Source organism: Barbatula barbatula (genome assembly GCF_947034865.1).
Source record: "Barbatula barbatula genome assembly, chromosome: 23".
In the NCBI taxonomy this organism is placed as follows: domain Eukaryota; kingdom Metazoa; phylum Chordata; class Actinopteri; order Cypriniformes; family Nemacheilidae; genus Barbatula; species Barbatula barbatula.
Window position 1 is genome coordinate 15,442,982 of NC_136786.1, and position 72,089 is coordinate 15,515,070.

The window sequence follows — 72,089 nt, forward strand, 5'->3', positions numbered from 1 at the left end:
TAATAAATTGTATCTGGTCTCTGGCTGTGACACTGCTGTATTTAATGCTATTGTACATTTTAGTCTCTAGTTGGCATACAAAAAGAGCTGGAAGGATATAAAAGTGTATGGTTCTTGAAAGCAGCCATGGCCTTTATTCTGTTTTCTCCTTCTGACATTTAGCAGCTCGGTGCGAGAGAAGCTAGTAGATCAGGTGCCTCAACATGCATGTTTGACCTAGAGAGATGTAAGACAGGAGAGGCCCAACACAGGCGTGAGCTCTCTTGACCCAGAGGACAGTTGGGACAACAACACAGAGGTTCAGATCACAACCCTGACAATAGCTAATGCATATGAATAGCAAATGTTTACATACAATTACCAAATCCTACAGTGCTAACAAAGCTATTTTTAGTTACTGTATTACAAGACCACAGATTCAGCCATAATCTTTCTGTTGAGTGCGAGCAAGTATAAAATACTTGAGGGGCAAAAAGCAAAATGGATCTTAAAATGACTGGTGTGGAAAAAAATGACAGCGGCCTGTGTAGCACAAACCATCAGGTACGCTGTGACTACGCTGATGGTCCCTGTTGACCTGACTGAGAATGGACCTAGAACCTGGAAATACTCATCAGGAGAGGCCGAGTTTTAACAGCTTATTAACAATTAAATTAGGTCACAGTGGGAGATGGGGAAAATCTTACATCGTTTCACATGGAGGAGGAGATCATCCTTTATAGAGTCAAATGTGAAAGGATGAGGACCCCCATCCACCTCCCCCACTCCAGCTGAGAGCAGAGAGGCATAAAACAAAAGGTAACAAGAATGACTTGATTGCTCAGCAGATGTGGATGACAAAAGGCATGGCCTAAAAAAATAGAACTCATGGACATTAGCAGATTTTAATGGGTTTGATGCACATTGGGAATATGTTTGCGTACAACAATGATCATACACAAAAATGTTGTTGCTTGCAATTGCATACAATACCACAAAAAAACATCTAAAATACCTTTAATAATAAAACTCGCAATACATGCTCTTTTAATCTACAGCACACATTTAGATTGACATCATGCAGAGATTTGAATGGGAGTATTATAGTTATTGTTATTTGAAATCGCAGACTGCAGTTCTGAGAAAAGGTCAGTGCTCTTCAAAAGCATACATTTAAATGCCCATATAACCAAGCTTACAAAATCAATTACCTGTGAGTTTATCTGGGTAACATTTAAAGATAATATCCAGTGTCAACATTCAGTTGAGGTTATTTAAAACAGAAAAAACGCTTCGAAGATATTGCGTTTTATTTTTTTATAATAGCACAAAAGTCTGGCGATAGCTCGGTCGACAGCAGAAATGTTGCACTGCTTAAGGATTCGTCTCACACGTAAGCATAAAGATAAGATGAGATGTGATCGGAGACTGTACAGAAGCAACAGTATTTTCACTCTAGCTGAGCCATGCTCGTCATCCTCATCTAACCACAATGCATTTAATTTGTGACGGAACATCAAGAGTTTGAATTCGCAGGCATAAAAACGGATTCTTGGACAATTTATTACGTGTAAATGCAATGCATGTTAAATTTGTACACATACAACTATTTAATTATTTGCAGAATTGTTGCACTCAAAAACTGAAAATAAAACCAGACGTCAAGCACAATGTGTTTTATAAATTCAAATTACAACATTCAATAGATGCAATAGTCACATAGATCGAGATCTTAAATTGAACAAAATCTAACAACCTCATTTGCAACATAAACAAATATGTATATTTCATTTTTGTTCGTTACAGTACCACATTTAAATAAATGCCTTACTTCATAATTTAATAAACGGAAAACATTTAATTTAGTATTTCGTTCAGCAATTTCGTGAATATTTAGAAATAAATGTAGCTGAATTTAAAGTGGCAAGGATGCTAAAAATGCAACCTTTCCGAAATTAAAAACAAACAAAAATAAATAAAATGTCATTACCGGTGCAACAGAATTGTCAATGCATTAGATTGGTCGATATATCTACAACAAAACAAACCGGTGGACTGAAAGAACAACATCATCTGACAACGAAAGATTTTAGGCCCGTGAGCCATGTAAACACTGACGAAGAAGAACCTGAAATATCCTCAAAATATCAACTTTGAAACTTGTAGTCTAATCTTTTACTAACAAATGTAATCAACTTGCATATTCAAAGCAGTCTGCACGTATACAGTAACGTCTAAAATCCTTACTTGACAGCGCATAGTTGAGGTCCATGTATCCTTAAAAAGACAGTCATTCGTTCCGTTGATATATAACCCTTATTCATACACAACTTCACTCCTCCTAGCCACTACTAGATACAACCTTACCCCCACTTTTCTCGAGAAAAAGTGCCCTCTGGCCAGTCCTGAAAAATAAATGTTTATCTGTTTTGAAGTGCAGAACAATAGGTGATGCCCTATGACCCCGCGGACCCTCAACCTCACGTAAGGGTCATTGTGGCGTGCGGGGAAAGGGGCTTTGGGGCCTTAGACCCAATGCACTGACCCGGAGCTTCGCCATTCATACAGCCTCACTGCGGTTGCCTGCAGCTTCTATTGTTTCAATGTGAACAATGGCGTTTTCCCAGGGAAAATATGCGCTTTAAAATTCCTTTTAAAGTCGTAGCCTGACATCAGCACGATCTCAGTCGATGGTTGGTGGAGCACGTTGCATTAAGAGAAATAATATTTTTTTGGCCTTGCATTATTTGCTCTATCTGATCATTTGAATACATCGCACATTTCAGCGCCTTCCTTGCATATACCAAACATACCACGATCACAAAACAATAGGATACGAATTAATAAAGAAACAGTAAGCTCTTCCTAGACACAAAATTTGTCCTAGATTAACATTTCACAACTGTACAATATTACATCGTTTTTAAACGTTTTATATTTCTATGTGTTTTTTACCACTAGAAAACAATACGACCACTAACATGAAGACATGAATTAGGCTATTAAATGCAACATCGAGTCATACCTCATTGCCTTTTTTCAAATGTGTCATATGCATCGAACGCTCAACGCGTTTCTGAAAATTACGAACATTGAACCAAAATTTGACAAGCTAAACCGAAATTATCAAATCTGAATGACACCCATAAACGAAATTATACATTTATTTTTTGGTCGTATAATAGATTTTTCATATAATTTTTCTTCTGAGACTCAAGGTCCCCATAAGGTCCGTTTTGTTGACAATAGTCTTGTTTACAACAACAGCACGTGCTGCAAATGTATGAATATCATCTGAGGATATAGGTTACTGCAGGCTATATGCTAGGAGTACCTACTGCGCATAGGTGTCCTGTCTGGCTGAATTTATTAATGGCTACATTAATAAAAAACAAATGAACAAAGGAGTCTGTTACACCCAGTTAACAGACTCTTCATATCATAACTGAAAAAATGTAATTTATCTTTTCAAATCATTCCTGGGAAGGAAGAAAATGTTATCTGCTCCAACCAATACAGTAAAACGCAGCAATGATTATTCGATATAACGTGGACCACTGTGGCGGAGTAATGGACCTCTCAGGACAAACGTATTAAACGTTACAAATTACGTCCCAAATACTAAAGCAACGATTCAACACTGTACAGTTATCGAGCACCCGTGATTCATAACAAGATTATCGCACAGGCATCAAAACTGAAGGAGCTTTATTTACAGCACTGATAAATGTAAAAATGTATGTTAGACATCATGGGTTGGGGTGCTTAACAGTACAAAAGCTTGAGGTTTTTGTTGAGGGCTCTATTGCGATTTAAAATTTGCAACTGTGTGTGTGTGCGACGGGGGAAGAGTAGGAGAGAGAGAGAAAGAGAGAGACTTACCTCATTATAATGCATAGAACGACCTGCCCTCTTTTGAAAAAAAGAGAAAAACGCAGCCATGCTTTGCAGGGGCTCCAGCCCCTGACTCACTGCAAGACAGAGCAAGTCGCTTAGCGGAGGCATTCAACTACACAGCGAGAAAACGAGGAATACAAATATAAGATGTTTAAATCACGAAACGCGCTTTAATACGAAGACAGACTTAAGAAAAAAAATCAATGGATATGATATCAGGGGAAACCAACGACCTTCGGCTGGGCATGTGGAACAAGCGCGTAAGTGTGGAATAGCTTGCATATTTGGGATTGCTCACACATAACACAAAAAATAAAAATGACTAATATGGAAAGAAGTGTGCGTCAGATATCAGTACCTGTGTATTTGTTTAAGCTTGCTTGCGATCGGCATCATCAGAACGTAACGAAGCAGCTTTTCCCACGTTGCACTTGCTATTGTTTTCCAGAGGACGTTTCTGCATGAAAAACGAACGCGATACATCATACAACACGAACCGCTTACGCAACGGTTATCGCAGTCGCATTTTGCGTTTTTACGCAAAACGGTTCAGAGCTCGTTGCGTGTTGGTTTCGCTTTGTTTATGATCGCTTGGTTCGCGGAGACAATAGATTAATGGACGCCGGGTCAACTGGGTCATATTTTATAGCTCCTAATGACAGTACGAAAACTAATACATAAGAAGCGTGTCGGTTAAAGTCCTTGAAAAACATCACGGTGTCAATTGTAATGCACGGCAGATAGATTTGTTTTCCATAAAAAAATGCGATTCCCTTTGTTTCTCGAATCCATTCATACGGCCTTTGCGTGCAAACTGGTTTAAAACCGCAAACAGGAAAGTGAAAGAACAACTGCATGTCATCCAGTCTTTAAACACGAAATAGGTTAGCACGTAGTACAGCTTGTCCCATGGAGATGTCACAGACTTAATGTGTTAGAGGGATGGAGTGGTCTCTCAGTAATGGCATGGCGATGGTGTGAGCAGTGATTGCAGTTCGACTGTTCTGGTGTTTCGCTAATTCTTAATTTCAATTTTAGAATTCTGCGCTTTTGTTATTTGTAGCGGCGTGTCCACAGAAAGGAACAGTATATGCAATATGTCTTCGTAATGACGCGACAATAGAATTCACTACCTAATAATCTGTATCTATCATATTCTCTTTACAAACAAGCTCATCAATGCATAAACTCGCGTTATTTGGTACGTGGAGGTATTATTTATCGAACAAAGCTTAATATCGTAACAGTTTTGATTGGATGGAAGAGTAAAAACTAGCTTTGACGTGGTGCAGTGAACTATACTTTTCATGTCTGGGTGAGACTAGCCTGCCTATACTGCATTGGCAGCAGTTTGTATTCCAAGCATAACTACGATCCTTCTAAAACTAATATAATGAAAATGTATTTGCACAAAGACAACATTCAAGCAACTGTGCATATTGCACAGGAAATGCTGATGATGGCACACTTTATTTCAACAGCTGATTGTTTTTCCTCTGGCTGTAGGACTTCATTTTGTAGGCCTATTACGCTGATCGATTGACAGCGATGGCGTGCGTTTTGTAAGCAGATGAAGGCTACTATAAGCACGAATGAGTAATTATTAAAGGGAAACAACACGATTATGTCAAAGCAAGTGTGCGCTCATTTACTCTCAAGGACATAAGGAAACGGTCAGGACGATGGTCGCAAACATCTGTTTGCCTAGTGACGTCACCACCCCGTGCAATCCTCTTGTGCTTAAAGCAGATAGGCTACCTTATTTGTTTGGCTGGAGAGCCATTAATCCTAAAGTCAGTCAGCGTGGGGAAAGACTGGACAGAGAGAGTACCGTTTAACAACCCGGACATTGGGAATATACAGTCCATCTTCAGCCCCAGAAGATGCTGTGGGAAGTACGTTGTCTTTGTTGGCTCTGTTCCTTACGAATGGAATACAGTTATGCGTCGTCGACTTTGCTGCAATTCCTCAGCGCATTTACATTTGGATGGGGCTTCTCTCGAACATGTATATTTGCATTAGCGAAACGCAACGTTTGCTGGGATTTCCTTTTTACCCTTTTTGACGGTATTTCGAAACAATTCAACAGGAAAATTATTGCTTTTTTATTGCTAACAATGCGTTTTTGTGCTTTTTCCTTTTAGGTGTTTGAGAGGACATAACGGTCCATGCCCATGACGCTTTTTGACAGAGCAGAGCTCCCTTCAAGTGGATCAAATGGTGAACCCCCTCGCTCCTCTTTGTCTCAGACTGTCATTTTGAAATCAGCGTCAAGTAATTTAATGCAGACGAAGGCCTTTTCCCTCCGCTGTCGACATTTCATGGCTCATCTCACGGTGGTTAAACCATAAATTTGCATTTATAGCAAATTTGTATTTAAAGTATGTGTAAAATTGTCATTCAATAACACAGAACACGAAAAAGCCGGATTTCTGAAAATTACTCATATCACAGGAATACAACACAGTTGCCTTCTTCAAGCAAGCTATTCCTACCGCAATGGGACACCAAACAGCAGACGCTGGATGAAAGAAGATTTTAAAGGATTTTGTGAAAATACGGCGGTTAGGCGAAGGTTTCAATGATTTAAGGAGCATGCTTTGTATTTTAGACAGAAAATGTGTGATTTGAGACTCTGGCTCTCCGTGTTCACAGCGGACCTTGATTTAATATCTTACAATTAAGGCACGCGGTGAATGCCAAGAGCGGAGCCTTCCACCTCCGGAGGCCTATGAATACGGCAGGATTAAAACAAATCTACATGCGTTTCACATTTAGGTTTTCCAATAAAACGTAAATCATGACATGGCTTTAAGTTTGTGTTTGCGTTTTTTGTGTGTGTGACGTTAGCCCACTAAAAATGAACAACAATACAATGCTGCACAAGTCTTCAAGTGGAGGCGCTGTCCACCGCATGTGGTGCTGAATTTATTTTGCAGATATGTGTACGCATTCGTTGGAACGCAGGGTAAATTACGTTTTCACACCTAAATTCATGATAAATAAAGAAGAATTTCATATATGTATCTTTCTGGAAAGATGACATTTCATTTGTAATCATTTTTAATTTGCCCCAACTATACATCGCTGTTTTAAATCTTACAGACTTTGCACATCTAGCTTAATGTCAATCAAGCACCCACTCATCCACTTGTCAAGCGGGTTACATTCTCACATTGCACAAATAATCTATATTTTCAAGACATCACCTGGAAATCATTACACTGTCCCATATGGAACAAGTTATACGGCTGTTTCTGCTCGGTTAAAAACAATATACAGATATGTTCTGCCTAAGAGTCCATTTTCACGTTGTACACAACAAAAAGATCGGAAAGGAAATGTCGACCCCTAATGGCTACAACCGTAGTGTGTGAATCAATGACACTCAAGACTATAGAGCTTGACGTTGATTAATCACGAAAGGTTGGAATTTAGCGAACAAAAAGGTATTTAACTATATATAATCGACTTGTTCGAGCAGTCACAGCCAAGCTAATCGTCTGTCAAAATGGTTTATGAAAGAGGACAACGAAACGAGACGAAGTATATCATGCCCGGAGTTCAAGAAATACATAAATAAATCAGGCCGAGACGACACCAGAAATACTGCATGCATCACTACGCAAGTATGGCACTATTGTTTCGTACCGCACAGCTGAATTATTCCAACGTGTTCGCAGAATGGTGTTTATGCATCTACCACATCAAATCATCACAAAGAGCGCGCCTACGTAATAAAAGGCAACTTTCCAAAGAACGCGCATCTTTCTTGACTCATCTATCTCATCTTACGACGCAATACATGAACTAAATCAGTTTAGTCTCTCTATGCCCTAGAGTCATGCATCACATGAAGGCTCTCATCATTATTCTAATCACACACCAGCCTTGACAGATTAGCACACGCGGGCACGGTTGCACGGGGTGAGCTGCTCTCGTATCAGAAGTATGCAGTAATTGGTATGAAGTGACCACTTTGAAATGATAAAATTGCTACTCACTAAAAAACAACATGCCTCGCTTCGATTGCGTTGCTATGCAACCAGTGATCGTTTTAAGCACAAGAACAGAATATTTACATGTGCACAGTCACACTATATAGTTCAACTACGCCATCTAAAGGAGCAGTAAAATATAATCGCTCATTTAAACCATTACTGCCCGGTTTCACCGACAAGGCTCAAGACTAGTCCCAGACTAAAATGTATGTTTGAGCTGAAAATAAATTGCCCTGTCATATCTTCAGAATCAGTAATGCTTTTATCCAAGGCGTTTTATTAAAATCTACTAGTCCTGGTTTAAGATCACATGTCTGTGAAACGGCGCCTAAATGTTGTATTTTATGTTAGGACGGAATAAATCACGAATGACGTTGCTATATAAGTAACACGTTTAGAAAAATGGTACAGATCTCATTTTTATTGTTTTATTTTCATTATAGTAAAAGTGTACAGTACAGGTTTTATTTTGGCAGACAGCCATTTCAATTAACAAATCACGGTTTAACCATAGCCATTGTTAGTATTGTTAGACCATGGTACATTTGTGGTATGTTATACTACTAATAAAACCCCAAAAACATGGTAATATGTTCAAACTATTGTTCATTTTAGAAATAAAGGGTGATATTTTAGCACCAATAGTTTCATCAAATTGACTAGGTGGCGTCACGTCCTGCCGCCTGTATACGAACTCACAGGGGATTGGTTCCAAACAAAGTGTTATCCTGGTCAAGTTACCCCCTGCATTCTGCCTGTAAGAAACATCTTTCTTCATTCACAACCTTTAAAGGTGTCAGTATAGTCTGATCGGCAAACGGATAATTAAGTGTCTGTATATTAGACTGATAATGTATGTTCACCAAACAGTGCTCATTTTGTTATCCTCATACAGGATTATTAAAAATCCTCCCAAAATATATTAAATAATCCAAAAAACGTTCTGATGCAAACATTCTGTGCAAGTGCAAGTAATCTATTTTGTATGTCAAGAGAAATAACTTTTATTGCTTGAATGAGAAATTTAATGTATACATTTATTTGTCAGCTGGAAAATTCACAGAATGCTATTATCATGTTGTTGTGAATCCAATACCAGTCATCTATGAGAAATACTGGTAAAATTGTCTTTTAAAATTTTTGTGTATTGTATGTTTCTTTTGTAATGGACATTGAGTCTGGAAATAAAAGTTGAATGAATGAATCAATTTATTGACATTCAGTCATAACATATCCTTGTGTTCACCCTATATTTAAAACACATGTGCAGTCTGACACCAAGTGGACAAAACGGCCATTGCAAAACATGTTGTTAACTCTCTGGGATGCTTCGGTCATTTTTGACCGAAAAATTTACATTTTGAAATATTAAAAATTGTAGCTCCATCGGAAGCTCAAAAATTGATGAAAATGATGGGATTTATATATATATATATATATATATATATATATATATATATATATATAGAGGGAGAGGGATATATATATATATGTGTGTGTGTGTGTGTGTGTGTGTGTGTGTATATATATATACAGATAATTTGTTGGTGGTAATCAGCCACTGTGCATCAATAAAGTGCCCAGCACTTGTGACAAAAATATCAAGAGTGTAAAAAATCACTTTTCCTGAAAAAAAACATTTCAGGCTTCGGTCACTTTTGACCGGGAAGGTTAAATGCAATGTAAAAATGCACTCAAGAAGAGATCTTCATTTCAATTCAGTTATGAAAAAGTATTTTATAACCTCAGTAGCATAGTCCTGTGTCAAACTGAGAAATTGATTAGGTGACACTTTGGCTGTAAGCTGTCTGAAGGAAATACTGTACAGTAAAAGAGAGAGAGAGAGAGAGAGAGAGAGAGAGAGAGGGAGAGGGAGAGGGAGAGGGAGAGGGAGAGGGAGAGGGAGAGGGAGAGGGAGAGGGAGAGGGAGAGGGAGAGGGAGAGGGAGAGGGAGAGGGAGAGGGAGAGGGAGAGGGAGAGGGAGAGGGAGAGGGAGAGGGAGAGGGAGAGGGAGAGGGAGAGGGAGAGGGAGAGGGAGAGGGAGAGGGAGAGGGAGAGGGAGAGGGAGAGGGAGAGGGAGAGGGAGAGGGAGAGGGAGATGGAGATGGAGATGGAGATGGAGATGGAGATGGAGATGGAGATGGAGATGGAGATGGAGATGGAGATGGAGATGGAGATGGAGATGGAGATGGAGAGGGAGAGGGAGAGGGAGAGGGAGAGGGAGAGGGAGATGGAGATGGAGATGGAGATGGAGAGGGAGAGGGAGAGGGAGAGGAGAGGGAGAGGGAGAGGGAGAGGGAGAGGGAGAGGGAGAGGGAGAGGGAGAGGGAGAGGGAGAGGGAGAGGGAGATGGAGATGGAGATGGAGATGGAGATGGAGATGGAGATGGAGATGGAGATGGAGATGGAGATGGAGATGGAGATGGAGAGGGAGAGGGAGAGGGAGAGGGAGAGGGAGAGGGAGAGGGAGAGAGAGAGAGAGAGAGAGAGAGAGAGAGAGAGAGAGAGAGAGAGAGAGAGAAAGAAAGCGAGAAAGAAAGCGAGAAAGCGAGAGCGAGACTGCATGCAGTTTAACTGTCCAGACTCATCTTGTCTCATTAGCTTGGTTTGATTGGCCATGAAGGTGTTCTTTCCTGTAAGAGCATACCTCAGGTTCTCTGTTGCCAATTACTGCCAGGGTTACAAGCTTCATAGCTCAGAATAAAAAATTGTATTTCTTCAAACATATGGGAAACATGATTTTCTCCATTTTCTATAACTCGTTTATTAGAATATGAATCGATATGAATTTAAAATTGAAACATGCATCAGTGGTTTTGTGTCCACACAGTGGAAGTCAGGGCCAATATTGGTTGGTTCCGTGAGAGCAAGCAAATTATTAATTGATTTTTATTGTTGGGCGAACGTTGCATTTCTTTATCCCAAAATACAAATCTAGGGTTCATTGCTAAGATATTAAAAACAAGTTATGACTTTAGATGATTTTAAATTCATAAAAATAAAGTAACAAAAGACAGGACTTCACATTGTCATCATTTCAAACCAATACAGCTTGTCTAGTGCCATTATGACCACGTGGAGGCGACACGCGCTCATAAAAACAATTGGTCTTTTTTGACTACACCGTTCATTGTCGGACACTGATGCAATATAAATACTGAAGAAAAACTAAACACACAAATGCACGACGTTCACGCACATGTGTGAGCAAAGCAGGTAAACAAACATTTAGACCTCCCTCCTGGTGAATAAGTTATCTTAACTAGGCAACAAATAAAGATGTGATTCCATAAATGCATTGTTTAATCGGATTCGTGGCTACTCTGCTGAACAGTAAGCATGGCATAGCCTACAATAAATTAGGGCAACATGACAACAGTAAAACAAAATTCAGATCGTTAAAGTTGTCTGTTATCTGTGGTCCAAATCTAATGACACACGTTGTTGAGTACAGATGTCCATTTAGAACAATAAGAGACTATCGTTAAATCGCGATCACAGATGGAGAGAGAAATAAAAAAAGAGACGGAATCCTTTTATAAAGCCTGATCCGAGTGGAGTGTTTACAGGCGGGATTGTTTGTTACCGTTTTAATCCCATTAATTAAAACGTTAACCTGATTGGGTAGCGAGCGCGCAGTCCCGATAGGCGAATCTTCTTCATATTAATAGCCCGACTTGAGATAATGATGTAAAAGACTCCCCCTTCTGTTGCTGATGCTGATCGCCGCCGTGATCTACAAAGTGTGTCTCAACATGATAAACGCAGTGTAGAGCACTTTAGGAGGAGCTACTGTCTCTACACCTCACTTGACAAGTGTAGCAGTCATCAACATCAACTCCAATTCATAGAGTAGAAACTTAAAACCGCAACCGAGGAGAGTGGCTGAGTAAAGTCTCATCAAATCTGACTTTTTGGAGACTATGGACAGGAGAATGAACTTGGGTGGAGACATTTTTCACAAAACTCTTAGCGCAGTCTCTAGCACAAAGATGGACTCATTTCGGCCGACGCCGGGTATCGATCTTGGTTCCAGGGACAGCCAGTCGCCAGTCAGCTGTTTTGAACAGCCAGACCTCGTTCAACCCGGAGGATTGACGGGAGGGAGAGCGGGGACGCTGGGTCTGCCGACCGGATCTTTGTGTGTGAAATACGGTGAGAGCGCAAACAGGGCTTCCGCTGCGGAGAGTAGCGGAGGAGAACAGAGCCCGGACGATGATAGTGACGACCGGTGCGACATGATGCTAATGACGGACGGGAGAATGTCGGTGTCCGGGGGAAAGTCTGAAGGAGGTAAGAAAAACAAAGAGCAGAAAACTCTGAGACTAAACATCAACGCCCGGGAGAGGAGGAGAATGCACGATCTGAACGATGCGCTTGATGAACTGCGGGGGGTCATACCTTACGCGCACAGCCCTTCGGTACGGAAACTCTCCAAAATTGCCACCTTGCTGTTAGCCAAAAATTACATCCTCATGCAGGCACAGGCGCTGGAAGAGATGAGGAGGCTTGTTGCGTATCTAAACCAAGGCCAGGCAATCTCTGCTGCCTCGTTGCCCGCGACCACAGCTCTCACGCCGGGTTTAAGCGCATACGAACAGCCGGCTGGTTACCCGTTCCCCCCAGGAGTTGCAGCATCCTCCTGTCCAGACAAATGTGCCCTTTTCAACAATGTCACCTCCAGCCTCTGTAAGCAATGCACTGACAAGCCTTAAACTCTGCAGCGACTTTCGTAGAAGCACATGCGAAACTTTTGACTTAATTCAGCGAAACTGTTGACTGTTGAAGAGAGACTGACTGTTTTAAAATGAGCTCAATATAAAAAGAATGCTAAAAACTTTTCTTACACTTGCAAACAATTTCATTCAAAGAAACACATTTGTTCAAAACTGATTGTGTATATACGGTATAGCCTATACTTTACGTATGTTAAGAGTGAGATAAACCAAACAAAGTCTATGTCATAGGTGGGGGCATAACGAACAGTTTCATTATCAACATTAACGTGGACCCTTCAGAATGACGTGTACTACTGACCTGACAACATGCAACCATGTTTTACCTTGTTTATGACGCCAAAATATGTAAGGTTTTACTCGAATTTGCTCTTCGTATTCTTGCTGCTTTGAATGGATTTCATGTACATGTTTGACATCTGTGTTTTAAAAGCCGCATCCTGTTGTGAGGAGCAGAATATTGGATTTATCACACAGACTTTATTCGGAAGAAGCATACATGATATTACGAAATCTTAGTTGAGATTGTTGTTATTTAAAATTGTATATAATATATTGTTAGTTTGGTGGAACCATAAAAGTTTTGGTTTTTAATTTCTCTAAATAGATGATATCAAGTGGGTCTGCATGCTTGGTCTGGTTATGCATTGACATATTTGCTGTAAATCTAGCAGATTTTGGTTTATTGCAACTACTATTAATATTATTATTTTATTTTACAAACACACACAGTTTGGCTAGGCACGTGACGGTTTCAGCTTGTTGTCAGGTCAAAGCTAGAAGCATTGTAGATATATAAATTTCACTTGTGACCGGAGAGGGCCATTTGTATGTGTTAATGTATTGGAGAGCTTTATTAAAATATTTTGATCCAACGTATTGTCGCCTGGTTGTATGTTGTTAAGCCTCTAGTAGTACTGATTCTTGTTACTTCGATAGAGATCATGTAAGATCAATACATCGCAAAAAAATATTTTGTGGATGACGAAAAGACAATTTGTCAAATGTTTTTGGCATCATGCAACAATCTTTTTTATTACGTTTGGGAACGAAGCAAAACATTTAGCAGTGCTCTCTTTAAATTAGCAAATTATTGTGTAACAGCAATGTTTTTATTTTAAGTTCGTTTACATGGAATAGCTTTGGGAAAAAAGGCCAGGCGCGGGCAAAAGTGAACGTCTCTCAGTATCGAAGGAAGACCCGATTAGTCTCATCATGATAACTTAAAAAATCCGTAACGGTGTCTAATAATGTTAATGTGAAAACAACAGTGTATCAAAACTGTCTACTGTAATACCTATATTCCTTTTAATTAAACACGTCGTTAAGGCAATTAAAGCTACTGGAAGTGATTAAGGAACATAATTACGACACTGTTCACTGCAGTAATTGGGTGTCTTTAATCACAGGAAACAGTCATCAACATCAGTGTCATTAGTTTGCATTGTTCTAGCTCGGATGCCGATCACAATGAGAACGAATTAGATATGGACAGGAAGATGGCCCCAGACACGATGGTGAAGTGCAACACCAACTGTGTTTCGACTTAAAAACGTAACTTTCGAAGGCGACATGTTTTAATATCATTTCTTTTTTCGACACTCGAAGATACATTTTTAGACGAAATTTCCCGAAAAGAAATTATGCATTAAATGATTGTCAATTGTTTTTTTTAACATTTGCTATCCATACAATTATTAAAAGGTAAACAAAATAAACACACAGTAAATGTTACGAATCAATAGTAGTAATGACGGGCTTATAGTAATAATACGAATTAAAACACGAATGCAATTAACTTCAGCACAGCAGAAAGTGAATACAACAATTTGCTTTAACAAGCAACGTCTTGAGGTCAAACAAATCGATCTAAAATCTGAGTACATTAGATAAATGTTACTTTCAACAAAGCGTTAATCCGTACAAAATCCACCAGCAAGTTTTAATTTCCAATCAGTTACAACAATCTAATCTTTTACAAGTCATTGTGGCAAAAATGTTTCTACCGAACATTAAAAACAATGAAAACGTTTTCACGCGCTGCATGTTCAGCACCAGGGACAGCACCAACCTCTCAGTTACTGCGTGTCATCGCAATCTTTTCTAGTAAAACTACGTCACCGGAAATACCTTTTTAGTGCAATGAAAAATGAGATCTTAAACTGTAGTCGAATACGAGTGGTTTGCCAGGGGCACATTCGTGTATTTCACCAGATATTCTTTCAGTTTTTAATTGACGACATGACAACCCCACTCAACCACCGTTTAATAAGACAAAATCTTACATAATTAAAGCCAGAACCCTTTTAATTTTACACATTAACCAATTACAGTAATCGTATCCTTTCTACAAATAAAACAAATAGTGCATCACAAAACATCGAAAACCTTTATTGTCGATGAGCCCATCTGGTGTGTCAATAAGGCAGGACAGTATTGTTGGACTATGTGTGTGCACATGAGCAAACTCCATGGCATGGGTGTTTTTAATGTTTAAGGTAGAGAACACTAATATCAGCAATGCGAAGCTGGTGAATGAAATAAACAATGGAGGACTGATATAACTCTTCATCACAACACCATAGCATGACAGGAAGGGATTTTGAAACAACTTCACTCTTTTCAATATTTCAACTCTGTATAGTCATTTGAAAAACATTCGTATTCTGGTAGGACTCTGTCCTCTCTAATTCGAAGCACAGCACAGATGTGGAGACACATGCAGGAGGCATTAATCAGGGGCAGCAGTAATCAGCCATCACAAAAGCTTGCTTGGATAAATACTGTGAGTAATTACTGTGTGGAGTCAACTACTTTCATGACCCTATTTACATGATTTCCATCATTCTATGTTCAATTTCCCATTGCAACTTTTATTCACCAAATAGTACTGCCTTCCACATGCTTTAACAGACAGAATCGGTGTGAGTCAATAACAAGTCAATGCAAGTGCATTAATTATATAATGCGCAAGGATGCATTATTAAACACAGCGATTAGCTCATGACAAATGGCCTACTACCGAGAATTAGGACAGGAGTCTTTAAGAGCAATTTGAACTAGATGTGAAAGCAGTGCCATCAAAGAGATCTTTGATTTTAATGTGTCAGGTTAAATCTGAATCAGTTTCATTCATTTAATTTTAAAAACGACTCACCAGGAGTTTAACCCCGCGAAAACCAATGGGACAACTCACAGATAACCATCCTAACAGTGACCCAAAATCAACAGCAGTGTTCACAAACCTAATAAAGCTTAATCTGTCTATTATTCACGACCTCTGAAGCTACAATGCAGATGGGAAAAATTGAAAGATAAAAAGGCGCCTTTTCATAAGCCATAAAATATCCAATTTACCATATCAAGAGCCACCAGGGCATCTATTTGTAATATAGATGTGATGAATGCAGGGTCGTGATAAACAAGGATATTCAAAGTATACGTTATAGTATTCATATCAGCAGCAGACTCAAAGCTAAGAAATTGAATCATCCTGCTTCTCCGTTCTTATACCTACAAAGATATATGCTGTACATGTACACACAACGCTACCCAAATGTCATGCACTGTAATTCACACTTGGCCGTGCACGCTGTTCAGAAAAGCTCAGGAAATAAAATGACCAGTGTAAAGTTTTAAGTATTTATTGCTGAAAATGGTTTTGTCAATGTTTAGATGCACAGGCATAAATTCTGAGTTGAAAAAGACTGAATGATGAAGACTCAGACGATGCATACTCACCAAATGGCAACACAGATTTTGTGTAACTTTCAAACAAATTTTAAATCTATTTAAAAAATTTAACTGTGGGAAACAATGTTACAGAAATGTTACAATCTATAAATTTTGATCCACACTCCTAGAATAAATAATTTATTACAAATTATTTAAATTCTGGATATAATTGGGGTTTAAAGATTAATGTTATTCAGGTCGATTTGGTTTGATTGACATCTAATTATACCAGATTTACAGCCATAAAAATACAGGAAATCTTTTAAGAGTTTGGCTCTAGTTCCGTCATTGCTGATTATGATCGATTCCTTGTACTCAGTATTTATTCGATTTTTTTATGCATTTTTATAATCTGGATATATGAGGTTAAAAAGGCATCTTAATCCCTTTGGCCTTTTCTTTAATAATCTGATGTATTTGCACATTTTCTCAGATTACACGTTATAATGCGCAACGCTGCTGGTGAAAAATTACTATTGCACAGGAGGTCAAAAGTGACACAACACCTGCACTTTTTTTATTTTGCACAAATCAAGAGAGCCGCCTTTTGTGTATTTGAGGGAAAAGTTTCAATTGTTAGAATGTCTGAAGTGTATGTTCAACCCAATTAAAGCCAATTTGGGGGTTATGACACAGAAAATGTGTAATTTGGACTTGATACAAGTGCAGGCGCAAGCAACCATGTGTCTGAAAAAGTAAAAAAAGAAAGTACAGCAGCATGAGTTTCATTAAAACGAAACTGTTGTCACATAATCACCATATGTGTTCTGTACATACAAAAGTGTGATCACAGTCTGATTCGTGCCATGCCAAATGACTCATGATTCATTTTTACCACTGTAAAACGGAACGTGGATATTAATGTTCCTATTGAAGACTGATACAGTATAGCCAGGTACAATACTTTTAGGTGTTTGCGAGCAAAAGAGCGCAGCACCTGTTCTAGACATACCGGAGGGCCGTGGTTTGCGGTCACTGACCTTCAGAAACTACGTTACGATGTGAAATTTATTTCCAGCTTTTGATATTCATTAATTGTGGCTGTGGGGGAAGTTTTAAAGTGTCAGCAGGACAACACCATTACTTGGGGAGTCAGTCAGAGCATGAAACATCTACAGCGCTCTTCTCTCGCTCCATGATACAGGTCAGACGTACAGGATCAGCTATGAGACACAAAGTGCACGCAAGGAGTTTAAGCAAACCTCCCGTTGATTGTTGCTTAATGGAGGATTAATGGAAAAATCATGTCTTTTATTGTTTCCCTATGGTTATAGCCCACTTTTTTATTAGACCAATTCTGGACCAGTGTTTACATCTTGCAAAGCTGTCTATATTTCAATAAATAAGTGAATAATCTCATTTAAAAATAAACTACTTTAATTCAAATAAATGATCAGAAAAAACTTATTGTGTGTTTATCGCATTTAATCACATTTCAAATCAAAGTTGGGATCTTTAACACCACAAACAAAAGTTCCACAATTTTTTATGGAGGTTAAAATATTTTAGCTTTGGGTGTCAGACTTGGAATTAAATTTCTGAAAATAAAAACAACATTCATTGTACTGTGGGGAAACACATGACTGAATGAATGCTATAAATAACAGAGGCAAACAGGCAGGGAACCTGCAGGTGGGAGGGGGATGCAGGACAAAACGAATGAGCTAGCTGATGAACAGCTGGGGTTGTTTAAGTGTAACACCCATGGACATTACGCTTCTTCTCATACCACTGCCCTATTATGAAACATGTGACTTAAAATCTCATCAGTGTGTTAGCAAAATAAATTCCTTAATGAACACTACAGAGTTGACTAACGCCATAAAGATATAAAACACCAGGTGACCACGCACACGACATCTACACTATACACACGGACGTAACCGCAAGCCCCGTGTCCTTGGCTTCCTGGTGGCCTTCACCTTGCATTTCCGACACAGTGAATTTTATGGCTAATTTCCGGCAATTTCTCCGGGCAGTTCAGTGGAGATTCCTGCAGGAATAATGTGCATAATTTGCATGAATCATTCTGATAGAATGCATATCAGCATGTAGACCCCTGTCTGGCAGCACGGCACTTAGTTGGTAATCAAAGCTGACTTCTCTACCAGCCGCCACCACAAAACCACACAAAGCCTTCACCTCATCTGCTTAATAATCTGTAGTGTTCACAAAAAATACAAAAATAAGGAGACACGGTGAAGCATGCAGCACTCGAGTTTATCCAAATGTTTTTATGCTTACTGGTTCATTTACTGTTTGTAGAGGAGTTTATCATTTAATTATTTTTCTATATATTGTATTAATACTCAGTGGTGAATAAACCTTTTTACTGTAATCAGCACAGATCAGAATTGCATTATGGCTGAACATTCACTGACTTGTACTTTGAGAAATTTGAGTTGACTTAAAAACATGAATTTATTTTTTCAGTAATGAAACATTGACTACGACATCTATTTAACGTTGAACAAGTGTTGGTTTGGTGGAACCAAACACAATAAACCATCACCCGCTCTGTAGCAACACACACGTGCACTTCCAGATCCACTGCAGTATTAAAGGTGACAATTGGACAGTCGTCTGCTAGGTGGATCTTAATCATAATAATCTAGGCCAAGGATCACGGACCTCTATAACAAAGCTCTAAATGACATGTCCGATTCATCCTCCACAAAGCGACTACTCTCCACGGGGAGAGCTGCTTCCTTATTTAAAGGTGCGGTGTATCATTTTTTGGAGGATCTACTGACAGAAATGCAATACAATATACGTAACTACATCTTCAGAAGTCTATAAAGACCTTACATAATCAAGCGTTACGTATTTATTACATTAGAATGAGCTATATCTATCTACTAACTCTGTACTCCGGGGGTCCCCTTGCATGGAATTCGCCATGTTGTTTCTACAGTAGCCCTAAACGGACAAACTGCTCGACAGAGCATAAATACCTTATGTCCTTCGACAAAGAAGTAACAACGTGATGACATCTTAGCCCTGGGTCAGCCGCCGTAGTGCTTTGGAAGGGTGGAGTGAGGTGTTGGTTGCAGTTTGCAATCTCCCCGCCAGATTTCATACACTGGACCTTTAACACATCAGGCTTGAAGAAAGCCAGACAGTAATGAGTAAATAATGGAAGTCACTGGATTTATTCATTATTCACAATTTTTCTAAAACATCTGAATTTTCATTCTGTAAACTTCTATAGTGATATGTATTTTACATTCTATAGTAATCTGAATTGAAAAACCACAATTATTTTATAAAACGTCCCCGTTAACCAAGTAAACACACATACAGTACGTGTGTGTGTGTGTGTGTGTGTGTGTGTCTGTCAACGAGAATAATTTACATGACTGTATTTGTGTGTGAGAGAAGAAGGGTAACCAGGGAGGTCTTCCACCAAGCACCAGGAGATGAAGTGAATGACCCGGTGCAGTGAAGCAGCATCTGTTTCTGTGCATGTGCTGAGCAAACAAGGCAATTTAGGGCATGTCAAGGGATCAGCCCATAAACATAGCCCCTCCCTCCGAGCGCACGCTTCAAGCACCGTAAAACCAGACGCTCTGATCTCATGGAGGTGTGACTATTAAATCATACAACAATCATACAACTGCATAAACATGGATTGAAAACTACAATTGCAACATGAATACACAGTTGCTCTTCTGGGAATAAAATGATGGAATACGAGTTGTACTGGAGCTGCCTGATTCACAGCATGTTTGTGATAAACTGATTTTGTCCTATATGAGCATTTAGTATTATGGAGTACCTTCAGTGGTTTTAGTTGTGGCCTTTCTGTGAGGAACTTTCACAGAAGAGGAAGAGTGAGAGCGTTTCATCATGAGATCGTCTGTCTGTTTGAAAAGCATCATGCTGTCCATATCTTCGCCGCTCTTCCATAGAAGAAGGAAAAATTGCTTTATAAATGTTTGTTCTGTTAAACACAAAAGAAGATATTTTGAAGAATGTATAAAAAGCAAACAGTTCTGGGGCACTTTTGACTAGCATTGTCATTTTTCCTACTATGGCGGTCAAAAGCCGAGAACTGTATGGTTAAAAAAGCATTCTTCCAAATATCTTTCTCTGTGTTCGGAGCAAGGACATTATTACAGATTTGGATTAACTCGAGGGTTGGATTTTCATTTTTGGGTGAACTGGCCCTTTAAGAACAAGAATAAAGATGTAATTGAATACCTAGAAATGATCGTGATATGAACATTTTCGGCTAATACTATAACATTAACGTTTTTCCAGTCCAGCTGGCAAAATAATGGATTTATCTTTGTCGTTTTGGCTATTGCGTCACAATGTTTATAAAAGATAGATCTTTGCGTACAACGCAACTGCTCACAAGCCCACAACGGCAGAGCAAACTACTTGTGCCGTAATGAGACCGAGAGCCTGGCCCAGCAACCTAACCTTAACATACAGCCTAACTGACACCCTATCAGAAGAGACGTCAGTCCCTGTTATGTATGGCACAGCGTGTCATAGACTACAGCCTGATCTTTACTGTAGTTTGCATCACGCTGGGAATCTATGTCCAAAGGGCTTATACATTTTATAAACAGGTCATTTACAAAATACAAAGTATACATACAATTTAGTACACAGTTACAACATGTACATCTGCTGGCATGCAAGCAATTGAGGCATTTTGAGTTTTTGCCTTAAGGGCTCAGCTAACATCACAGTTTTTCAAGCAGCAGAACGTGATGTAACCATGAAAAACAAACAAAAAAAGTTTAATCAAGGCATTTCTATTGGGCTTCTTTAATCTTCACATTCAAGAACATAGTTAAACTACAGCTGTTAATTTCTTCTGGTTCATTTCACAGACTGATGGGTCAGGACAAGTGCATTGCATTATGGGATGTACAGTACAGAGCCCACTGAAATTTGGCAAGACTAATGGTCCTCTGGGTGTTTTTCTAGATAAAACCATTTGCATAATATGCAATACATCAGAAATATATCAGAATATTTTGAATATTTCCATAAAGGGATATTCTGTTTTATCACCCTCACATCATTTGAAAACTGAATATGACACTTTCTTCTGTGGAATACAAAATATATTTTGAGAAATGTCTCAGTGGTTGTGTGTCCATACAATAGAAGTCAAAGAGGGGCAATTCTCTTAAGTTTTTTTTATATCTATTTTTAGATTAGATTCAACTTTATTGTCATTACACATATACAAGTATAGTGTAACGAAATGTAGTAAATTGTGTATTGTGTTCTAGAGAGGAATAAAAGTCATGAGATTAAGTAAATGATGAAAATTTCTATTTCGGGGCAAACTACACCTTTAAGGAGCTGCCTTTAAGGAGGACTTATTGAAAATCTAGCCTAGTGTCACCTTTCCCCTTCTGTCCATTTTACACACAAAAAATGAACACCTGCTATTAGACGGATTAAATGTGAGGTGTAGTTAATTAAAAAATATAAGGCTGTCAATCCATCCAAGGATCAGTCAGCGCTAATGAGGACCAATCGTTTTGCGTGTTGTAATTTGCAGCTTAATGAGGTTGATTTCAATGTAAAGTTTGGCAGAGTGGGGGCTGTGACAAAGGAGGGCAGTTACCGCAGAAATCTTTTACATTGTGCCGATTAATAGTCATGTTTTACAACCTCAGCTAAAAATTGGACCAACCACGAAATCGGGAAAAATTCAATTAAGGCTTTTTTGCACAATAAAAACATTTTATTATTAATCAATTAGCAGGAACAGTTATTGGTTCAAGGTCACCCACCCTTGTCCCGTCTTACGAGTGGTCTGCTGCCGAGCAGCCCGAGCTGTATATTTTAACGGATGAGCTCCACGTCTCCTCGGCTCACGTTTATCACTGAAACGGTTTAGCTCACTGCTGGATCAGCCGGCTGCGGTTTGCTCCGAGGCATAGCGCTATGAATCAAGTCTTATCTGAGCACTTTAGCTTGTCAATAGAGTGACATGGGGATTTTGTGTAGAGGACTTTTTGTGTGATTGAAGCGCAACAAGGTCTGAGATTCAGACATCGAAGCATGGAGATCCTATTTTATACTGAGTTTAAAAGCTGTAGAATCATATACTGTGTGTGCATGTACTTATACAGCGATTCTCAAATTCTATTTTATCTTCTTAAGTGGCACCATAATGTAGAAACAATGATTCTTACACTGTCAAATAACACGTTTACAAATTCCTCTACTATGACATCACAATACAAAAGAGACATGTCTAACATGTACAGCAAAATGAAAAGTGTCAGAATTTATTCACAGGGTGATAATTATTAGCAAATTAGTCCTCCTGTCAGATACACCTCATTCATTTACACTGAGTGTTTATCATTATAATTAAGACATAATTTATCATCAGTAATGAGACAGATTAAAAATAAAGCATGTTGAATGCTCGACATGAGTGCACGCTAATGCTGTCTTCAAATGATCATTCAGCAACCTATTATCTGAATATTCCAATCGGAGTCGCATACTGTATCTCAATCACGCGTTCACATACACTGACCTAAAACAGTTCGGCTATTTAGTCATTGTAATCGGAAATGATTAAAGTAAATAAAATATGACAATTAATTGAAAACCTAATGACTATGGCTGATGTCATGCATATTTAAGAATAGATATTAAACAACTCTGAGAAGACATATTCACATAAGAGCATCTTAATACAAGACATTACATCTCGGCACTACTTTTATCAAAATGAATTGTCAACATAGCAAATAATGCTTGATAATTACAGCAGGTAATGCCGTAGTTTTTGTTGCATTTCTACTGTCATTATATAAGAAAACAAAAGTACCTGTTATCGTCATGTATAGTGACAAAATGTATACATACATACATACATAGATATTTAAACCACCTGAAGTTGCAACACTTAAATGGTCAACCGTACTAAAAAAGTACTGCAACATTTCCAAACTGATTCTAAAACCGAAGTATTGACAAAATGGTTCTTGTCAAACAACAGCAGTGACAAAAATACTGTATGCCACTAGCAAAATATCTATAACAACCAAGCAAAACAGAACAATAACTTAAGTATTTGATCATTGTTGGGAGGTCGGGTGATAAATAGATAGTGTCAGGACCTCTGTGAGCACATTCAATAAATTTGCATTTTCTCCCTGATCTTAACCTGCAGAGAACCTGCCCGCGCTGGCATATTTCACCAGGGCCTGTCATCCACCCTCACGCCCCTTTCAAATTCTCAAGAACTTAATTCCATCGCTCCACGGTCGAGCTGTCAAAATTGCATACAGTAGCTAGACAATTTGGACACATTCCCAGGTTATCTATTGTTACCAACATACAACCTCGCTGTACGAACTTCACTTAGACTTTCAACATAAAAGGAGCGTTTATGTAACGTAGAGCTTGTTAAGGAGATTTCTGGCTCTACCGACAAGTGATGTGCACCAGTAGTGTGTGGGGTTGACGGATGGGCGAGGACGACAGGGCAGCACCACCACACAAAACCAATTAGAGAACTATTTTCCTAGACAGGTCAGGGTTTTGCATCTTGCTGGACGGGCTCTAGCTTTAATGTCTTTATTAAGCTGACATACATGTCCCCTGCACTGTCTTAGAATGACAATCACTGCTAGATCGTAGAGGTTTCAGCAATCAGGAGAATCGCTCACCCTCGTCGAGAAACCCGTGCCATCCGAATGCATTTTCCAAGTGAACTGGTTTGAAAAGGGGTAGTTGGGAGATAAAGACAGTGGGAGATGACAGGGCATTTGTCAAACAGTCAGTGAGGAGAAAATACTTTTTGGGCTCTGGGGGTGTGTCGTCTTAACAGGAATAGGCCCAAGTGTGCTATTTAGATTTTAAAAGCCTTTGTGTAGATCACAAGTGTGTTAAGTGAATAATAACAGTTTGAGTCAAATAAAGATCCCCAAAGCATACAAACAAAACTGGTACCAAGTCCCTTTAAAACACTTGCATCCCAACCTTTTCACTTCGGAGGCCCAAACATCCATAACAATATTTGAAGGCCTCTCCAACTAAAAATTTCTGCCCAACAAAACAGTCTTGTCATAACTAGAAACATGTCCATTTTGTATATATATCAATTCTGAGACACACACAGCTTGGGGCTTCACACTATGCAAATAAACATGACTTAAAGTTAACACTTACCAAGAGAGGGGCTTTAAATTTCAATGCTGCTCTTGATATCGATCCTGTGCACGTAGTACTCCAGTTGGTTGACTGAATAAAAATTCTCATTTATAAAGAGAACGAAGCCTTGAAGTCATTACATATTAACTTGGGTTTATCTACAGTTGCTTTCGATTGTTATGTTTTTCATGGCAGTTTAGTTTCCTAAAATATACCGTGATACAAACTTCGATAAGTCATCTTTGTAGGTTTTACACACAGTCATCGTATTCCATCAACAAAAAAGCACAGGTGGGTGTAATCAGAGTTCAGAGATCTATCAACTAGTGATAAGAGACAAGAAACCTTCAAAATAAAAGACCTACAGCAGTGTTGGGTAAGTTACTACTAGTTACTAATTACATGTTCAATGTGGTAATTGGATTACTGTACAAAGTACTCTCTTCAAAAAGTATTGAATTACTTATTACTTTCTATATCCTACTTCAACCTTGATAAATTGGGATTAGAAGTGATTCAAGGATAGACATTTTAATTCATTCAAATACATGTTATAAAACTACATTAAGTATTCTTATTAATAGTCAGCTTTATTTATATAACGCTTTTGACAATTTTCATTGTTACAAAGCACCTGCACAAGAATAAATTGACTATAAGCTAAACATATAAGGTTATGAAAGTCAAAACACAGGTCAAATATCTGACAGACTATAATTTCCTATAGGCAGTGTTAATTAAATAAAACTATAAAATTCTTTAGTTTTATTAACGGATCAAAGTATTACAAATGTGAGAAGGCTACATTAAAGCATATGTTTTATCGTAAAACTTGGAATTTTGATGTCATTTCCACTATATTACAGAGTATTAAGCTCAATTAAATCAGAAGTAACTGTAATTAAATTACAGAAAAAATAAGAATAATCCTTTACTTTGCTTTTTAGGAGAAAAGTAATTAAATGAAAGTAACGAATTTATTAGGAACTAGTTACACCCGGCACTGAGCTACAGAAATTAAAAATAAAAACATAGTTAGAATGACACATGAATCAAACTCGCTTAGAAAGTTTTTCTTACTTTTATCAGAATTTTGAACTACTTGAGTGTTTTTATATTTGTTTTTACTTCCTTTTACTACATTATAATGCATCACACGTTTTACTCCACTAAATGTGATAGATGCATGTCGATGTTGTATCTACATTAAAGAATCTATTAACTAATTGCTTTTACTCAATTAATTTTACTTAAATAAATTATTCAAAACATTCATTTATCAAATGTGGTGGAGGAAAAAGTATGATAGGGTGTCCTTTATAATGTAGTAAAACACTCTGATAAAGAACATCATTTATATTTGAAAATATATTAAAAGAGTAAAAATACTCTAATAGTACTTTACACCTCTGATTTTTACCTTGTAGGATATGTGCTGTTAAAGTGCAACAGTTTATTAGCATGAGCCAAGTACATAAGATAAAAAATAGCCTCCTTAACCTCAAAAGTATCCATGTGCAGTTAAAATGTCCTGTGACAGCAGAGGTTGAAGACACATTTAAGATGTGCACGAATAAAAGAATAAAAATCAAAGCACAAACCACACGTGACATGGTCAAAATTGTGCGACTCAGACGGCTGGAGGAAAACAGGACGACTGAGACAGTAAAGAGTGCAGCAGATTTAAGGGCTATTAAATGAAATAAGCTGCGGGCAGACGAAACTGAAACAAATCCAGGCAAACAGGCAGCTCTGTTCTCCCAGCTGTGAAGGTGACTGGAGGAGCCGTCTGCAGAACAAACCGTCTCGATTAATCACATGATATTTACAGGCTCAGACATAATCACAGATCAGAGGATCACAAGTCTATATCTCACGCTGCCAAGGAATTTACACACCGCTGTTCACCCTTATGAACCCTTACAACACACACATCTTGTACAACTCGTAGACTTCCATTATGTTCATGTCAGGCTAATGTTTTTATTCCGAAACCAAACCTTTACACAAAACTGTTTACGTGATCTGATTTTAAATCAAAATGTTTAAATGTGTTTAGCTGTTTGATTTATTTAATTTCTGTAAATTCTGAACATTAGAAACTCTTAATCTTAACACTTAAAGGAACAGTGCGCCCAAATATGATAATTCTGCTTTAATGTACTCACCTATACATTTCTTTGTTCTGTTGAACACCAAAAAAATATATTTTGAAGAATTTAGGAAAGCAAACAGTTCTGAGGCACAGTCATTTTTGGTAGTCAACGGTGGCCAAGGACTGTTTGGTTACAAACATTCTTCTAAATATCTTCCTCTGTGTTCATCGGAACAAAGACATTTATACAGATGACTCGAGGGTGAGTAAATACTTAGAATATTCAGAATCCAGAATTTGCGTTTTTGGGTGAGCTGTCCCTTTAAGAATTAATCTTAAAACTGTATTTCAATTCAAGATAATTTTGTACAGAATTGTTTTATTCACCAGTTGTTTTATCCTAAGTAACTTACGGTGCATTGAAGAAATATATTTAATTCCTCCATGCTATGCATTCTTCAAGAATCAAACCCATGACTGTGCCGTTGTCATCTGAATTACATGAACACTCCAACACGCGCTTCATGTAAGACCATAACCCTGTCTGTTGAATCGGTGTTGACTCTTTTCCATAACAGATTCTGAGCAGAAGAGGTGTGTGACATTAAATGTGGCGACCCGCCACTAGATCCAAACAGTCACACTGCTGTCCTTCGTCTGCTTCTGGAAAATGTCACTCCCCAGGGGTCTGTCCGCATACAAACACAACTTAGACTCTTTTCCCACACACTACCGACACGTAACACGCCAAAACATAGACAGGCTTAGCCATACACACGGACATTCAGAGGTTTACAAATGCAAATAGATGGAAATATCATATTTCTTCTCATTTCCATCCCAAATTTGACATTTCACTGTCTAACTAAATGTCACGCGTTTTGAAAACACTTGACGATTCGAAATTAAAATCACAGCTCTGGAGGCTTTCACCCGTTTCAGAAAAAGACCATTTAGAGGAGATGATCACTTTGGCCCTCCATGATTTTGATCCTGACGATGGAGATGCTTTGGCAAATTGTTAGTCTATTAGCTGTGAACATTCTTGTCATTTACTCTGTGTGCGAGATACTTCCACACAGTGACGAGTCCCATTATAGGCAAAGAGGCAGAGTAATTTATGTGTCATCTCTCTTTAGCTGGAGCTCACTGATGATTGCGGAGACTCTAGCCATCCCACTAAAATTTAATCACATTTGCTTTTGTCAGTGGCACCCTGCCACTCGCTGCCAAAAAGGCACAACGCCATTGTTTTCGTCTGTAAGTTTCCTTCTTTGCAAAGCAAATGTGATTTCTGGGAGTGTGTCGATTCTTACATCACCCATCTGGCCCTGACCCTGACTTTGTTGATGCTGCTTTATTGAGATGGAGGCACAGACGAGTCGTCTTGTTGGCAAAACGCCACAGACTTTGAATGTGGGTGCTACATGACTAAATAGAAGCATGCAAGATCCCTGATGAAAAAGTAACTTTGAAGTAATAGTTCACCTTCAAAATGAAAATTCTGTCATAATTGACTCACCTGGTTGTCATTTTAAACCTTCGTGATTTTCTTTCTTCTGCAAAACACAGAAAAATGAAAAATATATTTTGAAAAATGCTGGTAACCAAAGAAATTGTAAGAAGAAAGAAAGTCATACCGGTTTGAAATGACAAGAATGACAGAATTTTCATTTTGGAGGTGTACTATTCCTTTAAGACAAGAACCAGTAAAAGTCAATCACTGTATGAAACGAAATGAAAGGAGTGTAAAGACTTAATTTCCATGTCTTGAGTTTAAATCAATCAAAAATGAAAATTCCATCAACATTAACTCACCCTTTTGTCATTTCTTTTAAGAGATCTCTTTGTATTCTGCGTAAAAAAGAAGCTTGTACAGGTTTAAAATGACTAGAGGGTAAGTAAATGATGACAGGATTTTCATTTTTTGGTTAACTATCTCTTTAAGATTAGTTTTGTTTTGATTATCTATTTTTTAATTACTATCTACAGGAAAAGCTTCGGAATGTATAAGACATAATTTATGTCAACATTTTAATTTAATTTAATTAAATTCTATTTTCCTAAATGTAATAATAAATATAATTTAATCACCTGGCGGTTCTACAATAAAACATTCACAGCTCTCAAAACGTGGCTCTGCTCTGCAAACATGCCACAACACAGAAATATGATTGGTTAACAAATCACTTCCTGGTAAAACCATGTTCTGAGGAGATTCTGTCAAGTTCTTTGGCTTTTTACAAATTTCATCTCTGTGCCCAAAGTAAATGCTTAAACCCTTTGACATAACAGGGGCTGTCCAGGGATCCCTGTCATTTGAATAATGAATGTGCAATATGTTGAGAACAGCTGTCTGCTTGAAATAAAGTGTTCAAGAATGATACATCCAGAGATATAACTACAGTTATTTCGTATAATCCAAACATTTATGTTCACAGAGATTTGCTTAAACATACAAGACACTACAATTAATCTGTGCCGCGGTTGAGATGGAAAACATTGTAGAACTACAATAATCCTTGCGACCTGTTTTTATGCCTTAAGGCTTCATATTTAATTCAGGGCCTGTGTGTTTCTTTATGATTCCAACATCTGCTTGATCCCTGAGCCAGCGCTTTCTGTCACTCAACCTGTGTTCAATAATTTCTGCCATGACCCTTCTGGGGCTGCGACGCGACAAACGGAAACTTTGTTTTTGTCATGTGACCTGTTTTTATTTAGGGATATGAAAGAGAATGAATATACAAATAAAAAGAGATTTGAAAATAGTATCTCTGATCTCTCTGGTATGTTGTATATCTGATCGGTTTACATATTTTAATGAGTGAGCTAACAGCTTAGCAAATATTGAATTTGTGCTGGGCTAGTTGTTGTAATTTGTCCATTTTAAAATTGTTCATTTTTCAATAATTTCTCAGGTTTTTATTTTGAAAAATCATTATTAAAAAATGATTTCCTTACTGTACAGCCAATAATTGACTACAAAGGAGTTGGTGAATATTTTACTATTATTATTGCCTCGGAAAAAAATGTATTCAATACACCTTTACAAAAAACATTGAATTAAACATTTGTTTTTTTTATTAAACCTTATTATTTTAATGATGTGGTTTTGTTAAAGCAATAAGGCACCTGATGCTGTGAAATAAATATCCTGTCAGATGTGGTTTCAGGTAACAATGCCCTTCAGCCATGATTATATTCGCAAAATAGCACAACCCCTCAACTTTTTTCCTTAAACAAACACCATAAAAACAGCCTGTACTAAAAATACATTTAAAAATAAGTCAAACTAATCCGGAGGTATTCGTGAGTCAAAGATTTGTTGATGGCGTGGAGGTTACCGAATCCGTTCTTGGCCACAGTCAGAGGGGGTATCGGTCCAGTGTCTATAAACAGATGCTGCCCAGTGACAGCCCTTAAAGGACGAGGTAGAGGGGCCAGATGTTGGGCTGACCCCAGGACCACGGGACCCGCTGACAGTCCAATGATGTGCATAAGACTTGGCAGCCGGCAGTCATCCAGTGGCACCCAAAGCAGAAGGTGGAGAAATTTCACGTTTCTCTTCCTCTTTCCCCTTCAAACATGGCAACAGCACAACTGCTGGTCAGTGGCACTGACGGTTGTCAAAGATGTGGAATTCGGCACAAAACCCTGCCAGAATTCATCATGTCAAAACGGAGTTAGCCGAATGAACAAGAACTCTGGGCTCTGCCACTTTCCATTGTGCTCAAATCAAACAGCTGTTTCTTGAGCGATTGCAGATGCAAAATAATGATAATAATAAGGGCTCTTGCAGTTCACTCCATGGAGCAACAAAGCTAGGACTGTGACCTTACGCAGGAAGTGAACACGCTGATCAAGTTAAAGTTTATATCCGAATAGCTCTAGGGGTTAAATAACAATTCTAGAGATGGGTATTTCATTTCAAACTTAAAGAAAAAAAGTTTTTTCATCATTATTTTACTGTTTTAACTTACTTTCTTCTGCAGGACACAAAATAAGATATTTTGAATAATGTTGGAACAATGGCGGTGCCCATTCACTTCTATTGTATGGACACAAAACCAATGTAAGTCAATGGGTATCGCCGTGGTTCGGTTACCAGCATTTTTCAGATTACCTTCTTTTGTGGTCTGCAGAAGAAAGTCATACAGGTTTGAAATGACAACTATTTCTTTTTTCGAATTAAAACTGCAACAGTAAATTTTAATTCTACACACTCTAAATCTAAAACATCAGTATAAAAACTATGTTTTTATCAATTTTAACATATGTATATATGTTGGTATTGTATGGATTTGTATCAGATGCTTGAAAAACTAGAAATAACACATTTGTATCATCTTGTTTAAATTATTTTATTCAAGACCTTAAAGATTATCATAATTATTTCCTTATATAAAATAAAAGATGACAGTTTGTTGCCAGTAAAATTATAAAAAAATCTTGTGTTTTGAGAAAAAGTACAAATACAGTATATAAGAAAAGAACAATACATATATCTGCAGAACAAACTGTCTCCATAAATAAGCCTTCTTAAAAATATCAAGAGACAAGAACGATTAGATCAGTGAGATGTTTCTCCTCTAGTACACGCTCATACACGTCTTCTCCTATCGCTTCATCTCATTATGTGTTCCAAATCAGCATTTGTCCCCTTTTTAATTTGGCATGTAAAATCTTTGGCATTTTGACTGTGTGCATCTTGGCTCTTAGCACTCCAGTCAAAACTGTCTTTGTGAGGGAACTGAAGCCTGTGGCGGTTTCCGTGGTGATGGATGAAAGTGGAGACATGTGTGCACGCATGTGTGTGTGTGTTTACAGAAAGGTTGGCCTGGATTGGTGCGTGGTGACAAGATTCCCTCTCTAGCTGTGAAGTGCGGCGTGGGCTCAGATCTGCATGCTGGACCGGCAGCAATAGCAATAGCAGAAGCAGCAGCCCTGCAGGTCATATAAAGAACATCATACATTCTCCACCTCACTGAAACCAGCTTGCAAATCTAGCTCACATGCCTCAAAGATTAATCAAACCTTTTATATCAGCTTTTCCATAAACAGATTTTTCATCGATACTTTAAATTGCTTTTCACAAAGCATAAAGGAAAAGTTTATCCAAAAATTCTGTCATAATTTAGTCACCATCTTGACATTTTAAACCTGTACGTATGACTTTCTTTCTTCTGCAGAATACAAAAGAAGATCTTTTGAAGAATGTCGGTAAACGTCTCTTTTTGTGTTTTGCAGAAGATAGTCATACAGGTTTAAAATGTCAATAGGGTGAGTAAAGTTTAGTTTAGTTTTGTGGTTTTTGAGTCAACTTTCCCTTTAACTGTATTGTATGAAATGCAGGAGCTTTGTAATATTCTTTGGTTTATGAAGCATTTCGTGATGACTTCTGCAGGTTAATTTTCTCGTAATATGTACTACGGTAAAAAAGAAAGGTGTTATGAATCACAGAGGAGAACCAGGCAAGTAGCAGGGATGAAGGGGTTAACAAGACTTTAATAATCAATAACAAAACAAACACCCACAATTGGGACAAAAACTAAATAAACTAGAATACAAAACTGAAAACAAACACTTCCCACATGGGGGGCAAAAACAAACTACTAACTTAACACAGAGACGACCAAGACCAAGACCAAGACCAAGACCAAGACCAAGACCAAGACCAAGACCAAGACCAAGACCAAGACCAAGACCAAGACCAAGACCAAGACCAAGACCAAGACCAAGACCAAGACCAAGACCAAGACCAAGACCAAGACCAAGACCAAGACCAAGACCAAGACCAAGACCAAGACCAAGACCAAGGGAACTAGGCACTCTAACATTCAAGGAAGGTAACATGCACAGGCAATGTAACACGTAACGAAGGAGCACAGGACAATGAACACGAGGATGTTTTAAAGGGAGACAGACAGAGGATAATTAACAAGGGTCAGGTGCGGGTACTGAAACACTCAGGGAAGGTTAACGAGGAAACGAGATGGTGAGAACAAAGACACGGACCAGAGAGAGAGCAAGAAAGCCGATCGAGCCAACATCTCTCTCTCACATAAAACATAAGACTTTGTCATGAATCTGCCTCAAGACCAAGAATAGACATGACATGAAGGCAGATTCATGACAAAAGGACACATGCTATATATTTAATAGCGACCAGGGGACAAATCATGGATTCAATAAAATAACATTTTTGTTTAGTTTTATTAAACCAAAGTCCTGCTTTTATCAACATATAATAATACATTTAATCCCAACTAATCCTAAAATATATTAAATTGCCTTTTTTGGATTTACAGTATTTTTACTCTACTTTAAACCTTTACTGTATGTGTATGTAAATTGCAATTCTAAAGCTTTAAATAATGTTCACTCTGTGAATCCACGCATTGAACAATAAAGCAAAAAATGTGAAGCATGAATTTTTAGATCTGTTCACACATGGCGGCACTTCACCTAAAGAAATATTATAAGTTGGGTCGCGCCGAGGCTGATGTCCAGCACTTGTCATAACCTGTGAGTGTCAAGAGTGTCACAGGGAATAACGAAATGACAGCTCACGACGTCTGCAAACACGAAGCCCCGGGAAAGAATCACACAACTGATAGAAAGATTCAAGCTCCAAAAGTGTATCAAAGTGACTCCTGTCAGCCTCACATCACAGAGAAGAAAAATAACTGTTCATTTCTTCAGTCGAATCTGTCCATAAAAACCCTCCGCCTCCAAATATCAGTAAATATTATGTCTGATAGGATGCAACACGGAATGCTCTATGGAATATGATAACAGTATCACACCTCGGACTACCAGTACATCACTTTATTATGAAGATTACTAGTCTGAGTCACATGACCTTATATGCAATCATTAATAAGATGAACGATTCACATGTCGGCACCCAAGAGGAAACCCGCTCCATGTAAAATAAAGACGGTCTTTAATAGGATATGATACGCAGATTATTGCCAAAGTACTACTTTTTATTTAAAAATATATTTTTTAAACCAACCCAATAAAATACAACACCCATTCTAAATCTGCAACCTAAAAACTCCCCCCCCCCCTTCAAAGACTAAATAGAAATGATAATAAAGTGAACTGTAATAGAGCACTAATATTCTAACACAGCATAAACAACACCAGACAGTATCCACAGGGCACACCAAACCACCTCAACCGTCTGAATGGGTATGCAAACGTATTTCTCCACTACATCAGACATCTTCAGGCTTCACATAGCAAAAATCCACAGCTTTAGGCAAAGTGGGGCTCAGGCAACACAAATATGTTTTATCCTAAGGACATAACATATTCTGCACTTTAGGCTAAATGTAATTTTAGTGTTAAGGGGACTAACAAAGGCATTCATGCATTAGTATTGGCCCTTAAGATAAGATCGGGCTCTTTGGCTCCTGTCAGCTGAACTTATCATGTATGCCAGGGCAGTCTTATAAAGGAAAACTATAGTTGCGGTTTTATTCTGCGCCTCTAAAACACAAACCTGTTTCTTGTCATATTTTTTAAATGCTTTGAATGACATAAGGGTGAAAATGCTGACAAAATTTTAGACAAACTCTTACAGTTTAGCCCACACCTTCATCCTTCATAGTAAATAACCACGGAAAAAAATAAGAGATTCAATTTATTTACTATTTATATGTATGTTTTTAAATTACATTTTCTTTTATTCTGTAAACTATTAACAATTTTTCTCCCAAATTTCAAATAAAAGTATGGTTCTATTTGCATTTTTCTTTGTTTTTATTGGAAACGATATATTCCTAATAAACATTTGAGAAGATTTTAATTACAAAAGTACATTGTGTGCATGTACTTAAAATGTCTTTGTATATGGTATGTTCCTCTTTATTTCCTTTAATGAAAACATTCACTCCTGCTGGCAAGTTTGTGCAAAACCTGATGATCCATGTTAGCCCAGCATGACTTGAGAATGTTCCAAAGAGCCTCTTGTGTGCATCAATGAAAGGGGGAAAATCTGACCTTTTGTACAAAAGAGTTAATATGGTCACAGATTGGCTTATTTGATCAATAACATAAAGAGAAAAAATGTACATTTAATTTATCATTTACTCACCTTTATGTCATTTCAAAAGACTTGCTTTCTTCAGCAGAACACAAAAGAAGATATTTTGACGAATGCTGGTACCCAGACAACATCAGCCTCCACTGACTTCCATTGTATGGACATAAAACCACTGAGACAGAGACATTTTTCAAAATATCTTCTTCGGTGTTGCACAGAAGAAAGGAAAGGAGTGGAATTTTCACACAAGCTCACTCATGAAGGAGTCCCTTTCATATTTTTCTATGGCTTGTAGAACATCCATGAAGAAATCTTGAAACAGCGATTAATAAAGCGACATCTCTCTCAAGAGAGATGAAGACTCTGCCTTTATAAGGACACCGTCGTCCCGCCACTTAAAGCGCTCCCATGCAAAGTTCAACAACTGTGAAAGAACTATTAAAGAGGACGCACAAAGCAATGACCTTGACAGACAAGTGCTCTTCATTTTGGCAATAAACAGCAGTGGGGCTGATAAGTGTTCATTGGCGCAGAGAGTAATTACCTTTCTGTCAGCATGGCTGTGCCTTGTGTAGTATAAATGGAACATACATAATATACAGCAATAATACCACGCGTGCCCAACCAAATGTATTATCATTATTCTTGGGCCGAGGGCTTTTCCCCTGCTCCTTCTGCCCACTGTCTCTGAGTAAATGCGTTTTAGCTGTAATAATTTCCTTCTAATCTCTCTTCCATATTATAATTTTCATAGCCAGAACAGTAGTGGAGAATCAATGCTTTTCTATCAATGGCTTAACAGAACGCAGGAACGTCACCCGGATGCGGTACTTCTAGCTCTCATATCGCCCACCGTTAATTTACACTGAGATGAGAATAAGATGTAAATTCAGGGGTGATTGACTGTATAACCGCAATGTCATGAAGAAAACTGCTGATAGCATGTGAACCAGAAGCCATTTAAAACAAGCTTATTGGGGATGGTGGCTATTTTGCATTCTCATTATAAGCATGTCGCTACGTTAAAATAAATGCCAAGGAGCAAACTGTAATCATAAAAACACATGCTTCTTATTTACAATCATTGCTGTAGTCACCAGTGGTTGAGCTGGATTACTTACGCAGTTAAAATGTTGAAGAACGGAAATGCTACAGTAAAAACCTGTCAATTTACCACATCTGGTAAAATCCAACACAATCTTTGTAACGGTTTTACAAGGTGGCTAATTCGTATGAACTCGTTTGATTTAGCTTGTTATTTGCATTAATGATATTAGGTTTAGGGGTGGGGTTAGGGGAGGGGCCTTAACATTTATTTTTTAAATAATCAACGTTTTTGTACGATTCACATTTTACAAATGCACAAGAAATAGCCACATTGTAAAATCGTAACAAATTCCTGTGACGTCAGATTGTAAAAATCTAAACATAGGACAGATTTGAACAATTTTGTGAAATATTATAGGCTGTTATAGGCTGAGAAATAATGTTCATGTTTTTGTTACTCGGCCAATGTTCTTGGGTCTATGGTGGACGCACAGCATTATTTGCTTTACAGATGTTTACAGTTAACACAACAGGAAAGACATTCACGGAAACAAGTACTATTCATTACCATATAAAGAAAATACGAAAAATATAAACTCTTTGATATGGGTAAAAATACATGTTTATCTTGAATATAAAAAGTTCATCTATTTCCTCAAAGGCAAAACATGATTTCAATGCATGCAGGAAACAGATTGTTTTTCAGATACATTACTTCGGAACTGTATTATACAGTATATAGTCACCATATGCCATCCTGAAATTTCTAGTAAACCTTAAATTTAACGAAATTTACAGGAGGGCCTACATAGTTATATTGTATTCGGGTTGGACTTATACAAAGCAACGAGTTGAAGATTTATATCAGCATCAGATGACCATCAAACTATACTTTCTGACAGAATGTGTCATTCAGTGGCGTACTCTTTCAAAGTTTGGCATCACAGGTTTTGAGGATGAATGGTCATGTCACGATGGTCACTGGCAGAACTGCCCTGCAGCACATTCAAGACATCACCGGTCCTGTGATATAAAGACAATGTGCAGAGGAAGTGATCTTACATCTACAGGACGTTTCCAGTGATGCAACCTGTCTCAGGTGTTTTGCCGACACAGATGCCCAGAGGCAGTGAAACCTCACCAGTGCTTTGTCAATCTGAATGGCTTGTTTGCTTTCTGCTATACAAAAACCTGTATTGACAACAATGATTTAATCAAATTAAAAAACAACCTTTGCCATTATTATAAAACAGTATATGCTAACTACAGTTTCCAAGTGTAATTTGTTTTCCTATTAGATGACAGTGATAATAACTAAAATCACTTAATAACTAAAAATAACAATAAGAAATATCCACACACAGCCCCATCTTGAGCTGCTATTATATTTTTGAAGGATGTTATTATCTGATGAGATAAGACCTGGGTCATTCATGTATCCCCACACAGCAGGAAGTAAAGGATGCCCTTTTAGCACCAAGATAACAATCTCACCCCTGGAGGTCAGATGAAGCATGGCAGGTCTACACAGACTGACATCCTGGGCCTTGTTTTATCTACTGTAAGAGGACATTTATCCACTGAACTGTGCTTGTCTCTTATGTTTATAGTAAAAACATTATGCATTCCACATCCATGAAAACATGCTGTTCTTACATCTGGACAGAATACATAATACACCAACTCATTGTGTTTGTATTTTTCTCCATTATTACGATGAAACAATTTACGTGCACGGGACACGGACTGAATGTACATATTGACTTCTTTTACTACAAAAATTAGGGAGAAATTGAACAAAATGTTAATTTAAATCTTCATTTTTAAAATAGCATCTGTGTTATTGTGTAAATAAACTCACATGCCAGTATGACAAACTGGCATCAATATGGCGTCACGCTTGAAGTTGGCTGTCTATTTCAAACTTCACGAGGAAAAAAAGAAAGTATATGCACTAAAGCTTAAGTAAGCATCTGAATGGTTTGGAATTGTCCATTGGTAAGTCAATTTTCCAAATAAATAACAAACAATTTTATTATTGACAAAAATATGTGCTAACAATAAACTAAAGCTACAAATCTGCTTAAATTTAGTCAAGAGACACATTTGATATTAAAAGGACATCTTTTTGTCAGCACATTAGCATCATGCTTATTTCATCACGTTAGCTGTCAAGATAAGAGAACTTCAATCCATGATACATCTGAGGACAAATGTCACTGAAGGCAAAATATAAAAGCTATGGTTTTTGAGGCTTAGCTTGTAATGATGCTAAAGAAGTGGACGTGGGCTGAAGAGGTTGAAAAACATCAGCCTGTCAACAAATTGACTTGGAAAGGAATAAAGCTCTGTACATTGGATCACATTGAAGTAGGTAAGAGAAGGAAATCAAACCTCATTTATTCTAAACTACACGTGGCCACAGCACTATTCTTTTTCAGAGTTTTGTCATTTGCCAAGATTGGTGTATAAATTTGCCAAAAATTGTGGATTTCTTGGCGTGATGTTGCCAAAGCAGAATCCAGTCTTGGAAATGGACCATTTATGAATCCTGGAACACAATAGACAATAAAAGACAATCCAAAAAGGTAAACTATGATTAAATAATAAAATAGATTATGTCTGAGTGTTCTTCAACCGGCTAATGGCATTACTTGTTATTGCAGAACAACCTTTTTGTACAGAACATCACAGTGTGAATGGCACCAATCCACATCACATTATAAAAAGGAATGTCTTCACGAACTGTTTAAACATTATCTCCAAACACACAACATGTCTGTGAATGTTGACCCTCACTTGCCAACGCAGAAAGAGATGGCAGAAAATTCGTATTATCTTGCCAAGCAAAAACTTGCAAATGAAGATTCGGGTAATTGTGAGATCTGACTCTTAGCTTTATGATTTTGAAGGGTGGACTCACAGAATATAATTCTCCACAGGTGCTGGCATAGAGTGGTGAGTGGGCGTGGCTTTATAATTGAAGTGGGCGGGGTAGAGCAGTGTGGTTTCTGCGTGGGGGATGTGGCGAATGACATGGGTTGATGGGCTTGTGTCGATTAGAGGTCACAGAGGTTGGGACAAGGGGCTGGGAGGTACAGAGGCTTGGCGTGGGGGTTGTGAGGAACTGCGCAGGGAGGGGCGGGTGCAGTAGTGGACTCCAGCTGATATCCACTCAGCCTTTTCTTGCCCTTTGTTGTGCGCCCTCCTCACCTCTAGAGCTGTCAGTGAGTTGTCAGAACCAATCAGAGAGTCTAATGGTATTTGCCAGACACGTACACGTTTGGACAGGATGACATCAAATTTCTGGTGCTACGCGTCAAGCACCATATGAAAACAGATGTCCTCATTACCGGGTCCCAACTGCTTTAAAAGTAGCATGCTCATATTAGTAAACAACAAATCACATTGCATGACACAAGGGTTTGTAGCATTAAGGAAAGTATTATGCTGTGTTGTACTGACTAAAAATGAACAATAAAGTGATATTTCAAATCTGTGTGACTGACTTTCTTCTGCAGACCCACGGTCTATTGTACAGACACAAAACCAAACTTAATGGGTACCGCTGTGTTCAGTTACCAGGTTTCTCCAAAACATATCTCCTTTTGTGTTCTGAAGAAAGAAAGTCATACAGGTTTGAAATGACAAAAGGGTGAGTATATGATGACATCATGTTTTTCTATCACTTTAACTAACCCTCATGTTGTTTCAAGTTAGATTTTGAAACAAATAGAGCACTGACAGCCTCAGTCACTATTGACATTAATTTCTCAATCATTCAATTTTTTCTCCTCATGTCCGACAAACAAAAGTTATTGACATGTTATTTTTTGAGGCCATTAATATCTTTAGGGTGCACCGTACCTTTAAATATCAGAATCGCATACTTTAAATGAATAAATCGTATTGGCAAAATAATGTCGTTTTTAAAGAAATGGTTGGGTCAAATGAATCAAAAAAGTCCATATTTGACCCAACCAGTTAAAACAATAGCATTGGTCAGAATAGATCAATCTAGAGTGATTTTTTAGATTATAAAAATAAATGTAATGTACAGTTTACCTGCTTCATTCAAACAAAAATTTATTATAGAGACTATACAGTGTTTGCAATTTTGTTGTAACAATCTGATGCACGGGAAACCTCCGCGCTCCCACATGCCAAAAGTAACTTTTATCGAATAGGACAGAATGCTGCTCGTCTGACTGACTTAATCTGTTTGATTGAGCAATGAGACGCCTTCGGCTTCACAAGTCCTTCAAAGGTGGTAGATTTTTTTCTGGTGTGAAAAAAGCTCTTTCCCTGTGTTGCACGCACTGCCTTATAAGCATTATTTATTGGCTTTAAACATCTTTATTCATTGGCAACTTCCCAAGCCTTTTCACTTCACCTATCAGCAACAAAGGCTTCAAGCTTGGACAATCTGTCAAGGGTCAGTCTCATTGATTACGGGACAACACAGGGCGACCGATGAAGCTTCAAAATCCTCAACGGTCAAACTTGGAGAAAAGGGGCTGAGAGAATTCCCCAAGCAGTACTCTGCCGCCCGCATCTCAATAGAAGGCCACATTATCGAGCTATACATTCATTTGTCCATGCCTCATGAGCTCATTATAAGTATCTAACTCCCATCTCCTCCCACTGGCTTTCACTGGGGGACGTGACAAAACAAAGGCTTTGCAAGGATCATTGTGCTTGATCTGAATTTTATTTAGCTCTCCATATGTTTCTCTAGCCTCAAAATAAAGTCAAAACCCTAAACCCGGGTTTCCACAGCTCACTAACCGTTAAAAAGAGCGCACTCAATAACCACACAGGCTATTGTGCAGTTTTAAAGTTCCAGACAAAGCAGCAAGTCCCCAAAGAGTGACTCGCAGTCTATTGTGGATCTGAATTACAATGAATGTGAGCTAACTTCTCACAATAACAGACAGTTTTATCATCAAGCAAGCACCTGTTTCTAAAACCACTATCTGCATTTTGTCTTTATAAGACCTCAGTGGCAGACGTTTCATCTTCATCGTCTATGTAATGCACGCTATATAAGTAAACACGTGGCCGTTTGTCTGGCAGACAGGAGGACAGAATTAGCTCTAACAAGGTCTCTGGTGCTTTGACTTTCACTTCCGAGTGCAACGGGAGCGTTGAAGCTCCAGATCTGCCCTCAGTGACAATTTGCCCACATCACAAAGCCGTCATGTGTAATCAGGTCTGACTCGTGACACGCTGCTCAGAGGGAGAGAATCTCATAGCATTGGTGCTGCGTGCCTCCAGCCCCTGAGGCTAAAGAAAACCGCCACGCTCTGACCGCTGTGTGAAAGCGCACAACTGTTTCCTGCTAAAACCTTCCTCTACCAGCAGCCGCCATGCACAATTATGTAGGCCAATGTAAACAGGCTCGCAACCTAATGAGGTTTTATGATCAGATTTTTTTAATTTTATGTGTTCATGCAGCTCGACTGGCAGAGCACTGTAGTATTGGCAAGTCGTGGGTTTGATTGACCCTGTATAAGAAAACCCAGCTAGTCATTCTAGACATTGTTTTCTACATAAATATTGCTCAAATTGAGGGGGGCTTGGGGCATCCGGGGTCCCCCATAAGGCATTAGGACCCCTATAAAGGAGTATTTTTACTTCTGCGTCAGAGCTATGGCGTAGGCAACGGGCCGGCTTTCGTTTATACTTGTGTGCTGTTGTCTGCGTCAACAGGCAATGGCCACTAGGCATCAGAGTCCACAGGCGTGTTGCTTGTGAAAGTAAGACAAGAGCCGAAGAAGCAGTTCGTTGTGCACGCTGTTTGAGAAGCATTCAGCGGTTATAGATGCAAGTAAACAGTCAGTTTTGTAGAGTTATTAAATACAGAAAAACACTTAATTTATTAGATAATTCATTTGGAAATGCGTATGAGTTACCCAAGTTTTTTTACCTGAAGGGTCCGTGTTACAATTTTGGAGAGGTGCGGGTCAGGCTTAAGAGATAAAAATAGACCTAGGGAATCCTTCATAGGCAGACAAGATACTGTAATGTTGTAAATATATTATTTACACAAAATAAGTAAATTAAATCTATTACTAGGCAACTTCTCTGTACCCTAAAATGGTGGGGAACCCCCACAAGACATTCGATTCAATTCAAGCACTGCATAAAACCATCCTAAAAAACGTAAAGAACATTCTGTAAGAATGTAGCCATAATACATTTAAAATTGACTTAGTAAAGCCATTACTATCACTTCGATGCTTGTTATCTTCAAATTTGACATTGGGACTTAGTCTGGTTTTGACAGTTTTCACAGTCAAATATCATGAAGCTGAGAAGATCCTATTTTTCTCCTATTAAATCGATTCTTTCTCAGCTATTAGCCTGCTTTCTAATGAGGCGGAAACTCAATGAGCAGGAACAAGAAATTATTGAGGTTCAATGATGGGACACAAAAGATTGCCAATCAGGAAAGACCTCACCACCTCAACCAAATGTCCATTCATCCAAACTCATCCCATCAGCCTAAGACATTTGAAGACCACCACTTCTCTAGTGCAGGTGTAGCCCACTCCTTATTGAGATTGAATCAAACAGTATTTCCCCAATACTCAGTTTAATTCAGTTATGAATCATGTAACAGTAATACATTTTTTTTTATTCTAATAATCTTTTATACATCGATTACCATATAATCCATTCCAGGGTGTGCATTCTCCAAATCAAAATTGTATGATTAATGACGTCTTACAAACAATTTCAGATTAGTCATTTTTGAAGTGATTACTGCACGCAGATTTTTTAGAAGGTTGATCTTGCCTTCTTAAATCACATTGTCTTTTTGGTCAAGTGTACCAGAGAGACAAATTTATGCAACTAGGTCACGGCGACGGCTGGTATAAAGGGGCACTAATTAAGATCCAGTGACACAAAATATAAGTGATATTTCACAGAAGTGAAATAAAAAAGGGTCATGCAAATAAATAAATTCATAGCAAGCAATCTCGTAAACAAAATGACCCGATCATAGATAAATAAACTACAAAGGCATCGGGGTGAGCACGGCACGTGATCGGAATCAAATTACGCTCCAATATGCTGGGCCTGCCCGACGCTGGCCTTTTTTTAATTTGAAAATATGCAGACAGATTGTGTCCCGACTGCCAGGACATGATTATATTTTAAGTGTGTAATATTCTGGAGGGCCCCCCTCCGCCCTGTCTCTCTCTCACTCTGTCTGTCTATCCCTCGCTCCCCCCTCTGGCTGAACTCACCTCTCCACTGCCCCATTGGCACACACACACAGTTCCTTTGGCTCCCGACATCTTTGCCCACCGCGCTACACATTGGAAAGCGTACAATACCCCAAACCACTTCGTGTAGCTGCAATGCATCCTGACTGTCCACCCTCTCCCGCTCTCTCCGTAAAGGGTCCGAACAATGGTGGGAGGGTGGGGGGAGGCGAGGAAAGGCCCGTAGGAGCAAGTGGACAGCTCCGAGCCGCACAAAGCCCGCCGCACGGCAAACAAAGGTTGTGTGGTTCATCATTCAGTCCAGTGCCACACTGGCAGCTGCCTCTGCCACGCTCACGCTGACAAACGTCCAGAAAAACAGATGGTTTGTGCATTCATGACCAGTTTAGTGAAAGCCCAGGAGTCGAGACTATTCAGGGGAGTTTTTTGTCAGGCATTGGATAATAAAGCTTTTCAGTCTAGTAGAAAATTAGAATTGCATTTGAAAATTGTCCTTTAATTACTGAGGTCACCCCAGCTCTATGGAGGAGGAAGGTTTGAGATTATCGGCGTGCACGACTGATTTGAAAAAATGGCCTGCTTCAGTTCACGTTTTATACCCCACCAATACATTTACATGCATTTTATAGTCTCTTTGAGGGAGTTTCGTAGCTGGGATGGGTGTCATGAAATGAAGCCAAAAATAAACAAAGCTAAAATGGAAGTGAATGCCGATTTGACCAAAAAGTAACAATGAAAGAGTCATGAAATACCATGCATTGCATTTATTCATTCGGTGCATGTATTTCGATTTAGTTTAGCTTTAAGCAATAAAGGTCCAGTGTATGAAATGTAGCGCCATCTAGGGATGAGGTTGTGACTTGCAACCAACGGCTCACTCCACCCCTCCCCCTCCCTTTCAAAGGCTGACACAGAACTAAGAGGTCATCACGTTTTCGATTCTTTGCTGAAGGAGATAATGTACGTACGAAACGCTCGTAAGAGCAGTTTGTCCGTTTAGGGCTACTGTAGAAACAACATGTTGAATTCCATGTAGACCGCGGTGTGAGTAGATAGAAATAAAAACATAATGCCTCATTATGTAAGGGTTTTAAACACCTATAAAGACATAGTTATGTTTATTGTATTGCATTTCTCTCAGTAGATCCTCCAAAAAAATTAAATTTTGGACCTTTAACACAACAAAATATCTTTACGCTTTACGTGTGCGACATTAAACAAACGTTCTAGTCTCCGTCCAACTCTCTAGACCATTTATATGCACTCTTTGTGTCAGATATCTAATCTACAAGCAGTTTTACAATACCCTTTTTTATGTATGGCAAGTGTCAAAGCTGTATGTTTGAATTTGGCAGAATTTGGCCTAGGTCTCCAAGTGGGATGCCTCCACATCTGCAGCATAATCGATAACAGATGAGCGAGTCTCAGGACCTGAATCTTTCATCAGCACGCCTCACTCCACACCAGATGGCAGTGCCACCAAGCCCCAGCCCGCAACCGACAGCACCAGGTCCTGCCCCTCGGTGCCCGGCAAGAGCAGCATCCCGCAGAGCGAACGCCGCACACGCCACCCTAACTGCACCTTCAGCATCCTCCTGGAACATCCTCATCATCCTGACCACGTGCCGGGCTGAAGGGAGATTAAAGCCATTGTCAGAGTGCACCTCGGAGGCAGGGACCATTAAAGGCAATGACGCGTGGCACTGGGCACCATTTTCAGCTTTGGCAATGTATTTGCGTATCTAGTTTATGTGCTTCGCATTTGATGCACAAGATCGCGTTCATTTGGACGACGATGAACAAATCAGAAGAGAAGTGTGAAAATGGCTTTGCTCAAACTTAGTTTGCATGCTTCTGGCAACGTGGCTGTAATTCTTTGTGTAAATTAAAGATGAATATGACAACGGCATGTCAACGGTTGTGCTCCAAAAGCATCTGGATGTTAAATATTAGATTCTTGAAGTATGAAGGTTTAATGGAATATTAAATATGCACATTATATACAAATTACATTACGTTTTGTTTCTGGAGGATCCTGACATTATCTGAACTAAAGAGTCATTCTTGCTTCTTTCCGTGCACTCTAAACGCAAATTTAAATGACTTTACCATGTTAAGGATCACATACATTTTTATTTTTCCCAATGGTTAATATAAAGAGGTAGTGTTTATGTATTTAAGAAGAAAGAAAATGGATGGCAGAGGGACTGAGTGAAATAAAATTTTGCATTAAAGGAGCACAGACTTCAAACATCAAAATCTCTGCTACTGTATTGAACTACTGAAATAAATCTTATTTTGTTGATGGGCTGAGCATATTACACTGAAGAAAAAACGGAGAAAATGCAAGTCATATGTGATATAACTGGTTCAGATCATCTTAATAATAATGCGAGAACTTCATCACAGCTTTCTAGACCAAATTACCATAGTCATTGTAGTATTTGCATAATCACAAAGCTTATATGTCCGTGTTATTTATCATTACGAGACCAACACCAGAAACAAAACAACATGCTACATGCTACACGAGAGAGTATGAATTATAAATGTACGATTTTATAACTTGGGGATGAGAATTACATTAAGATTAGTTTATGTCTGCTCCTTCACCCACACCAAAGGCACTGGGCCCCTGTCTCTGACCTGCTGGAAACAAGTCAAGACTTCTTCAATAGCAGCGCCCTCCTCTGACTGCAGCCGGAAACACATGCAAATCCAAACTCCTTTGACATATGGGACCATACACCTATAAGAGTGTTTACATTGTGCTCATGATTAGGTTAAAATGAAGCGATTGGAAAACTGAATATATCTGGACATAAACAGTAAACAAAACCAAAATAAATGCGACAGATGTTATTCAAACACTCTTTCAAAACAGATAAGAAAGAATCACACACTTTATCTCTCTGAAAGCGTTGTCTGTGACCTAAATACTTGAAACACAAATCAGATCGAGTGTTTGATATGAGCAAATGACCTGAAGTGTCACGCAATAATGGGGGTGTTGTGCAAAATGTTCTTCTAATGTTAGAGGTCGAGCTCATTTAAACCAGCTTACTTTGCAAGATACAAACATTATACTGCTGCCGTGTCTCTTTCAGCTGTGGGCGGCGAGTAACCTTAACATCAAAGTAACATTAACCTCTGAGCCACATCTCAGCTTAATTACAGAGCAGGAGAAACCGCTTTGGACGGTGTGTTAAAATGACATGTATAGACAGCTAGGGGACACAGCTAGACCTTTGAAATGAGTACTAGGACATGATACAGGAATATAGAGACTGGTTATTGCATGATTGGATAAATGGCATTTTCATTTTAATTCTACGGCGCATTACTCTGCTGAACTGGTCTATTTAGGTTCTGATATATGTTCACAGTCACTTTGATTTAATCTCCTCCCAACTTCCACCTTCCTTCAGAAGGTTCTCATGTATGATCCATGTCTTCTCTAGTCGCTATTAAACACCTCACAAACCATGACCCCCAGGCATCCCCGACCTGACCCTACAATCTCATCTGCTCACCCGGCCCGGTCCACAGCCATCGATTCTGCCCCTGCAACAACACAAGGACACATGAGTGTTAAGCTAAGGCACTTTACGTCTGGTTTATTACAAATCTATGTAATACTTGCATATTTCTATTTGACGAAAGAGAGTATTGAAATGGTAGTAAGCCATTTAACGCTCTGTGTCTATAACTGTAGGATAAAACTAAAGCATCGGAGGCTTAAATAATTGATGCACACTAAAATGCGCTGTGAGAGAGGGGAGCGCATTTGTGTTTTTACTCAAGTTGTGTGCATACTTTTGTATGTAGCCTATGGATAGCTTATTGTTATAATGTACAGCAAAACACTTTATAGACCATTTTAAAATTGTAATGCGTTTCGAATATATATGCTGCAAGTACCTGTGCGACACCACACACATGCGACCAGTAAAAGTAGTTCCTGTTGATGCTGTAGCCTTGTGTCTTGTCGCATTTATCTGAACCTGCAAACATAAACATATAAAAATTATAAACAGTAGACATATACATCTTTACCAGTGATAAATGGCATATCTTTAACACATGATTTAAATAGATTTTAAACTCTTTGCATGTCTAAATTATTTTATGTTTAATTTAACTTACAGCACTTACAGTATATAACACAAGTGAAATAAAATCTAACTTCTGTGTGATCTGAGAATTTCTGTCACAATTGTTTCAACCAATTTTATGAATCAGTTCATTAACACGTCAAAGGTTATAAACCACTTACTGCTTAAAACAAATGTGATAAATGTGATGGCGTCCAATATAATAATGTATATTAACTACAGAGTCAATAAAATATAGAAACATATTAATTCCCTGATTTAAAAATTCTACAAACCTTTAGGATTCGAAAACAGTTGTACACCTATTAACATCCCTGATGATTTCCATTTCCTGAAAAACACAGAATTTGCACAGCCGCGGTCTAGAAGGACAGCAACGATATGTAAAATAAATGACTTTTTAGATGATGTCCTTAACTTAATATTGTTCACTTCGGTTTCTATCCAAATACAATAATGCAGGCCTATGAGTATCATGACACAAATGCACCATCAGGAACGGTGTTACAGCAGTAAAGCCCTTTATTTTCTCACTTATCTTTGATTAATGAGGAGCTTTTAGTTTAAAGGAAACAAGAGAGCCACACTTACCCAAGCAAACTGGAGATATTAACAGGTCCTTGTGTGCAGTCACCAAATGACTGCTGCTTGGTTAGCTGTAAGCTTCATTTTGGGACCTTTTCCTCCCATATTTAATTAAAACATCATTATCACCTCTCTGTGTACTGAGCTGTGCTACAGCAGATACAATTCAGATCAGTTCTCTTAATTGGTCTTAATGGGTAGATAACATGCTCTGTCATTTCATGCGAATAGTGTAGCAAAGTTTATACGGTCATATGTCTTTAAAAGTTATGTTTTAGGGAATTTAAGTAAGGAAGGTTTGAGAAAGATTTAGTGCATTGACAAAATTTGAAGAACTCAATTACGTAGGCTAATCTCAAATCCAGCTTTGATGCATGAAACACTTTCAACAGATGTGTCAACATTTTCTACCACACCAACCCAAACACCTCCGGCCCGCAGAGAGTCGCAAATCCACAAGCTTGTGGCGCAAACTCATATCGCCCGCAGCCTGATTACATTCATCGCCCGCCTGTTTACCTGTTGTGCGTGCCACGCACGCCCGGAAAACTCGAACAGACCTTGGAGCAGACCTTGCCGACAATCGGTTGTTTAGAGGCATTAATATTCAGCAGGCACCGCTGCCAAGCACCTTGAACAGATGCGCATGGCGCATCCTTGATGGTCTGATGGAGGCACACGGAGCATGTGAGGCTGCAGTCACATCGCCGGATCTTCCTCATTGTTGCCGAGATGAGCGCGAGCCTGGCTCCCCTGGTATAAACTAAGTGGCTGGCTGGCATATGGTGTAACCTCCATTTGAGTGCTAAAAGCTGGAGATTGTTTTTGTGGAGCAGATGTTGGTGAGCGCAGTAGTGGCACAGCTGACTCTTTCAAACAGCTGGGAACCATGTGTGACCCACATAAAGGAAAGTGGCCGTCTGCGTGGTCGCCCACCAAGCGGGGCCAAAATCATATTTATGCCCCTTTTGTATGTCAATTTTCTTGAGGGGGCAAAGTCAACGTTTAGTGCGCTTGTCACGTCGCAACTTTGTATAAAGAACCATTTGTAGAACAGTTGGAAATAAAATAAATTACATACTGCATAATCTAACTGGAATGTAGCAGAAAAGATCCTCGTTTACATAGCTCCTATACACTTTTGGCAAAGTACATTTTATTATTTCTCTTTTATGTATTGGACCCACCTAATGCAATATTAGATCATCCAATGAAACGAGTGGGATCTGTTTTCTGACCAATCACAGAAAAGTCTTCGGGAAACCTGTTTGGAAAACAGGTTATTGTATTTACAATGAAATTTGGTGACATTAAAGTAGTGGAAAAGCTCACTTCAGCTTTAACAGTTCCCTACAACAAAACTGTTAAAGCCAAACTACACGCTAAATAAATGAAGCTTCATGTTTTAAGTTCATTATGCCGTGATATTAAAGTATTTGTGTATCCAGCTCCATGCCCGTCTCATTGTCATGACCAAGTACAAATGAAGATTACTCTGCGCTCGTAATGAGGATGCCAAAGCCATTATCATCTGTGCTTTGATAAATGTTGTGGCATTCTCTAAGCAGATGGGGCCTTGTGTTTGGGGTGGGATGGTGGGAGGGCACCTTTCACGAGAGCAGTTTGCTAGCATGCCTACACAAAAGGTGACTAAACATCCTCAATCCTCCCAAAGGCTCAAGACATCACAAAGTACTTAAGTAACATTATTGTTTTGGGCAGTTCTAAAGCATTAATATTAATATGTCTGTTTCAGTTATTAACAATATATTTTGTCGCATTGAAGTGTAAATGTTGTTTTACCAAAGAAAGTTTTTTATATATTGGTTCACATATATCATATAGAGCATTTGCGCATCTTGTCCATGTACAAATTATTCAATGGCTTTTAAAGAAGTTTCGGTTTGTAATTTTCAGACTGCAATATATTGAGGCTTGTTTCATGCAACTGAATTGTTTTTTGGTGTCTCTTCCATATTAAGTCAACAATAACAAAACACTTTTTGTGATGTACTTACTTTGTATTGTGAAAATATGCATGCAAATCCTATTGGAAAATGCTTGTACAGCCTACGGTTGCTATGGTAACTGCCTCATGCCTATGTGACTTCTGTCCACAAGTGTCTATATTGTGTATTTGACTAACTTGTGATTGAACTTTTGAGGTCCTGCAATTTTTTGATTTTGTAAACACTAAACCTTAATTGACACAACTACACAAGCACATATAAAGGTAGACAGACAGAAAGACCGGTAGATGGATTTTAGGAAATAAAGCTACTGGGGCATTGCCTAAATTCCTAGTGTATAAGAATAGGACACAACCGCGCAAAAATCTCACACCCATTCAAAGAGCACCTTGAAACAATCTCCAGGTCACCTGTCCTCAGGAACCCAGCGGTATCTTTCAGTGCAATGAGTCTGGAGGCAAGAAGCCGTCAACACCGTTTAAAAGCACTCCCTCATGGCGCAGCCATTAATGAGTGGAGCTGTTTGTTAATTCTGGATTGATGTGTGCCCATCTCCAGAGAAGAGGAATGCCAGTGGTGCCTTGATGCAAATCTCATAGACGGGGCCTAGACACCCAGCGCTGGCCTTAGAACTCCGCATGCACAGGCAACTTCATTTTAATGTGACAATGAAAATCATAATATTTAAAATGCAGATGTAATTTTTTGATGTTCTCCCCACCGGTGCCTGGGGGAGAGAAATAACCTGCAGCAATTAGCCATTGATACACAGCTTTCAAACAGGCAAGGGAATGATGAAAACACACAATCTGCATGGAGACAGGAGGGGGAGGACAGCTATTCTAACTGATTAATGTATTATTTACATCATAGTCTTCTAATTCGTGTAAAATCAAATGTTAAGAGCTACAATGACTAAATCTGTGTATTGAATGTAGTTAATTAATTGCAAAAACATTCAGTCTTGGCCAGAAGATGTTCAGTTTTGGAATTATAAGTATTTGCTGTTTATTTAAATGTACTATTTAAGGTGTATTGAAATATTGGTTCATGTTACATAGTTGCACTTGAAATGTACACTGAGTCAGGACCATGGAGAATGACTACAAAATATTACTTCTAGAGAATAAACAAACATTATATAATATAAAATTGTAGTTAATATATGTACGGCTGTACAATGAATCATAATTTTTCAATTACAACATTTATGAAACCAAAATAATTTTGATAAAACAGTGCTGCCGCAGGGTCCATCTCATTTGTTTTTGTTATTTTTACATTATTTATTTAAATGTATGCATTGATACTTTATTCTTTTTTTGTTGTTGTTATAAAGTTATTTATAATAGACCTATTTATTAACTTTGTATTATTTTTAAATAATCACTCATTATAACGATATTTTTGCCTATTGATGTCATAATTAAGCAGCCCTAAATGTATGCCTTATTTCCTGCAAACTTTTTGTTTTTCCTTTTTAATTATTTGGTATATTTAAATAAAACTGAACAGTTTACTTTTTTGCCAATCAATTTTGTCCAATAAATACATTAAAAGTTTAGTGTTTTGTCTTTTTTGTACTCGACACTTCTTATTCTGATAGTTCGACGTAATCTGAGGGGGCATTAAAAGCGATTGCTGAATAAATACCCCCATCAACTTTTATTTTCACTTTCTATTCTGATTTGAAAAAAGAAAAAAGACTACAGAAAGAATCATTTAAAAGTACGATATCTGGTCAAAGGTCATCATTATACACATCCTTGAATGCTATGCGTTCCTTTGTCAATAAATTACTATTACTCTGTAAAAGCAGTCATATTTCCGGTCTGCTGTGCACTGGTCATGATGAGTCAGGGACTTCTCTTCAATCCCATCATTCCTCAGTCCACACCGCCCATATCAGACTGACTGTGATGGACACATCGCCCACGATACTTGTCAGGACATTCTTCTGAATTGGAAAGAAAAAAATGTGGCATGCGTGTGTGAGTGAGTTCCTGTTCCCCTTCAGTCGGTCTCTCGACGTTGTGAGAGACTGACTGGGGTTTGATCTTGAGAACCTACCTTCTCCGAGATAATTAATTAATAAAACGCCAATGGGCTTGGCGAATGGCACGCGCACGCCAGTCTCCGCCCCGTGCATACGGGTATAAAGGAAGATGGCGGCGGTCATTCACTCATCCTTTGTTCTTCGGAACCTGTGTGTTTGCTGATGCTACACGCGATACTCGACTTCGAGAAAAACCTGCTGGATTTATGACGCGGAGCAGCGGACTTCTCCTTTCGGTGGACTTCCCCTGGGCGTTTCGGCAGAAGGCTACAGACCTTAAGAGGTAAGTCCCTCCGGCTACGAGCATGTTTCGTAGCTGTATCCTTGGGTGCGACAGACTCATCCCGGAGTCTGACGGCCATGATTACTGTGTCACTTGCTTGGGGCTCAAGCATGCTGAGGCAGATTTTCACTGGTGCAATGTCCCGTGTGTGCGGACATAGCAATCAGGGTGTTGCGGTCACGGTTGGCTACGTTCTTTCGAGCGCTGCCACCACCCCGTCTGTTTCCCAGGCGTGTTCAGCTGCCGTTTCGGCGAGGTTGACCGCTTTGGCGAGCGGCGGGGGTGATTTAGGGACGCGATAGATGTCGCTCCGTCAGCTTCACGCTCGCGGACCATCTATACCTCTTCACGCTCACCTGGTTCGTCCCCTACGAGCGGCAGACGGCCGTCTCATAGTGGTAAGACTTCGCACACGGATGATGACGCTATCTGTGTCCCTGCGTCGGACAGCTGCCTGCTGGCATCGGATGCGGAAGAGAGCTCCGGAGGAGACTCGGGCTAAGATGTCGGCCATGCTTTCCCGGGCAGCCGCGTGCATCGGGTTGCAGGGTGTAACAACATCCTCGCCGGAACGCTCGCGGCTAGATGCGCGGTTTCGGGGGCGTGGTCAAAAGCCACGCCCCGCTCCGTTACCATTTTTCCCGGAGGTGCATGACGAGCTCGCCAAGTCCTGGAATGCGCTCCTTTTGGCGCGTTTCAGGCCGGAGGGCTCTGTGGCTGTGACTTCCCTGGTTGGTGGGGCGGCTAGAGTCTATGTTGACGTTCCCCGCGTGGAGCGTGCAGTCGCGGGCCACTTGTGCCCGCAGACAGCTGCCACTGGGGGGGGCTCGACCTAGACTCCCGTCCAGAGCACGTAAGCTCTTCGACACTCGTCGAAGACTTGCAGTGCTGCTGGACGAACCGCCTCCGCTCTCCACGCCATGGCGGTCCTCCGGGTTTTTCAGGTAAGTCCTGAAGGATTTGGACGACGGGAAGTTCGACCCAACTCGTATGAGAGCTACGTACTGCCACAGACCTCGCGCTACGAGCGACGAAGGCCACGGCACGTGCACTGGGTCGGTCGATGTCCACAATGGTGGTCCAAGAGAGGCATCTGTGGCTTAGTCTTGAGCAGGTGAGCGGCGCCCAGAACGTCGGTTCTGGATGCGCCCATCTCGCAAGCAGGGCTGCTTGGTGATACCGTGGAGGACGGCAGTTCTCCGCGGTCTGGCAGACTGAGGCGATCGAACAGATCCTGCCACGCGGCAACGTGCCCGCCAACAGGTCGGCATGGTCCGGCGCCCACATACTCTCAAAGAGACAAATCTCCCCTGGGTTTTCCTCCACAACACTCTCGTCCAGACGGTGTATGGGATGGATCGGGCCGCCGACCGAAATCTCCTCCGGACATTGCGTTGGGCCGCCTGAAGCAGGTAAACATACAGAGCCGTCAACCTCCCTGGGGGTCCCCCCTGTGCGAGGTGACCGTACTGTCAGCCACCGAACCAGCCTCCCCCGGCACGGTGAGGCAGATTGTCCCTCTGGTCCCGTTGTCACGGTTCTTGGGCGCTTGGTAGCGCACCAGCCCGTCACACTGGATAGAGAGGACGGTCCGTCTCGGTTACTCGATCCAATTCGCCAGGCGCCCCCCCCAAGTTTCGTGGCATTCTGTACACCTCGGGGCGAGGAGAGAATGCTTCCGTACTTCGGCAGGAGGTCGCCGCCCTTCTGGCGAAGGGTGCGGTCGAACCCGTCCCTATAACCGAGATGTCGTCCGAGTTTTACACTTCATCGTGCCCAAAAAAGGGCGGGGGGCTGCGGCCCATTTTTGGATCTGCGGCACCTGAACAAGCACCTGCACAAGCTGCCTTTCAGAGTGCTGACGCAGAGGCGCATCCTGGGCTCGGTACGTCACCAGGATTGGTTCGTGGCAATCGACCTGAAGGACGCGTACTTTCACGTCTCTATTCTCCCCCGACACCGGCCGTTCCTACGGTTCGCGTTCGAGGGAAGGGCGAATCAGTACAGGGTCCTGCCATTCGGTCTGGCCCTGTCTCCACGGGTTTTTTCCAAGCTAGTGGAGGCTGCCTTAGCTCCTGGCAGGGAGCAAGGCGTGCGAGTGCTAAACTATCTTGACGACTGGCTTGTCTTGGCACACTCGCGAGATGTGTTGTGCACGCACAGGGACCTTGTGCTTCGGCACCTAGACCGTCTAGGCCTCCGGGTCAACCAGGAGAAGAGCAAGCTCTCCCCCGCGCAGAGCACCTCTTACCTCGGTATGGAACTAGACTCTGTCCGTATGTCAGCACGTCTCACCAACGAGCGTGCACAGTCAGTGCTGCGTTGTCTGAGGTTGATCAGTCAGAATCCCTCGACGCCGCTGAAGAATTTTCAGAGGCTCCTGGGGCACATGCCGTCCTCGACGGGGGTAATCCCTCTCGGGTTGATGCACATGCGGCCGCTTCAGCACTGGCTACAGAGTCGGGTTCCCTGGACGGCGTGGCACGCCGGCACCAGGCGGATTACGGTAACGCCTCAGTGCCTTCGCACTCTCTTACCCTGGTCAGACTTGACCTTTTCTCCGAGCGGGGGTCCCGCTCGGACAGGTTTCGAGGCGTGTCGTGGGAACGACAGACGCCTCCCTGCAAGGGTGGTGTGCGGTGTGCAAGTGGGCACGCAGTATCGGGGCGGTGGACAGGTCCCCGACTGCGTGGGCATATCAACTGCCTAGAGTTGTTGGCAATCCTTCTGGCACTGAGGAGGCTCCAGCCCCTCGTGCAGGACAAACACGTGCTAGTCCGGTTGGACAGCACGACTGCCGTAGCGTACATCAATCACAAGGCGGCATACGCTCACCGCAGTTATCACAACTCGCCCGACGCCTCCTCCTTGGGAGTCAGCAGGTGAATCCCTGCGGGCCACGTTTCTTCTGGGCAACCTGAACCAGACAGCCGATGCGCTCTCTCGACAGTGTACTCCCCACGGAGAGTGGCGACTCCATCCCCGTGCAGCCCGGCTCATGTGGGAAGCGGTTCGGCAGGCACAGGTGGACCTGTTGCCTCCCCGGACTCCACCCATTACCCGCTATGGTATTCCAAGACCGAGGGTCCCCTCGGCACGGATGCCCTAGCACACAGCTGGCCGCGGGACAAGCGGAAGTACGCCTTCCCCCCCAGTGAGCCTCCTTGCACAGGTCCTGTGCAAGGTCAGAGAAAGGGGCATCAGGTTCTGGTGAGTGGTGCCATACTGGCCCAACCAGACCTGGCTCTCGGATCTGGTAGATCTGACGACAGCCCCCCTGGCCCATTCCCCTGACGAAGGACCTTCCGTTGCAGGGGAAGGGCACGTTGTGGCACCCCAACGCAGGCCTCTGGAACCTCCATGCCTGGCCCCTGGACGGGACGAGGGCTTGCCCGTTAGCGGTCCGGGAGACTGTCTTACAGGCTAGAGCCCCGCCTCTAGGCGGTCATACGCTTATAAGTGGCGCCAATTGTCCTGGTGTTCTCCCCGGGAGGAGAACCCGCGGAGTTGCCTGATCGGATCAGTGCTGACCCGCAGGTAAGTATCCCCGTCAGCACAACCTGGTCACCAGGTTCCTCAGGAGCGCGAGAAGGGTGTGTCCACCCTGGCCGCGCTCCGTACCCTCTTGGGACCCTAATGGGGTCCTACAGGGCCTTGGTACGGCCCTGGTGAGCCCCTAAGTATTGCCAATCTTCCTCAGTCGGATGAAAGATGCACTCTTTGTGGCGCTCACCTCCATCAAGAGGGTGGGGGACCTACAGGCATTCTCTGTGTCCCAAAGGTGCCTGGAACTCGGGATCGGTAATTCTCACGTGGTCCTGAGATCCTATCCCGACAACGAGCCCAAGCTTCCCACTACTCCCTTCCGGGACCAGGTGGTGAACCTGCAGGCGCTCCCCTCCGGAGAGGAAGACCCAACCTTTCTATGTGTTGTGTCCAGTACGCGTGCTGCGCCTCGGTCTGGACCGCACACAGAGCCTCAGAAGCTCTGAGCAGCTCTTTGTCTGTTCTGGGAGACGGCACCCGGGGGGGGCTGTCTCCAAACAGAAGTGGCGCACTGGGTACCAATCCCAGGATCGCCGTGCCCGCTGGCAGTGAGAGCCCACTCCACTCGTGGGCACTGGCACAGGGCGCCTCTCTGGCAGACATTGTAGAACTGCGGGTTGGGCTACGCCCAGTACCTTCACGAGATTTTACAATCTCCACGTGGAACCAGTTGCAGCACATCCCTTAAACGCCGCCAACGTTTAGGGTGGGCTCCTGGTTTGGGCGTACGCCTGCGAAAGCGCCTTCTCCCCTCACCAGGTGAGACTAGTGCGCTATTGTAGCCTACCTACTTTCCCCTCTCGGGCGAAGTATAGGCATTCCATCCATCACTAAGCATTGCACTTGGTAACAGACTGGGCGGAGCCGTCTGTTAGAACCAGGTCCGTTACAGGTAGAGTCATCCCTGCTCAGGCAGACCCCTGTATTAGGACTAGTGCCCCATACGTAGTGACTCCCCTTTGGGTCGTCCCGTGTGTTGAATTCCTCACTCAGGATTTCCCGATTGGTGAATCTGTGACCTCCCCGCCGGTGGTAATCCCACCTGGATTGTCCCCCTATTCGGGCTAACACCGTTCCGCATGTTGTTCTCCCCGCCGGGGAGACCATGTCATGTCTCCACATGTACCTCCCCTCCGGGTAGGATGTGGCCTCCGTAGCACACTCTTCTAAGAGGAGAGCAGTGTTTCCCCAGTGTTCGGCTCCGGACAGCTCCTCGCTACTAGAGGCGTACGCCACTGTCCGTGAGGCCGTCAGTAGAGGCTTCTCGGTATGACCAATACTATATGACTAGAAGATTACGTCTCGCGGTAGCACTCTGGGACTCGCTAGCCCAGTCAGGGTCGCTCCGCTAGAGGTCGTGATATCGGTGCAAGCGCTGTGGCGTTTAAGATTGATCCCCAGTCAGTCTCTCACAACGTCGAGAGACCGACTGAAGGGGAACGTCTCGGTTACGTCTGTAACTTCGGTTCCCTGATGGAGGGAACGAGACGTTGTGACTTCATGCCACAACGCTGCACCGAATCACTGCAGTGAACGGGAGTGCCCTCTCAGGTTCCTCAGTACAAAGGGTGAGTGAATGACCGCCGCCATCTTCCTTTATACCCGTATGCACGGGGCGGAGACTGGCGTGCGCGTGCCATTCGCCAAGCCCATTGGCGTTTTATTAATTAATTATCTCGGAGAAGGTAGGTTCTCAAGATCAAACCCCAGTCAGTCTCTCACAACGTCTCGTTCCCTCCATCAGGGAACCGAGGTTACAGACGTAACCGAGACGTTTTCTTGGATGTGTGTGTGTCTGCAGAGAAAGTCTCTTGCTTTTCCCATCAGTTTCAGGATTAATGGTGAAAGAGTTGTAACGGAACGTTAAATCTGTTGCTGCTGTCTGGGAGGACAGAAGCCGGCGAGTTGAGGCAGAAAAATGTCAGAGCAGATTTGGCCTAATTATGGTGTCTCCTCACTGCGGTTTATGGTAATGAATGTGATGTATTTCACATTCGGTTAAATCTGAGTCACAACTACCTCAATAACCCTAGACAATCTCATTCGGTTAGTGCTAATTTACGGAAGGCACCTTAACATTTGGACGGTGCTGTTTAAATGGGTCATCATTTGGTACTTAAACAATATTTGGGCAGAAACAAATACAGTATTGTTAGAATGGGTCCCAAGGGATTTAAAGGCACAGTTATACACCTTTACAAGGCCCAAGTTAGCCACTTAATGCACACTACGTTGCTTAAAACTGTCATTTAAAAAATTAACCCGATAAAAACCAATAGGATTTTAACAAAAAGCCACAACCAAAACAAACCGATGCATATGTATACAGTATACATATATGAATTTAAACAACGGGAATGCCACCAATTACTGTAACAAACCCCACACAAAAATCAACTTTATGTCACACTCATATAACAAATCTTTAGCCGGCCTGCTGCCTCCGCTCAGATGTACATCAGGCTTCACCTGAGATGACAGGTGAGTGCCCAGAAGCAGGCCAGACTAAACAGGGTGGGTCTAACCTGCCAGACACCTGTCACTCAAAAGGGCCCACCGCGGCACCTCAATCATGTCATCTTTCCCCCAGTGAACCGTTGTGACACTTCACGTTTACATCAGAAAAACTCAAGCTAAATCGAATGAAGAAAAGCTTATTAAAAAATCGTGATGGATTCCATGTAATTGTTAGTTCTTTTATTTATACTGATAAATCATAATATAGATGGTTTCATCAGACACATGCGCCTGGCCTGAAGTTCCAGTCTGTGTTCGGTTATAATATAGTTATTTATTTTTAATTTGATTCATATTAGTATCGATATTTTATGGTATATCAATGTACTAAATTAAATCAAATCTGCTGAACATTGATTCTTTGCAGAGGTCTATACCGGAAGTTAAGCCAAATTGCGTTTGTTGCCCCTGAAACAGTCTGTTTTCTATACCAGTCCGAGTCTTCTTAAACAGAACAACAAACCAATAGGGGTTTTAATTTCGAGGAGTCGTAAACATCAGAGGCCTGTGCGCTGTTAACACGGGTTTAGTCGCTTCCTGAGCAGACAGAGATTTATTTATGGTGTGCAAGAGGTTATGACCTCATCTTATAATCTCCTCTTATTTGAATATAAGGCGAAAACAGTTTGTGCCATATGGCAAATGATTACGGCAATAAATCAGATCTCCTATCGTAATATATGGCGAAATTATGCGCGTTTAACGGAAAGAGAGACTTTCATTCATGTTTTCTTTTTCAATCAGATTTTTATTTCACAGTAGGGACTGTGTGTGTAAAGCTCATAGGCTAGATGCTAACTGATTAAAAAGCCTCAATTATTATTGAAGCATTTACTGTATGTAAATGAGTAACCTTTAGGAGTCCTACACACGGTGCCAGATGGATGCTAATGGTGATGGGGTGGCGACTGGCGAAAATAAATCTCAAATTGTTTGGACACAATTTTGGTGGTCTCCAGCCAGGACCCATGCGAGAGCGTTGATCACAAAAGGTGTTTGTTGAAACATTTACTGTATTGCGCATTGTGCTTTAGATCATGAACAATGTGTTCGCAGTGTGCTTTGTATGTTCATACGAACTACATATTACAACCAAGTCTCATTAAGTTTTTGTGTTAAAATTACAAAGTGACAAATGACAAAGATGCAAAAATATGCCTCCTACTTGCGAAACACCTCACATTCATATAGTGCTGAAGACATCTGGACTATTTTTGGACACTGTTTACATCCCCGGCCCAATTAACACCAAATGTGCACACCGAGTCACTCTAACCTTGTACCCATTAGCAAGGAAATTACATTTGGGGAAACAATTTGGTGTTTTCAAGCTCTGTAAGTAATAAGGTGCTTTGTCTAAGCACACAAAACAAAGGTGTCGCAAAGAAGCAGAACATCCAGAGGTGTCTAATTGAAATCCTCACTCCTACAAATAAATATTGAGCGCAGAGGCATAAAACCTGCTATGTGGCAGTACACGAGACGTCCTCTTCCCCCATGGCGCTAAATTACCATGACAGCAAGTAGCTTTGCTATATTGCAAAGTGAATGATCAGTATCATCATTTAAATTGCAATTTGGCAGTTAATTAAAGTGACCTTGGTTGTTCCACGTGTATCAAAAAAGCAGACGCCACCACCTTTCTTGCGCTGTCTGTGAACGTGCTGTCAGAAGGTCTGCTGCTCAATTAAGTCGCTCCGGTGACACGAGTAAATTAGGCAGCTGTCAGGGCCTGGCTTGCTGCTATTTTCAGGCAAAAAAACATCGTGGAGCAAGAAAAAAATAAGGAAATGTTTCAATGTGAAACTGGAACTGGAACGATGACAAATCTATTTCACACTTTTAAGAGCCCCTGGCATTGGTTAAAATTGGTTTAAAATGGTCACTGGTCCACTTGATCTACTAAAATACATGTATAGTATTGAACCTCTATAATGTAACTATTTTATAAAGTACCTCGTTCAAAATCGTACAAAAATACACAAGTATTCGAAAAATGCAAAGCTGATCATACGAAAATGTACAAAGTCGTACAAATTACGAATGGTACCATCATAGCTCCTGGACATAAACAACAAACCTTTCTGAAGTGTCTCTGGCCTAGCCATAATTCACATTTAAAATGTCAGACGCCATAATATATTGTAACTTCAAAAAGTTCAGACTTTATCTCTTTATTTCAGGTTTAGATTGTGTTGTTACCCGATGACAGTTTATAAATCATGAGACCTGAAATCCAGACTACGCTCGGTCTTTAACATAGATCAACATTTGACAGGTTTGAAACGGGATTTCTTCCTCACCGTCATTATAACTAAGCGATTTATGATGAGTTTAATGCTTTTCAGTGAGTGCCATTAAAAAGGAGATATAAAATTGGCTAGCATGAAATCACTGGAATTGCACATTAATGTTTAATGAAAAGTCTGTGACAACATCTTTAAAAGCCAGTGGAGTGTATTTAACAATTAGCTGCGTGGAATCAGGTATGAGGATTGTTGTCTGCGATGTTCAAACTTATTCTGGAGCTTCAGAACGCCATGAATTATTTAACAGCGATGCTAATGTTGCATCGTTTTACGCGTCTAATATCTTCTTCACATTCCAACTCAGGGAGGACATTACATCTGACAAAAGGAGTCAAAATAACCTTCGTGAGGACAAAATTGTTCACCATTTATGTAAATGCTGGGTTGGACTGTTGCACAGTTGGAAATGCATATTTCCCTGCCTGATTACTGAAACGGTGACAAGTGGAAATAGTGCCAACCAATGAGAAAGTAAATGAATGATGCTGAAAGTCTCCAGAGATTTTAAGACTCTAACACCTCTTAATGCTTGTTCCTGCAGCAAAGAAAACTTGACCTTAAAATATAAAAGATTATCAATTACACCAAGAGCCAACTGTGTGAAGATTATTAAAGCTAATGAAATTATCGAAATAACCGAGTCAAAAGAATTCTCATTTATTACTTAAAATAATTTATAGTAATTCAACGGTAGCCTATATTTGATCTTCTTTGAGAACATTTCTCACAAGACCAATATAAGTTTTTTGCTGGGTGTGCAACACTTCTCGTTCTTTGCAAAAAAATCTAATACAGTTTAACCGGTTTGCGTAACCATCCTCCCACTCCTAATATTATTTTGAAAAGCCATTCCAATCTGCTTGCTACTCAACACTGCGGCCTGACGTTCTGACCACCCGATCTGCCCCTCTTTATTCTCTTCTTTTTGTCCGTGTTTGGCTTCAAAAGGCACCCTTCACAACAGGTAGCCCCGATGACACCCAGAATCTCAGTGACAGCAGGTAAATTGCTTGTCAGAAGGTTGGCGATGCAGCCGGTGAATTTTGAGAATATGCTGGGATACAAAGCCCTCCCACAAGAAAGTGATTTCTCACTAACTGTTTTTGATTAAAATGTCAATGAAGCTCCAGGCCCTTTCATTTTTCGGGTCCAGAGCTGTCCATCTACCCCAGACGGGCCTGGCACGCTTAGCGCCGTTTATCCACGATGAAGAGCATGTCATGTAATAATGATTGTCTCGGGGGAACGTTTAGGACGAAGGGAAATGCTGATTGGGACAATAGGCTGCTGAATCTCATTTAGGCTCGGTGGTGACAGGTGACTGTTGGTTTAAAAACATCCTTTTCTCTAAGGAATAGAGCTGTTTAATTCCATATCATCTTGCTCTCTCTCTGTTACACAGCTGCAACAAATATCGTTTTATTTGTGGAGAATAAATCCAAATGTGCTTTTTGAAGGCATTATTATTGCGTTTTTGTAAACTTTAATGTGCCGTAGAGGTTCCATGTCTAGAAAAAAGGACCTTAGGACAGTTCTCTAACTAAAGGGGGCGGTGGAACTGCATGAAAAAAGAATGCCACTTTCCGCTGCACGCGAGAGCATTTGTGGTGGATAACTTGAAATGTGACAACTGAATTGTCCTTATTATAATCAATGAAGCCAATACTCTTTTCCTAAAGTGATAGCATACCCAAAATTATGTCACTTCAAACCCATATGACTGCCTTTGTTCTAAAGATAATTTAATAAATATCCATTTAGGTAAATTCATTGCAATAACATTATGATTCACTTTAACGCTTAATAAAACAGCATTAGCAAGTATACTGTATGTGCCTTAAAGGGCCAATGCATGAAATTAAGCAGCATCTAGTTGCGAGGTTGCGAAATTGCACCCAACGGCTCACTCCACCCCTCCCTTTCGAAGCACGATGTTGTCATGTTTTTGCTTTTTTGCTGAAGGAAATAACATATAAACAAAGAGCGCTCTCTAGAGAAGTTTGTCCTTTTAGAAACAACATGGCGTATTCCATGCAAGAGGACCCGCGGTGTATGTTGATAGAAATATCTCATTCTAATGTAATAAAAATAGTATGCAAGGTTTTTATACACCTCTGAAGACGGATATGTATTTTATTGTATTTCTGTCAATAGATCCTACCAAAAAAATGACAACAGCACCCTGAATGTTTATTTTCTGTTACTTTCTGTTGGAAAATTTTGGTCACAATGGTTTTCGTTACATTAATTTTTCTGACATGCTAGCAAAAATGATCCAAAAACGCTTATCTGTTTTTAAATGGCCATTAATGAAGTAAGATTATGTTTACAGTTTAGACATGGATTGAAGCCTCGCCTGGGGTTCTCCAATCTACAGCCAGACCACACACCAGCTGCATCTGCAGATGCTGCTGTAAAACCATCTTACTTCACGCAATTCTTTCCACTTGTTTATTTGCTGGTAATTTAGCCCTTGAAGCAAAAAAGTGCAGCTTTGTTTTCATACTAACAAGGCAATTAGCAATCATTACCGATATATTTCCCTTTTTTCCCCTGATCAGATGTGCTCCATGCCAAAAGCAGTTTGAGACCATTTAATCATTTGTTGAGCGTCAGTCCTCGAGTCTGCGTACATCCACAACAGACAACAGCGTGTATGCGTGTTTATGAGTGTGCGAAATGTTTCAAAGCAGATCATAGAAGCCTCTATTTATTTGCATAAGAACAAAAGCAAGTCTGTGTCATTTCAGAATCACTATCTGTCAAGCGGTCAAAGATTCCCCAGTGCCCTCTGAAGGCTTTGCAGCAGCAGGGGCCAAGATTATGACGGGTGTCATGTAATCGCATAAAAACAGGGGAGTAGATTATGTTTCTTATATTAGAGGCTGATGATCTGGACTGCAATTTTGAGGCAGACAGTAAGTTCCTGCAACTGTAAGAAGTCTATAAAAATAAATCTATCTGTCCTCATCTATCCATTGCATCCATTCCTTTTAAAATGATGTGCTCAATAGGTCATGGTAACATGTTTATTACTCAAAATAAAAACATCAAAATAACATCAAAGTAACATTGAAATAATTTAAACAATTAAAATCTGTCTGTCTGTCTATCTATCTACTGTATCTATGTACAATGTCTGTCTGTCTGTCTGTATCTATGTACAATGTCTGTCTGTTTGTCTGTCTGTCTGTCTGTCTGTCTGTCTATCTACTGTATCTATCTATCTACTGTATCTATGTGCAATGTCTGTCTGTCTGTCTGTATCAATGTACTGTATCTATAGTGTGTGTCTGTCTGTCTGTCTCTGATATCTGTTCTTAAAACGGACACTAATCTACGTCATGCTGTTTTGTTGTTAGTGTAATTGAAAATATTTATCTTCTACTGATGCTGTTACTATGTATTTCCCAGTTTTGTCAAATAAATTATCAAATGCCCTTCTGATGCTCCCTCAAACCATGCAAATGCCATCTCAATATATTTCAGCAAGTCCCATTCTGCAAGATCAATCAACCGAACAAAGCAGTTGTGGCATGATAGATGATCATTTGTTAATCTGCTACCACCCACAAGACACAGCCCCTGCAGGACCCCCAACGCCATGAGTTTTCTGCCTGGACTCATTGTCAATGCCCAATCTGCCCAAGGAGCGAGCTTACCGTGCACAGCAGACCCCAGCGGAGTCCCCAGAGCTGCTATGCTCCTACCTGCCTCATCTCCTATGAGCAACAATCACAGCCATATGTGAAGCTGCAGGAAAACAGATGCTGTTTTCCATTTGTGAAATCAAGCTGTTTCGAAGAGAGTCAGGTTTATGGGCACCGTCAGCAAAAGGGCAAATATTAAAGTGACAGTGTTGTTTATGCTGAGCACCTTGATTTTGTGCGGGCACTTTGAGTGCCGAAACAGGAGAGTCCTTCAATGGTCCCTAATATCTAGAATGAAACACCATTTTGATCTAGCATGACTAGCCATCTGCTATACGGGACTGACCAATGCACAATTTTTATTTCATTACAGCCAAAAGAACCGTATGCATTGTTTTCCTTTTCTAAGGTCATGTCAGGTCATCTAACTCTTTTTACCCAAATATAGATCATGAAAACAATTATATATTCAATGTAAGCTGTCATTTTTAAGATTCATACCATGTGAAACATTAGCATTGGTGGCGGATCCTGCAGACGGTCTTCATGTCACCCTCCACTCCACAAACGGTGGTGGATCTGTCCACACAGGAGAGGCTCTTTTGTCAGTCATCTGCTGATGCCAACTGACAATACGAGGCAGCGCTGTCAGGTGAAGCAAAGCAAAACGGAGTGGAGGAACTGCACACACTGTTACACCAAATCGCTCTGTCGCAGAAACGCAGGTCACGGTCCCGACGTGACACCTGCCACTCACGTACAGTGAGGTCTGCGAGACGCTTCCAGACGGCCGTCCACATGCTTAAGTTTCATACCAGACATGCAGTAGAGACTGTCATATCCTGCAATACAGTGTGCACGTTTAAAATAAAAAGATTTTGTTAAAAGCAAAAATTGTTGAACAAACTTTAGGTGTAAAAAAATTCACCAATTTCAGCTGCCTTAAATTTTAAAGTTGAATAAAAATTAGCTTTATGAGATTAATACATAATATGAAAGCAAAATAAATACGTTTTCCATTGGCTTGTTAGGAAAATATATACAGCTATTTAAAACTATGGTATCTGAGGGTGCAAAAAAGTCATGGTCTTTGCTAAGAAGAATGATCTTACTGCTGTAATGACATTACGGAGATTAGATGAACCTGAAAGCTTAAATAAGACACTTTACATACAGTAGATACAGTACCCCGAACTAAAGTGGGTAATTCCCAATGAGTGGACAGCAGCGAATTTGTAGGCGTGTTTCCAGTCATTTTTGTTAGCAATTTTGCTGCCTCCATTAACAAAAATTACGTTTTTATGTACTTACGGTGGGAAATGTACTTAATATCTTCATTGAACATGATCTTTACTTAATATCCTAATGATTTATGACATAAAAGAAAAAATATATATAATTTTGACACATACAATGTTTTGTTTGTGCTACATAAGACTGCTTTTGTGATCCATGGTAACGTATACTTAAGTTCAATGGACTCAAAGTTGATTTGATTTAACATAAAAATTTAAGGCAGCTTTTTAGCTCAAGTTTTGGGTTGATTTATACAAGGATAAAATGTGGATCAAATAATAAGTATTTTGTAATACTTAGTTGTAAAACCCATTTCAAAATAGTCAACGTATCTCCTAAAGTGAATAGCACAAAGAATCATAACAGAGATGCCAAGGACAACCAAGCTCACCGTGGCACCAAAGTTCATTAACAGGGCTGACATACACAGCATACAGTACAGAATCTAATGATGGACATAAATTTAAGACTGCATGTGCCTGTGGTCATATTACAACTAATAACAAAAGCCTGCCCTTCCAGAAAGATCCTCCACTGTCCCAAAAGGTTGAGAAGGCAAAAACATGACGCTTTATTTCCAATCAGCATAAATTACAGGCATCAGTCAGGGCAGGCTCAAATTAAACACCTCATTTGACAATGCAATGCAAGCTTACTTATGAATCAAAATGATTTAACCCAATCACTGAGCCCCAAAGCCAACATTAGTGTCAAGATCATCTGCTTCTCCCCTCCTCTTTTAATATCCAACTTGCATCATTCTGGAAATGAGCACTGGTTCTCTAGTAACTCTTTAGAAGAATATCTGTGTGCCATTCATCTGTGATTGTGATGATCGCAGTCATATGTCTACAGTAAATGGTTGTGATGATTGTATGCTATATGACATTTGGAATGTGTCCTTAAACCAAACCTTTAGTATTCTTAAAGGTGTCATATGGCGCAAATATGTCGTTAGTTGCCCATGCATGTATTAGACGTAATTATGTAAAATAGCAAAACCAAAGATGCATTGTATCTAAAAGCGAATGCTCACCCAGACCTGCCTGAAACGCCTCGTGTAACCACACCCCCACAAATCAACGTCAGTTTGTGGTATGATTTGACCAAGACCGCCAAAATCTATACGCACTTTAGGTGGGCGTACCTGTCAAAACAATTGCTTTGGAACCTGAGGTTCCAAATATGGTAAGAGGCGTTACATTTCTCGCACGCTTGCAGTATTAGACCAATCACTACGTACTGATGAACTTGCCAATCACAGCACACCTGGCTTTTCAGAGCGATGAGTTTCGTAATAAATCTGCACGTTTCAGGCAAAGAGGAGACACAAACATGCACTGTATGTGGAAAATATTCAGTTTTTGAGCCATAAATCCTGAATACACATTTAAATCGTGAATATTACATTACATCCAAAACAAACGATAATGTTTGTTTTAGCTGTGTCATTTGACCCCTTTAAAGGAATTTTTGACCCAAAAATGACTTTCTTAAATGACTATCCCTTTAAAAGGATCACTTTAAGAAGGAAAATAAATAAATGGAAGGCCATAAAACTACTTGTGGGACCGAACGCTTTCTTGAACAGACTCACTTAAGATGTTGGTCTACGTAATATAGAGACATTTGTGTGTCAATTTTGCGATGCACAAATTCCACATTTTGAGAAAGGTGCAGCGGTGCCCTATGGCTGCCACTTAGACAGACAATTAGAAACGAGCTCCAGCCTCCCCTCCGCTGACAGGAAGAGAGCGAAATGTCACAGTCTACACTCACACCGCTTTCTGTGTCATGTTGAATAAGCGGATGTGGAAATGCAACCTGACAGGCAAAACAAACAGGTGACCTCTGCAGTCTCCATTCAGAATGATTATCGTGAAAAGACGCGTTACTGTAGTTTTAACAAGCTTTCGTTTGATTAAAATATTGAAGATTAAAAAACAGAATGATGAGGGGTGAGAAACAGACCAAAACTTCAAGACAATATCTCACAAAGGCTAAAGTGCCAAATTAAAGTCATAAAAAGCTCACTTGATTTTAATGGAGCTTAAGGTTTCAATTAACGTAATTGATCTAATTACCGGTTGAAGTGCACATATTTAACATTTGTAAAATTGTTTCAAAGTGGATGATTGAAATGTAGAGGGATGCCCCCATAAAACACTGAGCTGTGGAAAGTACAATGGAATATTTCCAATTAATCAAATAAGAGCACCAATTAACTAAGTGAGTACTCATTGGAAGATGGGTGAAAGGACAAAGGGCCCTTTCATACTTTAAGTGGCCAAGGCCTTTATATGAGTTAAAGAGGGGTGAGTTTATAATATTAAGATATGAAAATTCATTTGGATACCGTGATCTTCTTTGTTATTCGATCTTTGATGCAAGATATTTAAAGATGTAGAATTTAACAAATTAACTACCAACCACTGTATGAATTGCATTAAATAAACAATCGTACCGTAGGATTTTAGCACTTCTGTTCCATTTTGCTTTGTTGTGTTGAGTTGGGCTTCAGCTTTAGGACCGTACAAACCTAAAAAGCAAGGCAGAAAATATTCCTCTATTAATCTCAAATCAAGGCACATGATTAATTGCATACAGTTTTAATTTATTTAATTAATTACAGCAAAACACTTAATTAATATCTTAAACTGGCAGCCCCAATTATTACATTTATTATATGTCTAATTACGTTTTGGGAAAAATGTTATTAACTCGCGCATTTATAGCATTCTCCTGCCGTGAACGGGTCAAATCTTTACTAGAGTCCAACCTTGTGGCCCAAAGTTCACATATGAAATATTCAATCAAGAAAACATTGGATTGGCTTTTGCCTGGACTTAACAGATGGTGTCTCCATTTTGAACTTTTAGCAGCAGAGCAGGAAAAAAAAGAGCTTGGAAAGTCAGGCGGTTTTTTTCACATTACTGACACAAGCTGTGTCTCAGATGAAGACGACGTGTGAAATAATTCTCCCTCGCAAATTTGCTCACCGAGCTCAGAAAGAGATGGCGAGCCAAAGCAGGGCTAGAGACCATAATTATTCACCAGAATCTTCCAGGCTGAGCAATAAGATCTGATGTATTAACTGTTGATAATTGCCCTACATTTCATGAATGTTTAGGCCACTTCTGGTCTGTTATGTATCGGATGTACTACTAAGGAGCACACTGCATAGAACATTGCATTATCACAGTGCAATATACTACAAATATTATTAAAGCCCTCTATTTATTTAATCCGCATTATTTGAAAATATAGCAATTACATTTAACACTGACTTTTAAAATATAATTTCTAAATTTTAAACTGAATGCTACATAGTATGGTCACGTGACAACAACATACTTCTATAGACCATTTCGCAAGATATAACACTGAGTCACTCTCGGTCTAATTTGTGTTTACATAATTTTTTAAGCTTATGCATAATTAAATCTTAAATATATTTGATGAATTTTTTGATTTGGTTATAAATCTTCTGTTGGTTGTATTTTGTTCAAACGTTTGTGTAGCGTTAAAAAATGTAAACAGGAAGTTCTTCTGGACCAGCATTGTTTACATCGTCCGAAGTGGTCTATACAGCAATTGTTACCAAATTTCTAAATGATGTAATATCGTCACATAAGATATCATTGGGTGACCCATACACCACAAGCCACTCGCATCCCACGTCACCAACATCATGTACCCAATTTCCTCCCTAAAATGCAACGGACACGGCTCGCCCACATCGCCATGAGCGGAGAGGACAACAAGAGAAAGATCACAGTTCAAAACCAGTCAGACGGAAAATGTGGAAAACAGGGGCGGCGGTCACTGCATCTCACCCCCCAATGCAGCAAGCTGCCACAGTTTGACTGACAAACTGACTTTTGGAGAGGCCTGTGCCCATTCTAGTCCGAGTTTATTGAAGGTGATTTTGATCTCCTACATGAGGCCATAGCAGTAGCTATGCCATCTGTCACCTTGATTGCATGGCGGTCTCTCTGGGGGGAGTGCCATGGCTCCTGATCGTTTACAGATTGCTCTGCTTTCTCCTCCATAAGGACCACATGCACAGAGCCAGATGGTGGGTATACACGGTTATTATGAGTCTTTATCTCTGTGCAGGAAGGAGTGGAACCATTAGGCCTCCCTCAGGATCTCCACTCCTTACTGCTGCCATGCTGTTCCTCCCCAAATACAGTCTTCTTCAGCTGTCAGCGTCCTGCACACGCCGCTAATAAAAAACAAACAACGATACGCTCGTGCCGATTAATGCGAAGGTAAACACGGGGACGCATGTACGCGAGCTTTGTTTTCGTCTGGAAATAATGAGAGTTGTTGAAAGCTTTGTGAGACGTTAAGGATCCGTGTTGATATCAGTTGCCATGGAAACTGTGACATGGAAGGTTGGCATAACAAGCCGGTTGGTTATTATGGGAATGAATGTTTTATCCTTTCTAATGCAGCCTGCAAAATTGACAGAATACCATAGTTAACCTGTGATAAATCATCATATTAACCCAACGTGTGATAAATACCAAAAATAACGATTTCCCTTGTATAAAGGTATATCTGCAATTTTATCATTTAAAAAAATATATTTTTATTGCATCTTTAAACAACAATCGTTCAAGTTTGTTTAACGTTGTAAACACAGATGGTTTATTGACTGCCTCATTTAGTAAAATTCTTTGGGCATAAGCGCACAGCATTCGGCACATTCAAAACAGATTCAGCCTGGTATGAAATTATGCCAAGAAGTATGTGTTATCCTAGACATATGTTGAAGATGACCAGGAGGGTAAAGGACAATGCAGAGAAGGAAAATAAAACATGTGTACCATGAATGCATCTTTTTCATGCTTGTTTAGAACTCACGTGCAATACATCCCGTAAAGCAAATTAGACAATTTCACACTGAGCAGTCCAATTCTCAGAGATGCACACATGTAGCATGCCAATGTCATGTCAAAACAAAATCAAGCTTGGTAAGAGATCTTTAGAAGTCTTGAGAATCAATTGATGGAGTAAAGAAAACCATTATAACATTTTCATTCCTTGAAGTAAAAGATGTAAACATTACTACACAAGTAGTAATGCAAGTGTTCGTAACGCATACCAACAGCATACAGACATTTTACATTTAATTGGTTCACTTAATTTTTCAAGTGAAGTCATATTTGGCCCGCGTCAGAGGGCGAGCAATATGTAGTCCTTGTGCATGTCATTGTTCTTTGCTGTTCCTGATTCTCTGTCCCAGGGCAATGTGGCAATATGTTGTGTTGTTTAGGACAACAGCCGGCTATCTGTGAGCATGAGAGCTCTCGTCAGACTTCAGCACAGTACTCACAGTGACACGAGCCTGTGGTCACGACCGTGCTTATGGCACAGAAAAGCCTTTTTATCGCCCTATGCCCAGCCATGCCCCTAAAACATTATACAGTATCACCACTCAGTACAGACTGTTTTAATATTTACTACTTTTAATGTAGATTGAAAAATCTTGGAACATTTTATGTTCTAAAAAGATAACAAAATTAAATAACTAATATCCCACTTTCCATTTGTAGCTTGTCAACAGCATTTCAAACCTGTACGACTTTGTTTCTTTTGCTAAACACAAAAGAAGATATTTCGAGAAGTGTTGGTAAACAAAAACATTTGGTCCCAATTTTTTGTGAAAGTTGGGGACCAACAGTTTTGGGTTTCCAGCATTCTTCAAAATGTATTCTTTTGTGTTTAAAAAAACGAAATTCAGCAAGTTTGAATAGAAAAGAAGGTGAGTATTTAATGCTGGATTTTCATTTTTGGGAGAACTACTGGGTGAAGTCATACCCATATTACCTACATTTTGTAATTAACATTTATATCCAGTAACTCAGACATGATATCTTTTTGTAGGCTAACCCGGAAGTAAGCGTCGCGCTTGTTCCCTCGACCAAAAGCCTATGCATTTTCCCTATTGGAAGATCACAAAAAACAATCTCTGTTATTAACAAAGATTTATGATGTTTACGTTTTGTCTATCAAGATAATCTTTACAATTCTTTTGAAGCCGAAACACAATCGGCATTACTCAGTGAATTAATCTGCATCTATGTTTTAAGAGATTTGTACCCATGTTGCATTATTGGTGAGCTTTATATGCGCAATGACGTCTTACATCCCCGCCAAAGGAAGTAGTCACTTTAAGCAACTTGTTAGCGACCGCCATTTTAAGACAAAATAACGCTTTAAAAAAATCACAAGCGGGGATATAATTGGTGTGTTTTATGTCATAGAATAAAAAGTGAAAATATATAGAGGTTTTGTTTACCACAGACCTTATTTCAGGCGATTTACCGGAAAGTCCTAAAATGCGTTGCATACAAAAATACGTCTTCTCTAAACCTCCTTATTAAGTAGGGATGTAACAATATCAAAATCTCACTGTACGATAATACCACTGTATATTTATTGCAATATTTAAATGATAAATGGTGTCTTGGAAAAGTGCCATAAGCATCGCCTTTTCTTTGTCCTCTAATCATATCTGTTGCTTAGAGGTATGAGTTAAAGTATGAGATTGGTCAAACAACCTAAAAATCACTTTTATAAAATAAAATAATTGCACCAGATGGACTTTGCCAAACGTAACATCTATTATTTTTTCGAACATTCTCTATAGGAAGACCTATCGTTTCATACAGTCATGTGACCACGACAATTTTGCTATTGCGATAACACGATATCGATAATATTGTTACATCCCTAATATTAAGAAATTTTGTGATTTTAGGTTTTTCTTTCCTAGTAGGAACATTTCATCCGCACAATTTCTCACAAAATCTCACATCCCCA

General features: G+C 40.1%; 1 protein-coding gene and 1 long non-coding RNA gene across 2 annotated transcripts; one reads left to right on the forward strand and one right to left on the reverse strand.

Moving 5' to 3' along the window:
* Positions 1–11,689: 11,689 nt before the first annotated feature.
* bhlhe22 (basic helix-loop-helix family, member e22) lies at positions 11,690–13,479 on the forward strand. The gene has a single exon (XM_079487644.1). The coding sequence runs from the start codon at positions 11,800–11,802 to the stop codon at positions 12,589–12,591; it is 792 nt and encodes a 263-aa protein (XP_079343770.1). The 5' UTR covers positions 11,690–11,799; the 3' UTR covers positions 12,592–13,479.
* Positions 13,480–17,756: 4,277 nt separating this feature from the next.
* On the reverse strand, positions 17,757–24,816 carry LOC306912062. The gene is made up of 3 exons (XR_013788302.1): positions 24,514–24,816; positions 19,302–19,450; positions 17,757–18,340 (listed from the first exon to the last, which is right to left on the reverse strand). It is a non-coding gene; the product is annotated as an uncharacterized lncRNA (long non-coding RNA).
* Between the last annotated feature and the right edge of the window lie 47,273 nt (positions 24,817–72,089).

Excerpts from the sequence above, each read along its gene's own strand:
- bhlhe22 (XM_079487644.1), top strand. The coding sequence starts at position 11,800 with ATGGACAGGAGAATGAACTTGGGTGGAGACATTTTTCACAAAACTCTT.